General features: G+C 45.2%; 1 protein-coding gene across 1 annotated transcript in view; it reads right to left on the reverse strand.

Moving 5' to 3' along the window:
- amer3 (APC membrane recruitment protein 3) overlaps nucleotides 1-1698 on the reverse strand; it is a 3501-nt gene extending 1803 nt beyond the window's left edge. Inside the window, exon 1 of the mRNA XM_085990667.1 lies at nucleotides 1-1698. This exon is cut by the window's left edge and continues 1803 nt beyond it. Coding sequence (XP_085846793.1) covers nucleotides 1-1681 — 1681 coding nt within the window. The 5' untranslated portion in view covers nucleotides 1682-1698.
- Nucleotides 1699-72089: the final 70391 nt, after the last annotated feature.

The following is a 72089-nucleotide window of genomic DNA, read 5'->3' on the forward strand; positions in this document are numbered from 1 at the left end:
TGATGCCAAACTCATTTGTTTCTGTCTTTTGCCTAAGCCAGTTTACTAGGCCCATTGCCAAAGAAAGTTCAGTGTCGCAAAGTTTTAATAAGCATTCTTTCCCTTTCCAACTGCCCTGGAAGAACTCATGACAATTTACATCCACAGTAGGAGATGGAGCCATGTTTTCTTCAGCTCCTACATAAAAACTATACATAGACAAAGGAGTTTGGGGCTGAGCCAGAGCATTTTGCAATGTGGGCACTTCTTCATCTAAGATAGGACTCATCCTCGGCTCTTCTGGATCATAGAAAAGCTCATAGAGGGCATCACCACTGTAACTGTCCCTGGGAAATTGCCTACTTACACATGGGCTTTGTGAACCCTTGCTTTCTTCCTCTTCTTGCCCTGGAGAAAATGAATCATAGTATCCCTCATCACTGGTTGATGTTGATTCCTGATGATCACTCTGTGGTGTCCCCAGGTCTATGGAAGCATTTAAATTCTTCTCAGCCTCCTCAACTTCTTCTTTCTCTGTGATTTTTTGAAATTCTAAAGGGGAAAGATCTAACTGTTCATCCCCAGCCTTGAGTGCCGAAGAGTGTGTGCCTTCTTCACTTATCGTTGTCTCCGGAACTATTTCACGTGCTGCATCAGAGTTGTTAATATTTTTCCAAAATCCATTTAGTTCGAGGCCGTCTGTCTGTCCTGGCGATGCGAGTTGTTCCCCTCCACCTTGGAAAGATCCGCCTGAAGGAGTCTGTTTATCTTCACACCTTTCAGTTGCATGTTTAAAACTCTGACCTGTCTCCAGTTGGTCACTGTTTTCTTCATCAGCAAAGATTTCCCCACAGCCTGTGAGGGAATCAAAGCTCTTTAAAGAAGTAACGTCCTCACAGAGTGTGCTGCTACATTCATGCGATGAGTCTGAGGGTGGGTCACTATCAGTAAAATACTGTGCTAAAGAGTCACCAGCCTGAGTTAAAATCTTTGAACTTTTGGATATGCCTTTATTAGGTCTTAATGTCACTTTACCACTGAAAAATTTAGAGTCAGGTTTATGGACCTTGGTTCCCAATGAAGTTATTTTCTCCTGTCTATTTCTCCTCATAGTAAATAAACCCCTGAAGCCTCTTTTAGGCTTTCTCAGTGAAAGCCGTCTATTTGTAATGCATTTTGTGATTGATGGTAGTGATTGAGAGGAAGGACTTGGAAGCTCAAGTATTGAATGGTTAGGTTGGGACTTGACCCTGCTTTCACGCAGCCTATTCATAACAAAAGGCCCAGAGGACATCGCAACTTCAGAGAAATTTATGGTGTTAATAATTCTATCTTTGTTTTTTTCAAGTGATGTCATTATCTTATTATCTTGGGGGTTCTCCACTTGAGCACATTCTCCATCTTGTGCCATGGACGCAACACAGTCGTGAGTCTTGCTTTTTCGTATAGACCTCTGCACATTCCAAAATCCTAGCTGTTCCTCTTCTTTGTTTCTTTGTCCAGAGCTGCATGTAACGCTCCGAGCTTGCCCTGATTTCAAGAACAGTTTCTTCACTTTTTCATCTCTGCAGCTGCCTCCACTCGTAACTGAACATTTATTGACTGATCTTCGCTCAAAGTCGGTATCAATGAAGGTTTCTGCATTTTTAACAGCCTGTTGCAGGCTATACTTCCGAAAATGTCTTGTTCTTCTTGGTTCCATTGCCACGAGTCCTAAATGCTCTGCTAAAAAGAGAAAAGAGTCATTCTTACCCTGCAAATACACATTTTCATATTTATGTGATTGTCTTCACTCTTGCATAAGTAAATATGCATCTGGGCAATTTGTCTTAGTAAGACTTTATGATCAGCAAATTGATGGATAGAGCTGAGAAAAGGAACATTTTCCCATCTTCAGTACTGAAATTAAACAGTGTGAGTGTGTAAACGCTTAACGCATGCCTAAAAAAATCTTATGTCTGCTACATTAACTGAGGCATTAACCCATCTACTTTAAAAAGGGGTAATATATCTATTAAAATAGTGGACAAAAGAATTTCCTATGAGCCTGTTAAGTGTTCATATGCAGCATAATTTCAACACCTCAGTGTCAACATCAAGCATTTCCAGGCTCTCCAGCTATACCACAGGAAAAGGCAGAGTAAAACTTCCTCTACTCAACCTCAGCAATGTTCTAACCCCACCCTCAGAAGAGTATGTGTTTCTGCACTAGAAAGACATTTTTCAATTCTCACAGCTGATCTGTGCCAAATTATAGGCAGGTTAATGTTGTGAGCCCATGTACATTGGAAACTCCATTGAGATAGCACAAACTTATTTCACATGCATCTCTTATAGCCCATAGACAGAGAAGGCTATCATTTCAACATTCTAAATTTAACCCAGGTCCTAGAGGTGAAAGCTAATACACTGTGCCACATAGTACAAGGCTATTTGCACAGTTATGTGTCAGTGCTGTTACTGTTGGTTGAGAATACAAGAAAATGAAGATTTGAACATAGAAGGACCTTATTAAACCAGCAGATTATTTAAAAGTTACAAATATTGATAATGATTTAATAGAAGGAGTTTTCTGTACACCAGTCATTGTCATTAGACTGATGTAAAAAACGTCAACAGAAATAGTGCTCAGGTTTCAAGGAACAGGTAGGGCTGAATTTTCTCAGCCCCGAGGAGGCGGGTATGGAGGCGGGACTGCCGGTAAAGTTGCAGAAAGTGGGGGCGGATGGCAAACCTGCCCCCATCCCACCTCCGTGCCCTTTTGCCAGGAGGTAGGAAGCCATGCTGCCCCGGCCCCGTCTCCTCGAGGCAGGAAAGGGATTAAATCCTTTTAACTGCCTGTTAATAGGTAGTTAACAGGCAGAAAAAAGGATTAGTCCCATTTTACCTTTTCAAGTGCAGGCTTCCCAACCTCGGAGAACCCCGCCGGGGTGGAGGAGTCGAGTAGGAGGTTTGCGGGGGTCAGGGGGGTCTGAAAGTGCAATGTAGAGGTGAGTGATAGGTGCAAGTGTGGAGTGCTAATTATGTGAGGTGAGTGTAAAGTGTTAGAAAATGTTAACTTACCTTTCTTTCTGCCAACAGCTTTCAACCGCGCTGGATCCGGAGTCCCGACATCTTCATTGTAGATTTCACAGACTGGCTGTTGGATCCGCCGAACCAACAGTCATCTGATGTCTACAAAGTAGAAAGGTTTGATGAGTCCCGAACACAAGGACTCACCAAACTACACAGAATGTCAGTGTTTCACAGCTTCACAGAGCTGTCAAACGCTGACATTTCGTCTTTCAAGAAGTCTTCACAGATGGCACGTCATACGTTGTCGTGCTCTGTCAGTGACTTCCCCCTAATTGGCCTGCTGAGCCTGCAAGGCGGGCTTAACAAGGTCAATCAGGGGAAAATCCCGTTGGTTGGCCAGAGGCTGATGGAGGCGGGACTGAGACCCAGCAAGCAGCAGTCCCACCTCCAACACGTCTCCATTCACAAAATCCAGCCCGTAGTGTTGTAACATTGTTTGGTGGCTATGGTTATAAAGACTTTAGAAGTTCGGGGTGATCTGATAGATGTCTTCAAGATTATGAAGGGCTTTGAATAAATAATGATACATTGTTTTCACTGGTTAGCAAAATGGCAATGAAAGGGCACAATTTTAAAATAATTGCAAAAGGAATTAAAGGAGGTTAGAAAAAACCTTTATGCAGCAGGTGATTAGAATGGTGAACTCCTGCTGCAAAGTGTCATTAATGCAGAGTCCATAAATCTTTTAAAAATAAATTTTGATAATTGCTTGGAAATGAGAAACGTTAATGGGTACAAGGAGCAAGCAGAAGATTAGATTTGGTAGTATACATGGAGATCAACACTGGCATAGATATGATGAGTTGAATGGCCTGTTTATATGCTGTAACAGAAAATGATTCTATGATTTTAAACTGTCCTTGCAGGCGGGGATCCAACCTTAAAGGAACAGCAATACTAGTGCTACGTTATACAGTAAAATATTTCTTCTGGCCATGATTGGGGAGCTGGCTATTGATTACACACTGTAATATTCAACTATACACTCCATCTCTGCCCCTGCCTCAGCTCATCTGTTGCTGAAACCTTCATCCATGCCTTTGTTACCTCTAGACTCGACTATTCCAATTTTCCTCCAGCTGGCATCCCATCTTGCATCCTCATTAAACTTGCGCTCATACAAAACTCTGCTGTCCGTATCCTAACTCACACCAAGTCCCGTTCACCCATCACCCCTGTGCTTCTTGATTTACACTGGCTCCCGGTCCGACAATGTCTCGATTTTAAAATTCTCATCCTTGTTTTCAAATCCCTCCATGGCCTCGCCCCATGCTATCTCTGTAATCTCCTCCAGCCCTACAACCCTCTGAGCTCTCTGCACTCCTCCAGTTCTGGCCTCCTGTGCATCCCCAATTTTCTTCGCTCCACCATTGGTGGGCATGCCTTCAGCTGCCTAGGCCCTAAGCTCTGGAATTCCCTCCCTAAACCTCTCAGCCTCTCTACCTATTTCTCCTCCTTTAAGGTGCTCCTGCCCAAGCCATTGGTCACCTGTCCTAATATCTTCTTATGTGGCTCGGTGTCAAATTCTGTTTGATAATTGGTCATGTGAAGCAGCGTTTTACTACGATAAAGGTGATATATAAATAGAAGTTGTTGTTGTTGTAGGTATTCAGCTATACACTGCATAGGTATTCAGCTATGCGTTATGTAAATATTCAGCTATACACTGCATAGGTATTCATTGAATCATAGAATCATAGAAACCTGCAGCACAGAAAGAGACCATTCAGCCCATTGTGCCTGTGCTGATTCTATGAAAGAGCAGTTGTGCTTAGTCCCACATCCCAGCTTTTTGTCCCGTAACCCTATAAGATCCTCATCCTCAAGTACCTGTCGAACTCACTTTTAAAATTATTTATGGAATCAGCGTCCGCCATCTTTTCAGGTCGAGTGTTCCAGATCCCAATAACTCTTTGAGTGAAAATGTTTTTTCTCATCTCCCCTCGAGATCTTTTGCCAATGATTTTGAATCTTTGATCTCTAGTTATTACATAAGAACACAAGATATAGGAGCAGGAGTAGGCCATTTGGCCCCTTGAGCCTGCTCCACCATTCAATAAGATCATGGTTGATCTTCTACCTCAACTCCACTTTCCTGCACTATCCCCATATCCCTTGATTCCTTAATATTCAAAAATTTATCGATCTCTGTCTTGAATATATTCAATGACTGAGCCTCCATAGCCTTCTGGGGTAGAGAATTCCAAAGATTCACCACTCTGAGTGAAGAAATTTCTCCTCATCTCAGTCCTAAATGGCTGACCCCTTATTCTGAGACTGTGACCCCTGGTTCTAGACTCCCTGCATCTACCCTGTCAAGCCCTGTAAGAATTTTGTATGTTTCAATGAGATCACCTCTCATTCTTCTAAACTCTAGAGAATATAGGCCTAGTCTACTCAATCTGTCCTCATAGGACAATCCCCCCATCCCAGGAATCAGTCTGGTGAACCTTTGTTGCACTTCCTCTAAGGCAAGTATTGACACACTCACAAGGGGGAATCATTTTTCTCTATCCACTCTATCAAAACCTCTCATCCTCTTGAAAACCACTATTAGGTCATCTCTTAACCTTCTCTGTTCCAAGGAGAATAGTCTTAACTTTTCAAAACTCTTCTCATAACTGAAGACCCTCATCCCTGGTAACATCCTGGTAAACCTCCTCTATACCCTTTCTAAGGCCTTTACATCTTTCCTGAAGTGTGGTGCCCAGAATTGTCCACAATACACCAGCTGAGGCCTAACCAGTGATTTATAAAGTTCTAGCATGATCTCTTTGCTTTTATATTCTATTCCTCTATTTATAAACCCAAGTAACCCAAATGCTTTTTTTAACCACCTTATCAACTTGCCCTGCCACCTTTAAGGATTTGTGTATATGAACACCAAGGTCTCTCTGTTCATCTACACTTTTGAAAATCGTGCCATTTATAGTATACTGTCTTTCCATATTAGTCCTCCCAAAGTACATCACTTCACATTTTTCCATATTAAACTCCATCTGCCATGCTTCTGCCCATTTCACCATCCTGTCTATGTCATCCTGAAGCCTATAACTGTCCTCATCACTATCTGCTACTTTGCCAAGTTTTGTATTATCTGCAAACTTTATAATGCTGCTCCATACACCCGATTCAGCTATATACTGTACAAATAATCTGATAAACACTACATAGGTATTCAAGTATATACGATGTAAATATTCAGCTATATACTTCATAGGTATTCAGCAATAAGCTGTGTAAATAATCAGTTATACACAATGTAGTTATTCAGCCTGGATTATCAATAATGCCAGAACAGAGGAATAATTTCCTGTATTTTAGAGGTGGGATTTGTAAAATGATTTTAGAGTTTAGGCATAATATAATTTACATAGTAAACTTTCTATATATGTCACATTTAATGCAGGTGCTGTCTATGGTTGAATTTTGTGTAACAGATGACTAGTCCATTGAAACACACGTGAGATATGTTCAGCAGAAATGTATAATACCAGTTACAGTCCACTCTTATTCATGAATGGAATGCATGTCATTCTGCTGTTCAGAAACCTCTTTTGTGGTTTACACAATGTTGATTGCAGTTTGTTAGTTACCTTGGCAAATGTTCATGGTTGTCTGTGGACTCATAAGAGGGTTAATTTTACTACACATCGATAAATTGGATTAAAGATTATATCATAAATCAAATCAATAAAATTGTGCTTTGTGTTTGCATTTCATAAAGATATTTCCATTTTCAGTATTTGGAAGTAAATACATCCCTTTATATTAGCTACAAAATAGGTCCATTCAGATTCCTTCAGCACCTGTGGATTTAAATAAACATCAATTACTGGAACTATTCCCAAGTCGATACCACAAATTCACAGATGGCTGTTTAAGAGGAAGTTTGATGGGAGTACTTTAAATTTTAAGTACTTCCAAAATATATGTGATTTTCAATTCTTTCCTTTTAATTACATCTTACTGTGCAATAAGGATGTATTGAGAATTGCAGCTCTGTTTCCCTTTCTGCTACTGGGTCTTCCCGCCTCTGCGGGGAGTCAATTAACTGATGTCAACAGCTGACCAGCATCCAGGCTCAACAAGTACACCAAGCTACTTACTGCTGCTTCCAGAGCTGATATCAGCTGACTGGCTTCCTGCAGAGGAGGCAGATCCAAAATACTTGGCCTCTATGGGTGAACAAAGTGTTAAGCATATGAATATTTTCTGTGAGGAGAAATATTGTTTCAAGCTTTGCATGTTACGTACTTGGGAAGAGTCCTTTATACTGAATCTATGCCCCCACATACACTCTCCTTGGCCTTTTAATATATTGCTTTTGCCTTAAGATAGATGCACTGGAAATTTCCAGTCATGGGCCTTAGTCCCATCCTCAGGAAAACACATCTTTTCTATGTGAATATTTTTTCCTTTGCCCACACCTGTCATTACTGCGCCCTTTTTCAGTGAGGCTGCTAATTTGCGCCAAATGATGGCAAGTTTTGGGCTGTGGTCTGGGTTGAAACCATTTCTGGCACCATTACAGCTGAGGGAGAGATGGAGGACGAGGCTTTCAGTTTATCAGTCTAGGCTGGATTTGATCGCAATCATCAGAGATAAAAGGACAGATTGCAAACAGACGACAGTACCTAGACCTCATTGAGAAACATTTTGATAATGTTGGCATATTTTTGTGTTTCTTTTGTGCAATTTTAATTTCTTTTGATATATTTGGAAAATTAAAAATCATGTAAGCGGCTAAAGGAAGTGGCTGCTAAATGTTTTTGTCTGTTAGCTGATTGAAAATCAAGGCGACTTTTTTCATTGCATTTTGAGGTCGCAATGCATTCTTTATTATGAAAGCATAATGCCTATAAGTGTACATGGCATTCCACGCGTTTAATAAATCATTTCCTATGTTGCAGTTCTTTTCCCTAGTAGCATTTAAAATTAGACGGTTAGTGATCCAGCAATAACAGTTTTAGGTTGTTAGACTCTGCCTGATACTGAAACTCAGGCTTCCCCTGGAGTTATACATTTTGATCTTTTCTAGGGATGAAACTGTTTCCTGCATCAATCACCTCTCAGTGAGTAAACCTCAGGACAACATAGAAACATAGAAGATAGGAGCAGGAGTAGGCCATTCGGCCCCTCGAGCCTGCTCCGCCATTCAATGAGATCAAGGTTGATCATCCAAATTCAGTACCCCGTCCCTGCCTTCTCCCCATATCCCTTGATCCCTTTAGCCTTAAGAAATATATCTAACTCCTTCTTTAATATATTTAATGAATTGGCCTCAACTGCCTTCTGTGGTAGAGAATTCCACAGGTTCACCACTCTCTGGGTGAAGAAATTCCTCCTCATCTCTGTCCTAAATGGCCTACCCCTTATCCTTAGACTGTGACCCCTGGTTCTGGACTCCTCGACCATCGGGAAAATCCTTCCTGCATTTAGTCTGTCTAGTCCTGTTAGAATTTTATAAGTTTCAATGAGATCCCCTCTCATTCTTCTAAACTCCAGTGAGTACAAGCCCAATCGACCCAATCTCTCTTCATACGTCATTCCTGCCATCCCAGGTGTCAGTCTGGTGAATCTTTGCTGCACTCCCTCCATGGCAAGAACATCCTTCCTCAGATAAGGCGACCAAAACTGCACACAATACTCAAGGTGTGGTCTCACCAAGGCCCTGTACAACTGCAGCAAGACATCCTTGTTCCTGTACTCGAACCCTCCGACAACAGTGTCAGTACAGTGACTACGCCATTTGGCTCTTCACATCAACGGTCACAAATACTCCGCAAAAAGCATCAGAAAACACACATACAGAATAGTTCCGAAGAACAGTGACTATTACATGTGGTTAATCCAACCTCGATTCTAACACTGGGTTTGACACTCTACACGATAATCAGATTAAGTTAGAAAAAATCAACTAATTAGGTGTAAGACTTTACAGAAATAAGACAAACACAAAATGTCAACCATAAATACATAAAAACACAACAACAAAAAACCCCTAAAAACTAAATTGATAAACTATTCTGGTAAAAAAAATTAACATTTCACTTCACAAAGCTCAAAGTACTTGACGCAACTTTTTTAAGCAACTGCTGCTCTGCAGAGAAATTGTGGTTTGCTTTAAAATGCAGTATCGATGGAATAATAGGCAGTATATTACCAGAATAATGTTCAGCTAATACATTTTTTGACTAGAATACCTGAACTGGATGGGGCCCTTGTCTCGATTTACAGATGGTGCCTTCCCTTTGGCCAGTTGGGACATGATGCACATGCATATATGCTTGTTTATCATTTTTTTCTGTTTCCTATTATCATTTGAACAATGAATCAGCAAGAATGTTTGGGCAAGGAGAGGAGATTGCTAAGATGGACTGCCTGTAGTTCTCAATGTGACGCACAGGATGGATGTGAAGGGGGCCGACTTGGCAGAGGTTTAACTAGGAGAGCAAAAATCAAAAGGAGTATATTAATCCTAAATACAAACTTAAACCAAATTATGTACGTGATGCAAAGTACAAAACTGACAGGTCTGTTGCAAAGCTATATAGAGAAATTAAATAATGACTGCTACTTTTTTGAAGTAGAACACATTTAAATAGTGAATATGGGTGCTTTTGCACTACAACTTGTAGCAATTTTACTTTGTCCAGGGAGTCTTACAGGTCAGATCCTGATTCACTATTTACACTACTACTTTAGTGTTGGTGCAAAGCCAAACCACTCCACACTGGCACTACAATTGTAGTGTAAATGCACCCTTAATGTGGAAATTGTAGAATATACACAATTGAAAAAAAATTGGAAGTCTGGAATGATAAAAGGAATCAATTTTTAGTATTATGAAAACTATGTATAATTTCAATCTTCTGTCCTTCAACCAGTATGATAATAAGGAACCAATTTGCATCATGAAGTATGACATCTGATCTCTGCATATTTTTACCATGAATCTAGGGAAACGATGTTCCAAGAATTGATTGTCATGTTTTCAACCTCCATACCAGTGATATTTCACAGCAATGGAAATAAAATGCATTAAGTTCACATGCAAACCTTAATCTGTGTTTCTATCACATGATGCATTCTCCATGACTATTGCTTAAGTAAGTAGACCACAACAAACATATTCATTTCCTGGCCCCTTTATAAAGCCATCCTCTCCTAAAAACACAGGAACATAGAAATGAACAAAAGAACAAGATTAGGCCATTCATCCCCTCGAGCCTGTTCCACCAATCAATTAGATCATGGCTGATATGTACCTTAACTCCAGTTACCCACCTTGGTTGCATTTCCATTTAATACCCTTGCCTAACTAAAATCTATCAATCTCAGTTTTGAAATTTTCAATTGATCTAGCCTTATCAGCTTTCTGGGGGAGAGAGTTCCAGATTTCCCCTACCCTTTGTATGAAAAGATGCTTCCTGACATCACCCTGAAAGGCCTGGCTCTAATTTTAAGGTTATGCCCCTTGTTCTGGACTCTCCCACCAGAGGAAATAGTTTCTCTTTACCTACCCTATCAAATTATTTAATCATCTTAAACACCTCAATTATATCACCCCTTAAACTTCTATACTCGAGGGAATACAAGAATAGTCTATGCAACCTGTCCTCATAATTTAACCATTTTAGCCCCGATATCATTCTGATGACTCTGTGCTGCACGTCCTCCAAAGCCATTTTTCCTAACAGTCTCTTGTGTGGAATCTTATCAAATGCCTTCTGGAAATCCATATAAATAACATCCATAGACATTTCCTTATCTACCACATTAGTGATCCCCTCAAAAAAAAATCAACTAGGTTAGTTAGACATGATTTACCCTTTATAAATCTATACTGTCTCTCTCTGGTCAGTTCATATTTGTCCAAGTGCTCAGTCACTCTGTTCCTAATAACAGATTCCGTAACAACAAACATCAGATTAATAGGTTTAACATGTCCTGGTTTATCTCTCCCACCCTTCTTAAATAATGGAGTGACATTGGCAATTTTCCAATCCAAGGGGACACTTTCTGAATTGAGTTTATGGAAGATCACTAAAGTATCTACAATTTCCTCACCTACTTCTTTAAGTACCCTGGGGTGGAAACAATCAGATCCTGGAGACTTATCTATCTTCAGTCTCATTATTTTCTCCATTATCATGTTTTACTTATATTACATCTAGTAAATTCCTCCCCTTGATTTATTTTTACATTTCCTCATATGTTGGATCATTTTCCTCTACTATGAAAACCAATACAAAGTAATTATTTAGCAAGTGTGCCATTTCCTTATTTTCAATTACAATGTCACCTGCATCTGCCTTTAAGGGGCCACCATACCCTTAGTCATCCACTTTCTCTTAATATACTTGTAAAAACCCTTTATTGTTGTCTTTGCTATCTCTGGCAAGTTTTTTTCTCATATTCCCTTTCTGCAGCTCTTACTACATTCTTGGTACCTTTTGCTGTACTTTGTATCTCTCCCAGTCTGTGGGATCTCCACTATTCTTTGCATTTGTAGAAGCCCTTTCTTTTAGTTTTACACTATCACTCATGTTGACCAAGGTTGTTTAATTACACAAGTGGCGCTCTTGCCTTTTAGAGGTATGTACAGGACTTGAATTGTACCTAAAAAGGTCTCTCACAACAAGGAAATAGTACAAAGCCTTGCAATGGCCCTGAGGTAGCAACACAAATGTCAAAAACATACAAATATTGAGTCAGATCCAAACAGAGAATAAACATACAGTCAACATTAGGATTCCAAACTGTTAAATTGAGAAAATCTCCAATTTGCTCAGTGACAATAATATTAATAATGCAAAACTATTTATACATACTGGACATATAGCAAACAAAGATTTTTCACTTAATGGTGCATTGCAGGTGGTATTTTATTCCCAAAGTATTGGTCTTTCCCACTTGTGAAATAAACACGGTAATGTATCACTGTTGGTTCGGGATTATCCAAGTATATATGTAAATATTTTCCATACCCACTTCATCCAGGAGTAGAAAAAAAATCAAGCTGTTAGTAGAGACATAGGCAATGTTAAAATATTATAGTGCACTAACTCCTGAAGGGGATGTGGTGCAAACGATCACTCAAATAGGTAGAAAAGGTTGGTTTGGGTTTGAATAGTATGAAACGTGTTCAGAATAACATTAATATCTCACTAGGCAGTGGGGAGCAGGGGGATTGTTGTCTTACGGACAAAACTCACCGAACTGAATACAAAAAGATGACCCATATTCATTATTCTCAAATGAGAATACGTTTATGTTTACGGATTGTTCGCCAGTCGGTTTCCTCGCTCAAAATAAACCCATTTCAGCTGGGTTTAAGCTGTCACGACCAAAAATAAGCCGAGGATCTTTTTGCGCCAGTGTGTTGATGCATAATTTTTGTAAAGCGGAGCAGCCGCGTTCTAAAGGAAAGAACAGCAGATTGCCACATGCTTTTAAACAATGGCTGTTTTATACGATATAAATATACTATATATTTCTCAGAAGCATAAGTCACAAATCGTCAGTATGCCTTGATATTGTCCTTTGCAGTTAAGAGCACAACATTATTGTAACGAATTGCAATTAATGTGTTGTTGGATCTAATTTGTTTACACACTGATATAAATGAGTTTGCTTTAAATATTCCATGGCGCCTTTTTAACATGGGTTGTGTTATTAAACCAGCCCACTAGCGACAGTTAATTTTGCAACGAGCAGATTTTGCAGCAGTTGAATTATTTCCCATGTGCTCTTAATTCATCCAAAAACCGTTTGCGTCAAATAAAATTGTTAAGCAGGCAAGACGCACACTTTAATATCATCGACGATTCTTCGACTGTACAGGAATGTTTTAAGGTGCAACAGAACGTCGAGACATTTCCGCATTTGAAATGTCCTTGCACAAGCGCCTTAAATCGTTGGCGACAGGAGCATATGAACAGGAAAATGGATTCTCTGCCGTTGCAAACCTAACTGTGGCCCGAGGCAGCGGCGCTGGCCATTTTCAGCACCAAGGCCAGCTCCTGCCCCGGGCAGCAGCTCAACACCACGGCAGCAACTGGTCATTACTGAGCAGCAGAAATCGAATAAAATGATCAATGGCGAAAGACAAGTCCCAACGCCGACTTAATTAGCAGTCAACCTAAATCCTCAATCCTCCTTCACCATATGCCCGAGTGATCTACATCAGGAGCATTCGCAGTCCATTCCGAGGTATACCAGCTATTTTTCCAGTCCACCACTTATCTAACAGTTGCACTGCCCCCCTGACAGTGATTCATCTCCCGCGCCTATGTTTCTTAACTAAGAAAGCCCTTTACACGGAAACTGGAGACCAGACCCGCGATCCTGCACATACCTGAACCACCTGGGCTGTGCTTTATCAGTCCTGCCTGCCGTTTCGTGTTAGGGAGAGGGCTGGGTTTACAATGCAATACACTCTCGCCTGAAAATCTCCTTGTACCAAGATCCCGCACCTCGGCACGATAGAGATCTCCCTGCGAAGCAACACGCTGCGTCTCTCTCCGGTATGTGACGCCCTGACCTGCAGGAAACCATCATACCTGTAACACGGTGGGTTGATCGGCTCCGTCCAGGTCAGAGAAACAGGAGCAGGCCATTCAGCCCCTCGAGCCTGTTCTGCCATTCAATGAGATCATGGCTGATCCTGTATCCTAACTCCACCCACCCGCCTCTGTGCAGGCAGTAACCGCTCAAAGACTGGTGTGGGAGAAATGGGTTTTGCTTCCTGGGACACTGGCACCAGTACTGGGGCAGGAGGGAGCTGTTCCGTTGGGACGGGCTTCACTTGGCCAGTGCTGGGACTAGAGTCCTGGCGGATCATATAACTAGGGCTGTAGAGAGGGCTTTAAACTAACTAGTGGCGGGGAGGTTCCTAGAGAGCAAATAATAAAAATAACAACAGAGAAGGTCATAGACTTAGGTAGCAGTGGGGAAATTAAAAACCAGAGTGTGTCAGGAAGGGGCAGAAGGTATGGAGTAAAAGGTAAAGTAAAAAAAGGGCAAAAGCAGGAACTAAGTGTCACAAAACATATTTGAAAGTTCTCTATCTGAATGCACGTAGCATTCGTAACAAAATAGATGAGTTAATGGCACAAATAACCACATATGGGTATGATCTTGTGGCCATTACAGAAACATGGCTGCAAGGTGACAATGCCTGGGAATTAAACATACCAGGTTATTTAACGATCAGGAAGGACAGGCAGGAAGGAAGGGGAGGTGGGGTGGCTATGTTAATAAAGGAAGGAATCACTGTAATACAGAGAAATGATATTGGGTCAAAAGATCAGGATAATGAAACAGTTTGGGTGGAGATAAGGAATAATAAGGGGAAAAAAAACACTAGTGGGCGTAGTCTATAGGCCTCCGAACAGTTGCAACTCGGTTGGACAGAGTATCAATCAGGAAATAGTTGAGGCTTGTAATAAGGGAACATCTATAATTATGGGGGGTTTTAACTATCATATTAATTGGACAAATCAAACTGGGCAGGGCTGCCTTGAGGATGAGTTCATTGAGTGTATTAGGGGTGGGTTTCTTGAGCAGTATGTAACTGAACCGACCAGGGGACAAGCAACTTTAGATCTGGTCCTGTGTAACGAGACAGGATTAATTAAAAATGTCCTAGTAAAGGATCCCCTTGGAATGAGTGACCATAACATGGTTGAATTCCATATTCAATTAGAGGGTGAGAAGGTTGGATCTCAAACAAGCATGCTAAGCTTGAATAAAGGAGACTATGAAGGTATGAGAGCGGAATTGAGTAGAGTGGATTGGGAAAATAGATTAAAGGGTAAGACGATACATGATCAGTGGTGTACATTTAAGGAGTTATTTTACAACTTCCAAAAAAAATATATTCCACTGAAAAGAAAAGGGTGTAAAAGAAAAGACAGCCATCCGTGGCTAAGTAAAGAAATTAAGGATAGTATTCGACTAAAAACAAGGGCATATAAGGTAGCCAAATCTAGTGGGAGGATAGAGGATTGGGAAAACTTTAAAAGACAGCAAAAAATAACAAAAAGATTGATTAAGAAAGGGAAGATAGATTATGAAAGTAAATTAGCAAAAAATATAAAAACAGATAGTAAGAGTTTTTATAGTTATATAAAAAGAAAAAGGGTGGCTAAAGTAAATGTTGGTCCCTTAGAGGATGAGACCGGGAAATTAATGGTGGGAAATATGGAGATGGCAAAAACACTGAATGAATATTTTATATCAGTCTTTACAGTAGAGGACACTAAGAATATCCCAACACTGGACAAACAGGGGGCTATGGGGGGGAGGAGCTAAACATGATCAAAATCACTAAGGAAGTGGTACTCGGTAAAATAATGGGACTCAAGGCGGATAAATCACCTGGACCTGATGGCTTACATCCTAGGGTCTTGAGGAAAGTGGCGGTAGGGATTGTGGATGCATTGGTAATAATTTTCCAAAACTCCCTGGACTCAGCAAAGGTCCCGGCAGACTGGAAAACTGCTAATGTAACACCCTTATTTAAAAAGGGCAGTAGACAGAAGGCTGGAAACTATAGACTGGTTAGCCTAACATCTGTGGTAGGTAAAATGTTGGAGTCCATTATTAAGGAGACAGTAACAGGACATTTGGATAATCATAATTTAATAGGACAAAGTCAGCATGGTTTTATGAAGGGGAAGTCATGTTTGACAAATTTGCTGGAGTTCTTTGAGGAAGTAACATATAGGGTGGATAAAGGGGAACCAATGGACGTAGTGTATTTAGACTTCCAAAAGGCACTTGACACGGTGCCACACAAAAGATTATTGCTTAAGATAAAAAATCACGGGATTGGGGGTAATATTCTGGCATGGATAGAGGATTGGCTATCTAACAGAAGGCAGAGAGTTGGGATAAATGGTTCATTCTCAGACTGGCAGTCAGTAACTAGTGGTGTTCCGCAGGGGTCAGTGCTGGGTCCCCAACTCTTTACAATCTACAATTAACGATTTGGAGGAGGGGACCGAGTGTAACATATCGAAGTTTGCAGATGATACTAAGATGGGAGGGAAAGTAGTGAGTGAGGAGGACATAAAAAACCTGCAAGGGGACAGAGACAGGCTAAGTAAATGGGCAGAGATTTGACAGATGGAATACAATACTGGAAAGTGTGAGGTTATGCACTTTGGCAGGAAAAATCGTAGAGCAAGTTATTATCTTAATGGCAAGAAACTGGAAAGTACTGAAGTACAAAGGGATCTGGGGGTCCTGGTGCACGAAACTCAAAAGGTTAGTATGCAGGTGCAGCAAGTGATTAAGAAGGCCAATGGAATGTTGGCTTTCATTGCTAGGGGGATAGAATATAAAAATAGGGAGGTATTGCTTCAGTTGTACAAGGTATTGGTGAGACCGCACCTGGAATACTGCATACAGGTTTGGTGTCCATACTTAAGAAAAGACATACTTGCTCTTGAGTCAGTACAAAGAAGGTTCACTCGGTTAATCCCGGGGATGAGGGGATGGACATATGAGGACAGGTTGAGTAGATTGGGACTCTATTCATTGGAGTTCAGAAGAATGAGAGGCGATCTTATTGAAACATATAAGATTGTGAAGGGGTTGGATCGGGTGGATGCGGGGAGGATGTTCCCGATGATGGGTGAAACTAGAACTAGGGGGCATAGTCTTAGAATAAGGGGCTGCTCTTTCAAAACTGAGATGAAGAGGAACTACTTCACTCAGAGGGTGGTAGGTCCATGGAATATGCTGCCCCAAAAAGCTGTAGAAGCTACATCATTACATAAATTTAAAACAGAAATAGACAGTTTCCTAGAAGTAAAGGGAATAAAGGGTTACGGGGAGCGGGCAGGAATTTGGACATGAGTCTAGGTTCGGATCGGTCATGGCCCTGTGGGTAGCGGAATGGGCCCAAGGGCCGTGTAGCCTGATCCTGCTCCTATTTCACCTGTCTAATTCTGTTAGATTCAGGAGATGGTTCTGTGATAGTAGATTGGCGGTTAGGATCAGATCAGCCATGATCTTATTGAATGGCGGAGCAGGCTCGAGGGGCCGATTGGCCTACTCCTGCTCCTATTTCTAATGTTCTTATGTTCTTATGTAACTGGGAGTTAGAGGAAAAGCTTCACGCCAGGGAAACAAAATCCAACTGAATAGATCGGCGGTGGAATTTAAACCAAAGACAGAATAGGAAACATCAGCCCCCGCTGGAATGATAGCATGTCTGTACCAGAAACTGCAACTGACTCACGCATACTTTACAAAATTAAAATTAAAATGCAGAGAAATCTGATAAATATAAGATGGCAGCAACAGTTAAAGCCTTATAACCGAGTGTTTGCACACAGAATGGGAATAGTTTAAAATAAATCTCCAACGCGCTCCGCAATTCGAGATAGCTCGCTCTGTAACAAATGTTTATATTAATATTTATATTGCATTTAAATAATACAGATGAGTCTTCAGTGTTAAACAAACGGGATCCATCTCTGAAGGAATTGATCCCAACACCAATTGGAACAACGAATTTGAGAATATTTCACCGTGCATTTCTAAATATGTTTCAATTTAGAAAGGAGGCGTGTGCAGGATGCAGCCTCTGGTGTCTGTTTAAACAGCTGAAACAAAAGAAAATCACAGAAAGCAATACCTTGGTTTCTTGACTGGGAGATTGTCTGACGGATCAGCCCAATTATTTAAGCAGACAGTCCTGCTGGGACACCGTTATGTGGCTGGTCGGTGTTTTCAATGTTTAACCAAATCCATTGTCAGATACTCGATTCTTCCTATTCGAAATCTTAAAACAATCCTCCAAGCGTGCTCTGCAACAGCCTGTCTGTTAGACTCCACCATTTTACTCTTTAAACATACAAAGCCTAGAAATTACAGTTGGTGACATTTGGGGACCAACGTAATGTGTTTGTATGACGGCCCCTTGCTATATATTTGTATGACGGTCCCTTGCTATGTATTTGTATGACAGTCCCTTGCTATGTGTTTGTACGACAGTCCCTTGCTATGTGTTTGTATGACAGTCCCTTGCTATGTGTTTGTACGACAGTCCCTTGCTATGTGTTTGTACGACAGTCCCTTGCTATGTGTTTGTATGACAGTCCCTTGCTATATATTTGTACGACAGTCCCTTGCTATGTGTTTGTATGACAGTCCCTTGCTATATATTTGTACGACAGTCCCTTGCTATGTGTTTGTATGACAGTCCCTTGCTATATATTTGTACGACAGTCCCTTGCTATGTGTTTGTATGACAGTCCCTTGCTATATATTTGTACAACAGTCCCTTGCTATGTGTTTGTATGACGGTCCCTAGCTATGTGTTTGTATGACGGTCCCTAGCTATGTGTTTGTATGCAGTCCCTTGCTATGTGTTTGTATGACAGTCCCTTGCTATTTTAAATGAGTCACTGCCTCAGCTATAATAACAAAGGTATTAAGCATGGTCCTGATAATATCGCTGTAAGCATTTTCTAAGTTCAAACGATGAATCGTATTAACCTATTAAATCTGCATAAGCAATTAATGGTTGGTCAACCTCTTCTTGCAATGAGTATACAGAAGAGAACGTGTCTATTATTTTTAAGTCAATGCATCCTGTTAAAATTCTTGGGCCTAGAAATTGAGTTTTGGCTTAGCCAGGGCTTTAGCGCCGGAAGTTAGTGCCGGCGCTAAGTCCCCCTGCGCGCGCCAAAAATTCAGCAGGGCCGCGCCCAAACGGCTGCCGGCGCTACTGAAGGGTCTTTGCGGCGGTAAATCGGCGCGAACTGCCGTTTCGCGCCGCAATTCCGGCGCTGCGGCACCCGATGCGGTGCGGCAGGCTCGGGAAGTGCAGGCCTCCTCCTTCCCTTAAGGAGGAGCTGCCTGCACCCGGCCGCGGCCCGCGAAAATCTTTTTAAAAATGAGCCCGGCACCTCGGACAAGTGCCGGGCTTGCTTCTGTTCCGGGGGGGGGGGGAAGTCCGGGGAGGGAGCTGCGGCCAGGCGGCCGGCGGGAAAGCGGCCGGCCGCCGCGGGGCCTTTAATGCGCCGGCGCAAAGACTTGTAAGACTCTGTTGCCAGAGTCTTAGTTGCGGCTGCCACGGGCGAGGCGGCCGCAACTGAATTTCGGCGCTGGGGCCCGTCGGCATGGCAACCGGGACGCTGCGCACACCGATGATGTCATCGGTGCCGGCGCAGCGCTACCGGTCTACCGCGGTGGAAGGGCCCCAGGCAATTTCGGCGCCGGCGCCAATTGCAGCGCTAGGCCCTCTAGCGCCGCAAAATCGGCGCTAAGGGCACTCAATTTCTAGGCCAAGATGTTTGACTCTTTTCCATCCTCTGCACAACGGATTAAGCACAACTGCTTGTTTCATCATTCGACAACATTCGGTGAAGTACAGCACAAAGATGTCAATGCACAGTGTGTCACAAAGGCCAAGTTACTAATAAAGGGTGTTAGAAGACGATACCTCATTTACACAGGCGGGCTTGAACAGTTCAAGTTGCTAAGAACAGAGGACCAGCGTCCTTGCACATGTGCTCAAAACTAATCCATAGTAAAGGAAAGGACTTGCATTGGTATAGCGCCTTTTATGACCTTGAAATGTCCCAATGCACTTTACTTTTGAAGTGAAATCACTGTTGTAATGTAGAGAAGCAGCCAATTTGAGCACAGCAAGGTCCCACAAAGAACAATGAGATAATCTGTTTTTTAGTGATGTTGCTTGAGGGATAAATATTGGCCAGGACACCAGGAGAACTCCCCATCTCTTCTTTGAATAATGCCATGGGATCTTTTACATTCACCTGAGAGGGTAGACTGGACCTCAGTTTAACATCTCATGTGAAAGATGGCACCTCTGGCAGTACAGTACCCCCTCAGTACTGCACTGATGTGTCAGCCTGGATTATGTGCTCAAGACTCTGGAGTCGGGCTTTAACCCATCACCTTCTGACTCAGGGCAAGAGTGTTACCAACTGAACCATGACTGACACTGTAGTAATTAAATTTAAATATTTCCAGACAATGAGAGTAAAGCATCTTCACTCATTAGCTGTTTAAATCAATTCCAGATTAAGCACATTTTCTATCAGATTTTATTTTGCACTAGAGTTATAGGCCATTTGCTGGCAGACCCAAGAGGGGCCAAGTAATTATTGAATTCCATTCTTAAGCTGAATTTCCTCCAGTTAAACATTGGGAATACCAAAAGCATCATCTTTGGTCCCCACTACAAACACCCTACCTTTGCCACCAATTCCATCCCCCAGCCACTGTCTCAAACTTGCAAACAACTGTTCACAACTTCAGCATTATATTTGACCCCAAGCAAAGCTTCAGAATCCATATCCTCTCAATCACAAAGGTCGTCTACTTCCACATTCATAATATCACCTGTCTCCACCCCTGCATCAGCCCATCAGGATTACTCCCAGTGCCATGAGCTAGTGAGTATAGAAGTAAGAGGATAGAGCAGATGAATGCATAGCTGGAGAGATGGTGCAGAAGGGAGAGCTTTAAATTTCTGGGACATTGGGACTGGTTCTGGGGGAGGTGGGACCTGTACAGGCCAGATGGGTTGCATCTCAACATGGCCGGGACCAATATCTTCGCGTTGGGGGTTTGCTAGTGCTGTTAGCAGGGGGATGGGCACCAGGATGTTGCATTAGAAAGGAGAAACAAGGTGCACAAAGGATTGGGAGAGACAGATAGCACTAGAGGAAGAAATAGTATGGAATTAGGTGGGGTCAGACTAAGAGAGAATAAAAGAAGGACTGATAGGTTTACAGTGCATGTGTGTGAATGCACAAAGTGTGGTAAATAATGTTGGTGAGCTGCAGGCACAAATAGCCACATGGGAATATGATGTTGTGGTGATAACGGAGACCTGGCTCAAAAAAGGGCAGGATTGGGTACTAAATATTCCTGGATATAAGGTGTTCAGGAAAGATAGGGAAGGAAAGAAAGGAAGTGGGGTGGCAGTATTGATTGAGGAGAATATTACAGTGCTGGAGAGAGAGGTTGTCCTGGAGGGGTCAAGGACAGAATCTATTTGGTTAAAGGTAAGAAATAATAGAGGTGCCATTACAGCCAGATTTTCATTTCAAGAACATACGATGCTACCAGCCACTTCGAGACTAGGTGTATTCTATGGGCCACCAACTAGTGGGAAGGATATAGAGGAGCAAATTTACAGGGAAATTACAGAGAGGTGCAATAACTATAGAGTAGTGATAATGGGGGACTTCAATTATCCTAATATAGACTGGGATAGTAATAGTGTAAAGGGCAGAGAGGGGGAAGAATTTCTGAAGTGTGTTCAGGAGAACTTTCTTGATCAGTGCATTTCCAGTCCAACGAGGAAGGAGGCATTGCTGGATCTGGTTCTGGGGAAGAGGTGGGTCAGGTGGATCAAGTATCAGTAGGGGAACATTTAGGGAACAGTGGTCATAGTATCATAAGGTTTAGATTCACTATGGAAAAGGACAAGGAGCAACTTAGAGTTAAAATACTTAATTGGAGGAAGGCCAATTTCAGTGGGTTGAGAACAGATTTGGCCTGGGTAATTTGAGTGGCAGGCAAAACTGTAATCAAACAATGGGCTGCCTTTAAAGAGGAGATGGTTTGTGTATATTCCCATGAGGGGGAAAGGTAGGGTAACCAAAGCCAGAGACCCCTGAATGATGAAAGAGATAGAGCGTAAGATGAAGCAGAAAAAGGGGCGCATGACAGATGTCAGGATGAGAATACAAGTGAGAACCAGACTGAATATAGAAAGTTCAGAGGGGAAGTGAAAAAGGAAATAAAAGAGACAAAGAGAATATGAGAATAGACTGGCACCTAACATGAAGGAGAATCCAAAAGTCTTCTATAGGCATATAAATAGTAAACGGGTAGTAAGAGGAGGGGTAGGGCCAATTAGAGACCAAAAAGGAGACCTACACTTGGAGGCAGAGGGCACGGCTGAGGTACTAAATGAATACTTTGCATCTGTCTTTAACAAGGAAGAAGATGCTGCCAAAGTCATAGTGAAAGAGGAGGTAGTTGAGATACTGGTTGGGCTAAAAATTGCTAAAGAGGAGGTACTAGAAAGTCTGGCTGTACTTAAAGTCGCTAAGTCACCAGGACCGGATGGGATGCAGCCTAGGATGCTGAGGGAAGCAAAGATGGAAATAATCTTCCAATCCTCCTTAGATTTGGGGGTGATGCCAGAGGACTGGAGAAATGCAAATGTGAAACCCTTGTTCAAAAAAGGGTGTACGGATAAACCCAGCAACTACAGGCCAGTCAGTTTAACCTCGGTAGTGGGTAAGCATTTAGAAACGATAATCTGGGACAAAATTAGCAGTCATAAGAACATAAGAACATAAGAACATAAGAAATAGGAGCAGGAGTAGGCCAATCGGCCCCTCGAGCCTGCTCCACCATTCAATAAGATCATGGCTGATCTGATCCTAACCGCCAATCTACTATCACAGAACCATCTCCTGAATCTAACAGAATTAGACACACGAAATAGGAGCAGGATCAGGCTACACAACCCCTGGGCCCGCTCTGCTACCCACAGGGCCATGACCGATCCGAACTAGACTCATGTCCAAATTCCTGCCCGCTCCCCATAACCCTTTATTCCCTTTACTTCTAGGAAACTGTCTATTTCTGTTTTAAATTTATGTAATGATGTAGCTTCTACAGCTTTTTGGGGCAGCATATTCCATGGACCTACCACCCTCTGAGTGAAGTAGTTCCTCCTCATCTCAGTTTTGAAAGAGCAGCCCCTTATTCTAAGATCATGCCCCCTAGTTCTAGTTTCACCCATCATCGGGAACATCCTCCCCGCATCCACCCGATCCAACCCCTTCACAATCTTATATGTTTCAATAAGATCGCCTCTCATTCTTCTGAACTCCAATGAGTAGAGTCCCAATCTACTCAACCTGTCCTCATATGTCCATCCCCTCATCCCCGGGATTAACCGAGTGAACCTTCATTGTACTGACTCGAGAGCAAGTATGTCTTTTCTTAAGTATGGACACCAAAACTGTACGCAGTATTCCAGGTGCGGTCTCACCAATACCTTGTACAACTGAAGCAATACCTCCCTATTTTTATATTCTATCCTCCTAGCAATGAAAGCCAACATTCCATTGGCCTTCTTAATCACTTGCTGCACCTGCATACTAACCTTTTGAGTTTCATGCACCAGGACCCCCAGATCTCTTTGTACTTCAGTACTTTCCAGTTTCTTGCCATTAAGATAATAACTTGCTCTACGATTTTTCCTGCCAAAGTGCATAACCTCACACTTTCCAGTATTGTATTCCATCTGCCAAATCTCTGCCCATTTACTTAGCCTGTCTATGTCCCCTTGCAGGTTTTTTATGCCCTCCTCACTCACTACTTTCCCTCCCATCTTAGTATCATCTGCAAACTTTGATATGTTACACTCGGTCCCCTCCTCCAAATCGTTAATATAGATTATAAAGAGTTGGGGACCCAGCACTGACCCCTGTGGAACACCACTAGTTATTGATTGCCAGTCCGAGAATGAACCATTTATCCCAACTCTCTGCCTTCTGTTAGATAGCCAATCCTCTATCCATGCCAGAATATTACCCCCAATCCCGTGATTTTTTATCTTAAGCAATAATCTTTTGTGTGGCACCTTGTCAAATGCCTTTTGGAAGTCTAAATACACTACGTCCACTGGTTCCCCTTTATCCACCCTATATGTTACTTCCTCAAAGAACTCCAGCAAATTTGTCAAACATGACTTCCCCTTCATAAAACCATGCTGACTTTGTCCTATTAAATTATGATTATCCAAATGTCCTGTTACTGTCTCCTTAATAATGGACTCCAATATTTTACCTACCACAGATGTTAGGCTAACCGGTCTATAGTTTCCAGCCTTCTGTCTACTGCCCTTTTTAAATAAGGGCGTTACATTAGCAGTTTTCCAGTCTGCCGGGACCTTTGCTGAGTCCAGGGAGTTTTGGAAAATTATTACCAATGCACCCACAATCCCTACCGCCACTTCCCTCAAGACCCTAGGATGTAAGCCATCAGGTCCAGGTGATTTATCCGCCTTGAGTCCCATTATTTTACCGAGTACCACTTCCTTAGTGATTTTGATCGGGTTTAGCTCCTCCCCCCCTATAGCCCCCTGTTTGTCCAGTGTTGGGATATTCTTAGTGTCGTCTACTGTAAACGCTGATACAAAATATTCATTCAGTGTTTTTGCCATCTCCATATTTCCCACCATTAATTTCCCAGTCCCATCCTCTAAGGGACCAACGTTAACTTTAGCCACCCTTTTTCTTTTTATATAACTATAAAGACTCTTATTATCTGTTTTTATATTTTTTGCTAATTTACTTTCATAATCTATCTTCCCTTTCTTAATCAATCTTTTTGTTATTTTTTGCTGTCTTTTAAAGTTTTCCCAATCCTCTATCCTCCCATTAGATTTGGCTACCTTATATGCCCTTGTTTTTAGTCGAATACTATCCTTAATTTCTTTACTTAGCCACGGATGGCTGTCGTTTCTTTTACACCCTTTTCTTCTCAGTGGAATATATATATTTTGGAAGTTGTAAAATAACTCCTTAAATGTACACCACTGATCATGTATCGTCTTACCCTTTAATCTATTTTCCCAATCCACTCTACTCAATTCCGCTCTCATACCTTCATAGTCTCCTTTATTCAAGCTTAGCACGCTTGTTTGAGATCCAACCTTCTCACCCTCTAATTGAATATGGAATTCAACCATGTTATGGTCACTCATTCCAAGGGGACCCTTTACTAGGACATTTTTAATTAATCCTGTCTCGTTACACAGGACCAGATCTAAGGTTGCTTGCCCCCTGTTCGGTTCAGTTACATACTGCTCAAGAAACCCACCCCTAATACACTCAATGAACTCATCCTCAAGGCAGCCCTGCCCAATTTGATTTGTCCAATTAATATGATAGTTAAAATCCCCCATAATTATAGATGCTCCCTTATTACAAGCCTCAACTATTTCCTGATTGATACTCCATCCAACAGAGTTGCAACTGTTCGGAGGCCTATAGACTACGCCCACTAGTGTTTTTTTCCCCTTATTATTCCTTACCTCCACCCAAACTGTTTCATTATCCTGATCTTTTGACCCAATATCATTTCTCTGTATTACAGTGATTCCTTCCTTTATTAACATAGCCACCCCACCTCCCCTTCCTTCCTGCCTGTCCTTCCTGATCGTTAAATAACCTGGTATGTTTAATTCCCAGGCATTGTCACCCTGCAGCCATGTTTCTGTAATGGCCACAAGATCATACCCATATGTAGTTATTTGTGCCATTAACTCGTCTATTTTGCTATGAATGCTACGTGCATTCAGATAGAGAACTTTCAAATATGTTTTGTGACACTTAGTTCCTGCTTTTGCCCTTTTTATTACTTTACCTTTTACTCCATACCTTCTGCCCCTTCCTGACACGCTCTGGTTTTTAATTTCCCCACTGCTACCTAAGTCTATGACCTTCTCTGTTGTCATTTTTATTATTTGCTCTCTAGGAACCTCCCCCCCACTAGTTAGTTTAAAGCCCTCTAGGACAAGTATGGATTAATTAAGGAAAGCCAGCATGGATTTGTTAAAGACAAATCGTGTTTAACTAACTTCATTGAGTTTTTTGATGAGGTAACAGAGAGGGCTGATGGGGGCAAAGTGGTTGATGTGGTATACATGGACTTCCAAAAGGCATTTGATAAAGTGGCACATAATAGGCTTGTCAGCAAAGTTGAAAGGGACTGTGGCAGCATGGATACAAAATTGGCTAAGTGACAGGAAACAGAGAGTAGTGGTGAATGGTTGTTTTTTTGGAATGAAGGAAGGTACACAGTGGTGTTCCCCAGGGGTTGATACTGGGACCACTGCTTTTCTTGATATATATTAATGACTTGGACTTGGGTGTACAGGGCACAATTTCAAAATTTGCTGATGACACAAAACTTGGAAGTATAGTGAACTGTGAGGAGGATAGTGATAGACTTCAAGAGGACATGGACAGACTGGTGGAATGGGCAGAAATGTGGCAGGTGAAATTTAACACAGAAAAGTGCGAAGTGGTACATTTTGGTAGGAAGAATGAGGAGAGGCAATATAAACTAAAGGGTACAATTCTAAAGCAGGTGCAGGAACAGAGAGACCTGGGGGTATATGTGCAAAAATCATTGAAGGTGGCAGGGCAGGTTGCGAAAGCGGTTATGAAAGCATACAGGATCCTGGGCTTTATAAATAGAGGCATAGAGTACAAAAGCAAGCAAGTTATGATAAAACATTGGTTCGGCCTCAACTGGAGTATTGTGTCCACCAGGCAGAGTAGTAGGCGCAGGCAGGTAGTGCAGGGTCCCCTGTGGCCATCCCCCTCACAAACAGATATGCCACTTTGGATATTGTTGGGGGGGATGGCTTATCGGGGGAAGACAGCAGCAGCCAATTTCCTGGCACCGTGGGTGGTTCTGCTGCACAGAACAGGAGGAAAAAGAGTGGGAGATCTATAGTAATACTGGATTCTATTGTAAGGGGAATAGATAGGCATTTCTGCAGCCACAAACAAGACTCCAGGATGGTATGTTGCCTCCCTGGTGCAAGGGTCAAGGATGTCTCGGAGCGGCTGCAGAGCATTCTGGAGGGGGAGGGTGAGCAGCCAGTTGTCATGCTGCATATAGGTACCAACGATATAGGTAAAAACCGGGATGAGGTCCTAAAAGCTAAATATAGGGAGTTAGGAGGTAAATTAAAAAATAGGACCTCAAAGGTACTAATCTCAGGACTACTACCAGTGCCACGTGCTAGTCAGAGTAGAAATAGAAGGATATTTCAGATGAATATGTGGCTAGAAGAATGGTGCAAGGGGGAGGGATTCAAATTCCTGGGACATTGGAACCGGTTCTGGGGGAGGTGGGACCAGTGCAAACTGGACGGTTTGCACCTGGGCAGGACTGAGACCGATGTCCTAGGGGGAGTGTTTGTTAGTGCTGTTGGGGAGGGTTTAAACTAAAATGGCAGGGGGTTGGGAACCTGTGCAGGGAGACAGAGGAATGGGAAACAAGGATAGAAGCAAAAGACAAGAAGGAGTAAAGCAAAAGTGGCAGGCAGAGAAGTCAAGGGTTTAAAGCAAACATGGCCACAGCAAATAATAGTTCTGAAAGGTCTAAGAGTGTTAAAAAAAACAAGCCTGAAGGCTTTGGCCTAGAAATTCAGTAAGGCGCTGCCAGCATTGCGGCCAGTTACCGCCCAAAGAGGGCTTCTGCGCCAATAGAGGAGTTTGCGCTGATATTCAGCGCAGCGGTAATGGCGGCGGTAGCCGTTAGTGCTGCGCCAGCACCGATGACGTCATTGGTGTGCACAGTGCCCCGCTACCGCCCCGCTACCGGCCCGACCCCCATATTGAGTTGCGGCCGCTTCTTCCGCAGCGGCCGCAAACAGCGATCAGAAAACGGGGCCGTACTGTAGCCTTAGTGGGGCGCTTTAAGGTGGAGGTGCGGCCGGCCGCTTTTTCGGCGGCCGCCTGCCCGCACCTCCTTCCCCGGCCTCCTCCACCCCCCCCCCGCGGCATTGCCGGCTGCTTTCCGCGAACCCGGCACTTCTCCGTGGTGCCGGGCTCATTTGCCGGCACTATCCAGCGGCGATCTCCCCGTTGCAGGCACCTCCCCCTTAAGAGAAGGAGGAGGCCTGCAGTACCGCAGCCTGCCGCTCCGCAGCGGGTGGCGCAGTGGCACCTAGAGCGCTGAAATTCAGTTTCAGTGCCCCAAGCGGGGGCGGGCACACCCTGGAATAGCGCCCGGTTCCAACTTGGGGCGCTAAAACTGAATATCTGACGGTCGCAACTGGCTCCGCGCTCAGCGCTAACTTTTGGGCGCACGCCAGCTGGCGGGCCCAAAGTGAATTTCTAGGCCCTTGTGTCTTAATGCGAGGAGCATTCGTAATAAGGTGCGCAAATAAATGTAAATGGATATGATATGATTGGGATTATGGAAAGATGGCTCCAGGGTGACCACAGCTGGGAACACAACATCCAGGGGTATTCAATATTCAGGAAAGACAGGCAAAAAGGAAAAGGAGGTGGGGTAGCATTGCTAGTTAAAGAGGAGATTAACACAATAGTAAGGAAGGATATTAGCTCTGATGATGTGGAATCTGTATGGGTAGAGCTGAGAAATACCGAGGGGCAGAAAACGTTATGTAGGATTCGCAAAATTGAACATTGTCCTATAAGGGTCTATTGGCAGAAAAGGCCTTAATTTTAAAGACTGTTTTAAAAGAAGCCCAGAAAAAGGGGCACACAAAATGGCCACCAGACCCCGTGACCAGCTCTTTGGGACATTTTAAAATGGTTCCTGCAGTCCACAGACAGCTTTTCTGGATTCAGCCCACAGTAAGTTCTGGAATGCAATTTCGGAGAATGCGAAACCAGACAGAACCCCATACATATGGATTGGATGCAGATCCAATCAGATCGGCCTGTAGATAAAGGCCATCAAAATGTTTACCCAGACAAAGGGAAACAGCTTCAAATTCAAAGGGGGACATCAAGGCCCATTAAAGACAATACAAGGTCATTCCAGACCAGAGATGGCAGTTACCGGCCATCCCGAAAGTACTTTAAACACAATGACTACCCCTCTGTGCTACAAGCCCGCCAAAATTTAAACAAAGACTAACCTTGATATGGTGGGAGATAAGGGCCTCGATGAGAAGTATAATTGGAGACCTGGGGTAGCTATCGAGAGGATCGGGTTCAGATGATCGAGGTGGATCGAGGTTCAAGTTCAGAGAGAAGTTGGAGAGAGAGGTTCGAGAGGGAAGATCGAGTCAGCGCCCAGACCTGGGGTAGCTATCGGGAGATCATTGACAAACCCCGGGCCATTTGATGAGATGAAAAGACGGCGACCCTCCAAGAAGAAACCTATATGAAAATGGTCAAACAGTTGGTCTCTCTCCACGCCGACGTCCAGGCCTGCTAACATCCAGTCTGTCCGAGTCCATTACCTCGAGGGAGAAAAGACTGTGTCGCAGCCCGCTGCGTTCCACTGACCACGTGGAGACAGGACGCCTGAGAGGACCAAAACGCAGACTTCAAAACCTCTATTTTCTAACTGGGACTGGTGAGCATGTTTCTGGCCCCTCATAATCTAATCTAGCTAGGTTTAGGGGGTGGGCATTTTAGGGGATAATTAACAATGAGTTGTTGTCCCTCGATGTTCCGTGTGTTTCCCTATTTCATGATGAACCTTGTAAAGTATAATATGCCTGTGGATATATTGGTTAGTGCTGTATTATGATTTGTTTTTCCCTCCCATGTACCTTATTGGCTTACATTCAATTTTTCTTTATGCAATAAAATTTCATTTCGTTTTCATTAAACTTGGTCTGCAGAGTATTCTCTGCATTGTAGTTCCTGCCTCAAAGTCCAGTGTACAGAACCTAAGGGGTGAGTGGGTCGAACCACTCGGTAAATTACTGTGCAAAAGAGAGAGAGGTCTCACCAGAGAGAAAGACCTAGCAAGAAAACCCCTTACAGAAAATGGCAACCGCGGCAGGACATTGGCAGCAGGATTGCAATGTATTAGACCCAGGTTTAAATGGACGAAATGTTATGGATGAGAGGATAGCGGATTATGTTTTTGGTAAGGTAAATCTCACTAAGCAGTGGATTTCCGATCTCTTACTGGGTGGGTGTCCGGTAAACGCAGCCGTCAGGTGGACAGAGAGTAAAGAACATAAAAGGTCAGTAGAGAAGGCAGTGTGGCTGATGTGCTGCAAAAGACAAGTCCAGATTTTGGACAGAGTCGTTGCAGCGCAGGCAGCCAAGATCAAAACCCAGGCATCAGAAATAGAGGAAAAAGCCATGGGTGGGGAAAAGCTGATCGCAGCGCTTCACGCGCTGAATCAGGAACGCCAAACTGTAGCCAGCTAACATCAGGCTAAAGTAGAGTACCTGGAATGCCAGGTTACTGAGGCAAAGATTCATGAAGTGAGAGTACGGGAGAAAAGCGCCCGCCTCGCACAACCGCTAAGAGCGCAGGAGGAGAAAGTAGTGGTGGTTAAGGCAGCTTACAGGCTGGCCATCGAGCAGGGGTTTGAAAGCGCAGACCACGGCCCCTGCCAGAGGGTGGTAGAAGACCTAAGAATGGCCCTGACTAAGGCAAAAGGCATGGTATGCCTCGTAAGCCCAAAGGCAAGTCACATAGACTGCCTGAAGGAATCCAAAAAACCGATTCCATGTGAAGTAGTTGTGGCACCAGCCACTGAACCCTCAGCACCGCCGAGCTATAGTGAGGTTTGGCCCGAACGGGGGGTGGCAGAAGAGGAGGAAGCCGAGGTTGAACAGGAGGAAGAACAACCCCCGGTAGTGAAGCTGGAGCCGGCACCAATGTGTCCTGCTCGGCACCAGAGGTATGGTCCCGCCGCCGCAAATGGCGATGACGGACCCCTCCAGAACCATCTCATACTGCCCCACAGTGCCCAACAAATCAGAGCGATGGTGAGCCACCTCCCAAAACTCTCCGAGAAGGGAGATCCCTCAGTCCATTTCAGGGAGATAGAGCAGACAGCCGACATCAATGACTGCGATGGTCCAGAACAGGCTAAGATGTTGCTATTCTCCCTGGGCAGCACAATCCTTCAGTGCCTCTCAGACAGGAGTAAGAGGGGGCAGAGAGGGTATGAGGAACTCCGGGATGAGGTCCTGGAGGTTATGGGAGTGGACGATGGCAACCCATTCCTCCATGTGGAAGGGACTATGCAGCTAACTGGAGAGCCCCACGGGTTTTCGCAGAAAGGCTGTGGCCAGTGTATCGGCGCAGCTGTCCGGGCATGCCTGAACGGGCCGCAATGAATGATGCCCAGCGGGTTCATTGGCTCCGCTGCCTGGTTGCCAACAGCTTACCGCAGATATAGGCCCAAGCCAAATCTTGGTTTGACCCCCAAGGTCCCGGTACCACAGAGGAGACAGTGCTCCAACAGCTCACCATTGCGTATAAGAATTGCAGGGGTCAGGAAGCACCTCCCTCTAAGGGAAAAGTGCACGAGGCAAAACCCGCAGCCCCAAGTAAAAAGGAGTGGCATCAGGAGGGGGAATCGCCCTCCCCAGGCCAAGCTCAATTGCTACGGGTGTGGGAAGGATGGACATTGGCGCAGGGACTGTAAAAATCCGTGGAAGGATAATAAGGGAAAATCTCCCGCAGCCCAAGCCCAAGCCCAGACCGCCGCCCCAGCACAAGTCCAGATCCAAGCCGTAGCCCCTGTCCCAGGGAAAGGAGCCGGTGCAGCTATAGATCCCGCTGTGATAGAATCAATTTTAGAGACAATGCGGTCTCTTATGATCTCACAGGGGAAGATAGCAGTCACCACCGGTCCTGTCGTTCCCGCAGCCCCGACCGCTTCACCCCAATGACTAGAGCCAGCGCAGCCCGTTTACCTGTGTTCGTTGCGATATGATTTATGGAGGCGACCCCTCGTGGAGATGGAGGTAGAGAAGGTAAAAGGGACCTATCTGTTGGATACGGGGGCATCGTACACCGTGATCCACACAGCTAACCCTACCACTTCACCTCTGTCCACTGGGGTTCCATATATTCTGTCGGGCTTCACGGGCAAAGAACAGGCTGGCGCATTCTCCATCCCCCTCTCCATTCATTTAGGACCACTCCGCACCACGTGGAAGTGTATACTGATGAAGTGGGAGGTGGAGGGTGGAAAAGGGATCCTTGGGTCTGATTTCTTAGTAGAACACGGGATCCTCGTGGATCTTAGAAATCACTGTCTCTGGGGAGCGAGTACGGGTAAGAAAGGCGAGGTAGTCATCATCCCAGGGAAGGAAGGGAAAGGGACCCTATGTACCGTGAAGCCAAAAGAGGGCTACGACCTCGAGCTCATGGTCACCAGCGTCCCACAAGATCTGCAGGCATTCGTGTCAGATCACCTGACTACGTTTGCCACTCACAAACACGATTGCGGGAGGGTCACCGGGTTTGAGGTCAGAGTAGACGGGGACCCATGGCCCGACCCAAAAACAGTACAACTTCCCCAGGGAAGCGGAGCCCGACATGGAGACAGCAATGTCTTCACTGGTGCAGCAGGGCGTGTTGAGGCCGATAGCCACCCACGTAAACTCTCCTTTGTGGGCGGTGAAGAAGCCGGACAATTCCTGGAGAGCCACGGTGGACTACAGAGTCCTCAATAGTAACATCCCAGCCTGCGCGCCGACGGTAGCAGCAGTTGCCGACCTGATAGGGAGTATTCCAGCATCCGCGACCACGTTCACGGTGCTGGATATTTCCAATGGGTTTTGGTCCATCCCTTTAAGGAGGGAGGATCAGTACAAGTTTGCCTTTACTTTTAAAGGGCAACAGTACACCTGGAACTGCTTGCCACAGGGTTTCCATAACAGCCCCAGCATTTTCCATCAATGTATGGCAGGGAGCTTAAAAGAGTTCAGCCAGCCCAATCAGCTAGTGCAGTATGTGGACGACCTGCTCCTGTTCACAGATTCCAGAGAGGAGCATGGCCCACCATTGGCCGAGCTATTGGAGCTGTTAGGCAGAAAGGGTTTCAAGGTGAACCCAAAAGAAGGCATGGATCGGCCAGCAGGAAGTAAAATTCCTGGGTCTGACCATCCGCGCTGGAGAGAGAGCCATAGACAAGGCTAGACGGGAATCGGTGCAAGACCCACCGGTCCCCACCACCGTATCGGGTGTGAGGTCCTTTCTGGGACTGACCGGGTACTGCAGAGACTTCATTGAGGACTATGCAGCCACAGCAGCCCCGCTGCTCCGACTCCTACACAAAGGAGTGGAGTGGTCCTGGGATGAGGGTTGCCAGGCAGCATTTGAAAAACTCAAGAGAGACTTGCAGACCGCGCCAGCTCTGGGGGCCATAGATGGGGGAAAAGAGTTTTTCCTGGAGGTAGCGGCTAGCAGGGATAGCCTGAGCGCTGTACTGCTCCAAGAGCGACACGGCAGGCTAAGGCTGGTGGTTTACTCCTCCAGGATGCTCACAGGTGTGGAAAGGAGCTTTTCCAATTGTGAGCGGCATCTTTTGGCCACGCATTGGGCTGTGAAAAGGTCTTTGATCTTCACAGGCACCTCTCCTATCACTCTCCTCACCCATCACACATCCACTCGGATGTTTCTGGATGGAAGGATTAAGGATGGGACAGTAAGCAGTGCCCGCATTGCATGCTGGACCCTTCTCCTTTCCCAGATGGATCTGAAGGTGAAGGGTCTCTGCGAGCCCAAGCTCGCGGCCAACATAGTATATCCCGGAACAGCCCATCGGTGTTCCGTAGAAGGGGTATGGGAAGTGAACGAAGGTTTACGGGCCGGGGTATATCCCACGGGCCGCAAGATCTACGTAGATGGTTCCAGCACGGTATCCGCTGGCGAACGACTCACAGGGTGTGGAGTTTATGACCCCGCGGCAAACATTGCCCTGGCGATTAAGCTCCCCAGCACTATGAGCGCCCAGCAGGCTGAACTGTCCGCGGTGGCGTACGTGGTTACCCACCCCGAGATCTTCCCCACCCCATATACGATTTGCTCGGACAGCATGTTCACATGCAACTCGTGTATGGAGTACCTGGCCATCTGCTCTCGCTGCGGATATACCTCTGCGGACGGGCGACCCTTGACCGTAAAGCCCCTACTAGAAAAGATCCTGGCCACAGTGGGGGAGGAAGGGGAAGTCTTTATCCACAAGGTGAAGGCCCATTCCTCCACGGAACCCCGCAACCAGGGTAACCAGCGAGCGGATACGCTAGCCAGGGAGGGTGCCCGCACCGGCACTTTCTGGGATCCCTATGGGTCCAAACCCGTGGCAGGGATGGGACTCAGGGGACCACAGGGGTAACACTGACCCCAGACCTCAAGACCGTCCAAACCCTAGATCCCGCCCTAAAAACAGTCCTCAATGCCATCACTGAGGGCAAGGAAGTAGAGGGTCCGTACGGTACAGCAGCCCTCTCCATCAAGGAAGGCATGCTGTTCCGAGGGGAACAGTGGGTTGTGCCGCAGCAGCACCGGAGGGAATTCCTTCAACTGGCCCATGAGGGTCCAGGAGCAGGACACCCCGGGCCTGAGGTCACCTGGCAATGGGTAGAACAGGCGGGATGGTGGCCAGGACTTCGGGACGATGTCCGCGAGTTCTGTGCTAATTGTCTTGTATGCGCTGCAAACATCCCAGATCCCCAGAAAAGGAAGATAGCAAAATACTGCAGATGCTGGAAATCCAAAATAACAACAGAGAATGCTGGAAAAACTCAGCAGGTCAGGCAACATCCGTGGAGAGAAATTTGAGTTGACGTTTCGGGTTGAAACCCTGCTTCAAAACTGGAAAGAAAATAAAAAGATCGAAGGCAATAAAAGGTATTAGAAGCCAGATGAGATGGTAATGGGCCCGTGGAGACAAAAGGCAGCTGAGATTAGGTGTGAAGTGTACTGGCAGGATAAGGATAGCTGCCAGGTGAGAGAGGGAAACAAAGTATTGCCTTGTCCTGGTGGATGTGTTCACCAAATGGGTAGAAGCCTTCCCATGCAAAACAGCCACGGCACTTAGTACTGCCAGGATCTTGGTCCGGGAAGTGTTCTCGCGGTGGGGACTACCACGATTTGTGGAGTCTGACCAAGGGAGTCATTTCACCGGCCAAGTGATGCAGAACACCATCATGCTCTTAGGCATCGAAGGGAAGTGGCACGTGGCCCACAATCCTCAGTCATCCGGGATTGTGGAATGCATGAACCGCACCCTCAAAGAAAAACTGAGGAAAGAGACGATGGACTCGCCCCAGAAATGGGCGGAGGTCCTGCCTTTAGTCCTCATGGGGATCCGGGCTAGCCAGTCTAAAAGTACGGGGTACTCCCCGCACGAATTAATGACTGGGAGAGTCATGCGAACCCCCACCCATGTACTAGCCCCGGTGCTCACTGAGGGTAAGCTCCGAGAGGTAAATCGGGACAAGTTTGCCCGGACCCTTTTGGAGCGCCTGAAACAGGTTTATGGGCAAGCGGCTGGGAACATGGGAAAGCAGCATCAGGGCAACCGACTGCTGCTCGAACCCCGTAAGACACAGGAGTGGGAAGTTGGAGATCAGGTCATGGTGAGAAACTACGCCCGAGTGGGGAGTTTAGAACCACTGTACATGGGGCCCTACAGTATTGTAGATAAAACCAGCCCCATGGTATACGCAGTGAAGTTGCCCCGGCGCACTAAATGGTTTCACGTAAACCAGTGCAAACTATTTAAGCCGGGTGCAAAAGAGCCAACAACCGAAGCCAGGTCTGAGGGTAAAAATCCTCAGCCTGAGGCGTACAATAAGTCACAGACCACACAGGCTGGCACCGCAGCCTGCTTGAGGGGAGGAGCTATCCTGCCCACCTGGGAGGTTTCCCCATTGGCCTGGGACTCGGACGGGGAAGAGCCCGAAGACCAAGGCCCTCCCCCTGACCCGAGCACAGTTAGGGGGGAGCCCGAACAGCTAGGCCCCGCCCCTGACATGATTCTGGAGGAGGTGGAGTCGGAGGACAGAGGTCCCGCCCTCGGCTCAAGCTTAGGGGAGGTAGAACTTGGGGGAGGGGATTCTCCACCTGTAGGGACAGGTAGGGAGGAGTCATCTGTCACAGACCCAAATCCCAAAGGGGCGGAGTCTGAAGGAAGGGAGCCGAAGCCGACAGTCGTGGAGAAGCCATGGGCTGTTAGGGGTAAATTTCCAACCAAAGGTCCACTCGCAAAGGGAGCCTCGCCCAAAGTACCCCCTCGCAGGTCGTCTCGGACGCCTCAGCCAATAAAGCTCTGGCCCGATTCCCCCTACTTCAGCAGACACCGATTTGGGAAATCCCTAGAAAGACGCAGTCCCCAATTGGCAGCAAAAGGCTGCGGGGGACTCAAGCTACAGGTCAGTGCGGCCCCGTCACAGGGAGCGGTGAGCTGCAGTCCAAACAGGGATTAGGCAGGCCGCCCGGGGACGGGCGGCGCTGTACATAAGTTTAGTTAAGTTTAAGTTTGGTTAAGTATAAGGTGTGTAAATTTTTTAAGGTGATGGGTGTTATAACAAATAGTTTTGGAATCTGCCCAGCATGTGTGTTTGTTTTGGATCGAGGTCGAAAGACCCGATCATGCCTTCACCTAGGCTAGAATCTCTTGGGAGCCTGGCTGTATCGTTTAATCTGTTGCAGGAACCAGAGGTACCATGGAGAGGATTCTCATCGTGTTCGTGGTGATCGGGTGTAGCTTGGCCTATCGGGGCTACAACAAGGACTCCATCGTGTATGGATGCTCCAGGGACACAGCCCCCATCGCGACTGATGGGACAGGTGAACGGGACGTTGAGGAAACAGCCACCTATTTCCACGAAGGGAGGTGGCCAGGATGGCTGGGGTCGAACTCTACGGAATACTCCAGCCAGTCCGGATTCGCATATGGAGAGACTTCTCTAATGTGTCCCAGAGTGAGGATCATCGCGCCCAGAGTCAGCGTAACCATCGGGAGGAAGACTTGTTTAGTATGCAACGGACATGTTCCTTTGGACAGATGGTGGTGGCTTCGGAAGCTGAGTAAAACCATGAAAAACTCCACGGTCGAGTGGGAGCGACTGGGTAACAATACCCATCGGACAATTACGGGGACTCATGGGGGATTGAGTGTCTGTTGGGACAAATGGTGGGAACAAGATGAGGGGATTTACATCTGCATGTGGGGTTCAGAACGCGTCTGCCCCACAGGCGTCTCCATCTTTTTCCAGAGACAGTGGCAGGATGCTGGGAAAGGGATGAGGTGGGATGTCAGCACGCGGGCGTGCGGAGTCCCATACTCTCCGATCCCGGTGAATGCCACTGAGCTCATCACCCGCCCCCGCAAGCCCCTGCCCACGATTCTGGTAGCCAAAGCCCGCAAGGAAGGGTGCCCCGCCACTACCAAGGGACCCGGGAACAGACTGGTATTGGTACCCAAAGGTCAGGTGCTGTACCAAGGGGTGCACTACGTGGTAGCCTCGGTGATTTTAAACCTCACCGAGGTGCGATTGCCAGAGTGGTGCCGCAAGGAAACGGAGCAATTGTACCAGGTCCTGCTAACAAATATGTTCAGACAATTTTATGAGTTCGACTTTGCCGATGTCGAAAGAGCCGGATTGTACACCACACCACATGAGGTCTTGGACAGGGTAGGGAGACAAAGAAGGGGTACAGTCAATGATATTTTTACCGCCTTTAACACAGGTACTTCCATCATCAACACTCTGGATGATGTGGAGCTGCAGACCCAGATCAATGGTTTAAAAGCGCGGTTAAGAAAGATACTGACGGACGAGAATAAGGTAGTGGGTTCTGAGTTACATGAGGACCAGGCCATGACACTACACTTAAAAGAAATCATAGCTGAGCTGGAGAAACACGCTAAAACAGTAAATGCTCTCATCAAAGAGGATCGGAATGCGTCAGATCAGGCTGCGCAGAACGAGGCGTGCGTGCTGTACGGGGCGTGGTTACTGGGCGAGGGCCGCAGTAATCTGGAGAATTTAAAACAAGGTTTGGTCCCCTCCTGGGTCAGCAATAAGCACCTCGCAGCCCCCCACCCTTTTGAGAATGCATTAAGTCCGTGCCAGGTCAGACTAGCTTCAGAGGCCTACCCAGTCCCAGTGGACTGTGGGCAGTCTAATCACACCATTATGGGTATAGTGGTAAGAATGCCGGTTATGGGAAAGACAGCTAAACCTGCCCCGGTATACAGGGTGGAGAACATTGGAGTCATTCAAGGGGGTGCACACATTCGCTACACAGTGGTCCCACCTTACGTCATTCAATGGGAGCATGCAATGACAGGTACCAACCTCTCGGGGTGCCGGAGCCGGGGAGCACTCATCATCCTGTGTCCCCAGCACTTGAATGCCTATTCGAAACCACAGTGCGGGTTCAGAACTGCTGGCGCGAAGCCTATAAATTGCACCATGGAGGCAATGGCACAAAGCCATGTGCCGCCGCAGGAGGCATATATAGGAGGTGGGACATACTGTGTCACCACTGCAGCGCCCCACTACCAACATGGACAGCACGGCTGGTGTCGGGTCAGTGACAGCAGTTTCTGCTGCAAACCGAAGGCAGAAGTTCAAGTGGCCCAAGAGTGAATTGTCCCAACTCCTGAACCTTCCACTGTTCACCTCACTGTCAAAGAAAATTTCACCAATCTGCAACGATTCATTGCACATTTTGGCTACGTCATTCCCCCTCTCCCTGAACACCTCACCAGGATACTAAAAGCCATTGCCGTTACACAGAAACATTTTTAAATTTTAATTTTAAAGACTGTTTTAAAAGAAGCCCAGAAAAAGGGGCACACAAAATGGCCACCAGACCCCGTCACCAGCTCTTTGGGACATTTTAAAATGGTTCCTGCAGTCCACAGACAGCTTTTGTGGATTCAGCCCACAGTAAGTTCTGGAATGCAATTTCGGAGAATGCGAAACCAGACAGAACCCCATACATATGGATTGGATGCAGATCCAATCAGATCAGCCTGTAGATAAAGACCATCAAAATATTTACCCAGACAAAGGGAAACAGCTTCAAATTCAAAGGGGAACATCAAGACCCATTAAAGACAATGCAAGGTCATTCCAGACCAGAGATGGCAGTTACCGGCCATCCCGAAAGTACTTTAAACACAATGACTACCCCTCTGTGCTACAAGCCCGCCAAAATTTAAACAAAGACTAACCTTGATATGGTGGGAGATAAGGGCCTCGATGAGAAGTATAATTGGAGACCCGGGGTAGCTATCGAGAGGATCGGGTTCAGATGATCGAGGTGGATCGAGGTTCGAGTTCGGAGAGAAGTTGGAGGGAGAGGTTCAAGAGGGAAGATCGAGTCAGCGCCCAGACCTGGGGTAGCTATCGGGAGATCATCGACAAACCCCGGGCCATTTGACGAGATGAAAAGATGGTGACCCTCCAAGAAGAAACCTATATGAAAATGGTCAAACAGTTGGTCTCTCTCCACGCCGACGTCCAGGCCTGCTAACATCCAGTCTGTCCGAGTCCATTACCTCGAGGGAGAAAAGACTGTGTCGCAGCCCGCTGCATTCCACTGACCACGTGGAGACAGGACGCCTGAGAGGACCAAAACGCAGACTTCAAAACCTCTATTTTCTAACTGGGACTGGTGAGCATGTTTCTGGCCCCTCATAATCTAATCTAGCTAGGTTTAGGGGGTGGGCATTTTAGAGGATAATTAACAATGAGTTGTTGTCCCTCGATGTTCCGTGTGTTTCCCTATTTCATGATGAACCTTGTAAAGTATAATATGCCTGTGGATATATTGGTTAGTACGGTATTATGATTTGTTTTTCCCTCCCATGTACCTTATTGGCTTACATTCAATTTTTCTTTATGCAATAAAATTTCACTTTGTTTTCATTAAACTTGGTCTACAGAGTATTCTCTGCATTGTAGTTCCTGCCTCAAAGTCCAGTGTACAGATCCTAAGGGGTGAGTCGGTAGAACCACTCGGTAAATTACTGTGCAAAAGAGAGAGAGGTCTCACCAGAGAGAGAGACCTAGCAAGGAAACCCCTTACAGTTAGTGGGAGTTTTGTACAGACCCCCAAACAGTAATGCCGAGGTTGGGGATGGTATTAAACAGGAAATTAGAGATGCGTGCAATAAGGGCACAGCAGTTATCATGGGTGAATTTAATCTACATATAGATTGGGCTAACCAAATTAGTAACAATATGCTGGAGGAGGAATTCCTGGAGTGTATACGGGATGGTTTCCTGGACCAGTATGTTGAGGAACCAACTAGAGATCAGGCCAGCTTAGACTGGGTATTATGTAATGAGAAAGGATTAATTAGCAATCATGTTGTGCGAGGCCCCTTGGGGCAGAGTGATCAAAATATGATAGAATTCTTCATTAAGATGGAGAGTGAAGTAGTTGACTCAGGGACTGGGGTCCTGAATTTAAATAAAGGAACCTACAATGGTATGAAGCGCGAGTTAGGTAGGATGGATTGGGGAATGTTACTTAAATGGTTGACGGTGGATAGGCAATGGCAAACATTTAAAGATCGCATGGATGAACTACAGAATTTGTTCACCCCTGTTTGGCATAAAAATAAAACAAAAAAGATGACTTAACCGTGGCTAACAAGGGAAATTAGAGATAGCATAAGATCCAAGGAGAGGACATATAATTTGGCCAGAAAAAGCAGTAAACCTGAGGATTGGAAGCAGCTTAGGATTCAGCAAAGGAGGACAAAGGGATTAATTAAGAGGGGGAAAATAGAGTATGAGAGTAAGCTTGCACGGAACATAAAAACTGACTGTAAAAGCTTCGATAGATATGTGAAGAGAAAAAGATTGGTGAAGTCAAGGGTAGGTCCCTTGCAGTCAGAATCAGGGGAATTTATAATGGGGAACAAAGACATGGCAGACCAATTAAATACATACTTTGGTTCTGTCTTCACAAAGGAGGACACAAATAACCTCCCAGAGCTGTCGGGGAACACAGGGTCTAATAAGAGGGAGGAACTGAATGAAATCAGTATTTGTAGAGAAATGGTTTTAAGGAAATTGATGGGATTGAAGGCCGATAAATCCCCAGGGCCTGATAATCTACATCCTAGTGTACTTAAGGAAGTGGCCCTAGAAATAGTAGATGCATTGCTGGTCATCTTCCAAAATTCTATAGATTCGGGAACAGTTCCCATGGATTGGAGGGTAGCTAATGTTACCCCACTATTCAAAAAAGGTGGTAGAGAGAAAACGGGGAATTATAGACCGGTAAGCCTGACATCGGTAGTGGGGAAAATGCAAGAGTCCATTATAAAAGATGTAATCGCAGAGCACTTGGAAAACAGAGACAGGATCGGACAAAGTCAACATGGATTTACAAAAGGTAAATCGTGCTTGACTAATCTACTGGAACTTTTTGAGGATGTAACTGGTAGAATAGATAAGGGAGAACCAGTGGATGTGGCGTATTTGGACTTTCAGAAGGCTTTCGATAAGGTCCCACATAAGAGATTAGCGTATAAATTTAAAGCACATGGGATTGGGGGCAAGGTATTAACTTGGATAGAGAACTGGCTGGCAGACAGGAAGCAAAGAGTTGGAATAAACGGCTCTTGTTCCAAGTGGCAGGCAGTGACTAGTGGGGTACCGCAGGGATCGGTGCTAAGACTCCAGCTATTCACAATATATATTAATGATCTAGACGAGGGAACTAAATGTAATATCTTCAAGTTTGCAGATGACACAAAGCTGGGTGTGTGTGTGTGCTGTGAGGAAGATGCCGAGAAACTCCAGTATGATTTGGACAGGTTGGTTGATTGGGCAGATGTATGGCAGATGCAGTATAATGTGGATAATTGCGAGGTTATCCACTTTGGTGGCAAAAACAGGAAGGCAGATTATTATCTGAATGGCAATAGATTGGGAGAAGGGGAAGTGCAACGAGACCTGGGTGTCCTTGTGCACCAGTCGCTGAAGGTAAGCATGCAGGTGCAGCAGGTGGTTAAGAAGGCAAATGGTATGTTGGCCTTCGTAGCGAGAGGATTTGAGTCCAGGAACAAGGATGTCTTGCTGCAGTTGTACAGGGCCTTGGTGAGACCACACCTTGAGTATTGTGTGCAGTTTTGGTTGCCTTATCTGAGGAAGGATGTTCTTGCCCTGGAGGGAGTGCAGCGAAGATTCACCAGACTGATACCTGGGATGGCAGGAATGACATATGCGGAGAGATTGGGTCGATTGGGCTTATACTCGCTGGAGTATAGAAGAATGAGAGGGGATCTCATTGAAACTTATAAAATTCTAACAGGGCTAGACAGACTAGATGCAGGAAGGATGTTCCCGATGGCAGGTGAGTCCAGAACCAGGGGTCACAGTCTAAAGATAAGGGGTAAGCCATTTAGGACAGAGATGAGGAGGAATTTCTTCACCCAGAGAGTGGTGAACCTCTGGAATTCTCTACCACAGAAGGCAGTTGAGGCCAATTAATTAAATATATTTAAGGAGTTAGATATATTTCTTAAGGCTAAAGGGATCAAGGGATATGGGGAGAAGGCAGGGACAGGGTACTGAATTTGGATGATCAGCCATGATCTCATTGAATGGCAGAGCAGGCTCGAGGGGCCGAATGGCCTACTCCTGCTCCTATCTTCTCTGTTTCTATGTTTCTATGTGTCCCATTCTGCCCACCACACTTTAGTAAGGATGTGAAAGCCTTCGAGAGGGTGCAGAAAAGATTTACAAGAATGGTTTTGGGGATGAGGGACTTCAGTTATGTGGATAGACTGGAGAAGCTAGGGTTGTTCTCCTTAGAGCAGAAAAGGTTGAGAGGAGATTTGATAGAGGTGTTCAGAATCATCAGTAGATAGAGAGAAACTGTTCCCGTTTGTGGAAGGGATGAGAACCAGAGGACACAGATTTAAGGTAATTGGCAAAAGAACCAAAGGCAACATGTGGAAAAACTTTTTTATGCAGCAAGTGGTTATCATCTGGAATGCACTGCCTGAGAGGGTGGTGGAGGCAGATTAAATCATGGCTTTCAAAAGGGAATTGGATAAGTACCTAAGGGAAGAACATTTGCAGGGCTAAGGGGAAAGGGCGGGGGAGTGGAACTAGCTGAAGTGCTCTTGCAGAGAGCTGGCACGGGCTCAACGGGCTGAATGGCCTCCTTCTGTGCTATAACCATTCTATGATTCTATGACTCTAGCTGCTGCTGAAAATCCCATTCATGCCTTTGTTGTCTCCAGCCTCGACTATTCCAATGCTCTTTTGGCCGGCTTACCATATTCCACACTCCATAAACTTCAGTTCATCCAGGACTCTGCTGCCCATAACTTATGCCGCAACAAGGCCCACTCACCCATCACTCTTGTGCTTGCTGACCTACACTGTCTCCCAACTTTCCAATTCTCAAATTTAAATTTCTTATCGTCATGTGGTGAGAATGAGGAACTTAAAGAAATTACTATTAGTAAAAAAACCAGTACTAGCAAAATTAATGGGACTAAAAGTTGATAAATCCCAAGGACCGGATGAACTACATCCTAGGTTTTTGAAAGAGGTGGCCATTGGGATAGTGGATGCATTGGTTGTCATCTTCCAAAATTCTATAGACTCTGGAATGGTTCCTGCAGATTGGAGGATAGCAAATGTAACCCCACTATTTAAGAAAGGAGGGAGAGAGAAAACGGGGAACTACAGACCTGTTAGCCTCACATCAGTAGTTGGGAAAATGCTGGAAACTATTATAAAGGATGCAATAACTGGGCACTTAGAAACAAATAGTAAGATTGGGCAGAGTCAACATGGATTTATGAAAGGGAAATCCTGTTTGACAAACCTATTGGAGTTCTTTGAGGATGTAACTAGTGGAGTAGACAAAAGGGAACCGGTAGATGTGGTGTATTTGGATTTTCAGAAGACCTTCAATAAGGTCCCACACAAGAGGTTGGTGAACAAAGTTAGGGCACATGGAATTGGGGGTAATATACTAGCATGGATTGAGAATTGGTTAACAGAGAAAACAAAGAGTAGGGATAAATGGGTCTTTTTCAGGATGGCAGATTGTGACTAGTGGGGTACCACAAGGTGCTTGGGCCCCAGCTATTCACAATCTATATCAATGATTTGGATGAGGGGACTAAATGTAACATTTCCAAATTTGCTGATGATACAAAGCTAGGTGGCAGTGTTAGTTGCGAAGCGGATGTGAAGAGGCTTCAAGGGGATCTCGACAGGCTCAGTGAGTGGGCAAGAACATGGCAGATGGAATATAATGTGGATAAATGTGAAGTTATCCACTTTGGTAGAAAAAACAGAAAGGCAGAGTATTTCCTAAATGGTGAAAGATTGAGGAATGCAGCTGCTCAAAGGGACCTGGGTGTCCTTGTACATGAGTCACTGAAAGTGAATGCGCAGGTGCAACAAGCCATTCAGAAGGCAAATGGCATGCTGGCCTTCATTACAAGAGGATTTGAGTACAGGAGTAAAGAAGTCTTACTCCAATTATATAGGGCCTTGGTGAGACCACACCTGGAGTACTGTGTACAATTTTGGTCTCCTTACCTAAGGAAGGATATACTTGTCATAGAGGGAGTGCAACGAAGGTTCACGAGATTGATTCCTGGGATGGCGGGACTGTCGTATGAGAAGAGATTGAGTAAACTAGGCCTGTATTCTCTTGAATTCAGAAGAATGAGAGGGGACCTCATTGAAGCATACAAAATTATTACAGGGCTTGATAGGGGGATGCTGGGAGAATGTTTCCCTTGGCTGGGGAGTCTAGAACCAGGGGCCACAGCCTCAGGATAAAGGGTAGGCCATTCAGGACTGAAATGAGAAGACATTTCTTCACACAGAGGGTGGTGAATCTTTGGAATTCTCTACCCCAGAGGGCAGTGGAGGCTCAGTCATTGGGTATATTCAAAACAGAAGTCGATAGATTTCTGACTAGTAAGGGCATCAAAGGATATGGCAATAGGGCCGGTGAATGGAGTTGAGGCAGAAGATCAGCCATGATCTCATTGAATGCTGGAGCAGGCTCGAAGGGCCGAATGGCCTAATCCTGCTCCTATTTCTTATGTTCTTATGTTCAAGTCACTTTATAGTCTCTGTTCCTCCAATTCAGTCCTGTTGTATCCCTCACTCTCTTCACCCCACCATTGGCTGCCGTGTCTTCAGCTATCTATGCCCTACACTTCGGAATTCTCTCCCGAAACCTCTCCACCTCCCTCTCTTCCTTTAAGACTCTTCTTAAAAACCCATCTCTTTGACCACGCTTTTAGGCAGCCCTCCTAATAACTCCTTGTTTGGCTCAGTGTTGATCATTGTCTGATTACACTTCTGTGAAGCGCCTATGGTGGTTTTTCGACATTAAAGGCGCAGTATAAATGCAAGTTGTTGTTGTTGAATTGATCATTCTATATTTGAGGGAAAATTGTTAGGTTTCTCAGCAACAAAAAGGGCAGCATCACTGAATTGTATAAAAATGAAAGGTGAGCTTTCATACCTCTGTTTCCAAAGTCTACAACATCATAAACAATTTGGTTTTACTTTTTTATCTAGAGTTTTTGGTATTTTTAGCCCCTTTTCTTTTGCTGCCGGCTCTAATACCAGCAGCTGAGGGAGCAGGCCTATGGCCTAGTGTAAGACTGGCAGCAATACCCTCAGGAGCACTGGAGCTCATCCAGTCTGGCATTTCCCTCTAATTTTACCTCCACCTGACACCCGGCAATATTTGGTGTCTCCCCATTTAATGGGATTCGCAGGCTTGCACAAAACTGTTTCCTAAAAGCTATCCTATTGTAGCATATCTCCAAATAATGTCATTTTTTCATACAGTTCCCTCTTCCTCTTTTTGTATTTAACATTATAGAATATTTACTTTGTTTATAGTAATTATTTTCACCCAGTGGTTTATCTCTCCGCTGAATTTTGATTAATTTTTAACCGCTTTCCTGTTGTTCAGTTGCCTAACCTTGCATTAATATATGTGCCACCCCGGAGCCTCTCACCAAATCTTACACTGGTAGCACTGCCTAAAAATGAATGAAAAGGAAATTGAGTAAAGAAAAGAATAATGAATACAAGTGGACCATTTTGTACAAATAGAATTCATGTTTTGGACCAGTGACTTATGACAGACAACACTTGTGTTGCAGCCACCTTATCTGACATCTGATAGTATCACCATGAGTTTCAAAGGCAACACTGCTCAGCAGTTTATTTCTGTATAAAACATTGCTCCCAATATGTAACCTTTGTATCATATAAAGTTGAAATCAGTGACTTACCATATTGAAAGCTACATTCCTATAATATTGGACTGACCATATTACAAGGCAATAGAGGAATCCCTTTTCTGTAGCCCTAAATCATCAGATAATGTCCACCCATAACTTTGAAATAAGCAATCTAAATAGATACATTTTTTTATACATTTAAACAAAAAGGCAAACAATCTTTCAAATGTAGAAGTAATCTTTCTGTATTACTAACTGGAGTGAAATCTTGTTCAGCACACAGCGAGTCAGAATGCTTCCTCTCTCTTCTGAATTTGAATGAATCCCAAACTTATAAGATGAAGTTTCCTTTCCTGAATAGCTGTAAAGGTCCAAACAGAAATGAACTTGGGACAGTAATGTTCTTCTGAAGTTGTGTCTAAGCCACATTGTTGGGGTAGAGAAGAGGGGCTTTGACTCAGCACCAGACCACAAGTATAGAACCTGGAGCTTTTGAGGCTGACACCAGTTCCCCAAGATGGAAACAATTTCATTCCCTAGTACTAACATCCCTCGCCTTAGTGAGCATTGTTGGACTGCTTGCTTGTTCTTTTTCATTTCCTTACTTTAAACGCCAGATTACACACACATTCAGTTGTAGTAATGCAGGATCAGGTCTTTAATGAAACCTCATAGGTTAAGTGAGGGGGCAAAAATTTGGTAGATGGAGTATAATGTGGGAAAATGTGAGGTTATCCACTTTCGTAGGAAGAATAGAAAAGCAAAATATTATTTAAATGGAGAGAGACTACAGAATGCTGCGGTACAGAGGGATTTGAGTGCCCTTGTACATGAAACACAAAAAGTTAGCATGCAGGTACAGCAAGTAATTAGGAAGGCAAATGGAATGTTGACCTTTATTGCAAGGGGGATGGAGTATAAAAGTAGGGAAGTCTTGCTACAACTGTACAGGGCATTGGTGAGACCACACCTGGAGTACTGCGTACAGTTTTGGTCTCCTTATTTAAGGAGGAATATACTTGCATTGGAGGCAGTTCAGAGAAGGCTCACTAGGTTGATTCTTGAGATGAAGGGGTTGTGTTATGAAGAAAGGTTGAGCAGTTTGGGCCTATACTCATTGGAATTTAGAAGAATAAGGGGTGATCTTATTGAAACATATAAGGTGCTGAGGGGGCTTGACAAGATAGATGCAGAGAGGATGTTTCCCCTCATGGGGGAATCTAGAATTAGGGGGCATAGTTTCAGGATAAGGGGTCACCCATTTAAAACGGAGATGAGGAGGAATTTCTTCTCTCAGAGGGTCATGAATCTGTGGAATTCTCTACCCCAGAGAGCTGTGGAGGCTGGGTCATTGAATATATTTAAGGTGGAGATAGACAGATCTACACTTGGCACTGAACCACCTAGATGGTAAAGAGACCTACATCAGAATGCTGTTCATAGACTACAGCTCAGCATTCAACACTATCGTCCCCAACAAGCTGGGCACCAAACTCCAAACTCTTGGCCTGAACACTTCCCTCTGCAACTGGACCCTGGACTTCCTAACAAACAGACCCCAGTCTGTCAAATTAGGTAACCACACCTCCCCCCCCCCCCGACCCTGAACATGGGGGCCCCACAAGGATGTGTGCTGAGCCCCCTCCTCTACTCCCTCTTCACCCACGACTGTGTGGCTGTTCATGGTTCCAACACCATCATCAAGTTTGCGGATGATACCAGGGTAGTAGGCCAAATCACCAACAACGATGAGTCAGCCTACAGGGAGGAGGTCCAGCATCTCGTGAAGTGGTGCGCCGATAACAACCTGGCCCTTAACATCAAGAAAACCAAAGAAATCATTGTGGACTTCAGGAAGTCTAAAGGCGGAAGTCACACCCCCATCCACATCAATGGGGCTGTGGTGGAAAGGGTGGACAGCTTTAAGTTCCTCGGAGTCCACATCACGGAAGACCTCTCCTGGTCCCTCAATACCTCCTCTCTGGTGAAGAAGGCCCAGCAGCGCCTATATTTCCTAAGGAGGCTGAAGGGATGTAACCTGTCACCCCTGATCCTCTCTAACTTTTACCGCTGCACAATAGAGAGCATCCTGACAAACTGTATCACAGTATGGTATGGCAGCTGTAGCTACTATGACTGGAAAGCCCTGCAGCGGGTAGTCAAAACTGCCCAACGCATTACCGGCACCCGGTTACCGACCATAGAGCACATATACCAGAAACGCTGTTTACGGAGGTCACGGTCCATCATCAAAGACCCTACCCACCCCAGCCACAGTCTGTTCGCCCTCCTGCCATCTGGGAGACGCGACAGATGCATTCGCACCCGTACGACCAGATTTAGGAACAGCTTCTTTCCCAGGGCTGTCATCCTACTGAACTCCACAAATAAACTCTAAAGCCTGCACATCTGCCAATGCACGTTATTATGGTTATGTTTATGTTAATGTATTACAAGCCAAATGTATGTTGAATGTTTAAATGTCTTAATCTAAATGTACACTCTCGGGAGCCACAAGCCTACATTTCGTTGTACTGCACTTGTGCACTAACAATGACAATAAAAGTTGATTTGATTTGATTTTTTTTTTGATTTGATATTGAATGGCAGAGCAGGCTCAAGGGGCCAAATGGCCTACTCCTGCTCCTATTTCTTATGTTCGTATGTTCATACTATCCACAACCAGTATGAGTGCACAAAACTTTTCATACTACACAAAACCTATATGAGAGCTGCTGAGACACACAATTCACAAAACCAGTGTGAGCACCAGCTGCCATATGAGACATCACACTATCCACAATTTCAGTGGGAGCTGCTAAACACAGACTCATTCACAATCTTACACTAAATTTAACCTTTGACACAACATTCTATGCAAAATACAGTACCAATAAATCATGGTTCATCAAAGATACATACAAATGCCAACGGAACAACAAAATAAAATAAAAAACCAGGCACTCAACTCTTCTAATTGTTTTATTGCTGCAATAAAACTCTCCATTCCCTAACCAGAGTGATCACATTGACACATTGAGATATGGCTGAATTACTCATACACATTCTACTATTTTCTTTCCTGTGAAGATAACCTGACTTTAAAATCCTCTTAGCCAATTTACAACCCATGCTCAGCAGAAAGCTGATTTAACTTTTAACTCATCATGTGCTGGTCTCACAGACTGCGCAGAAAGAATAGTGAGGTACCCAAGTAGTGTGAACCCTGTAAAGTCTGTGGGTTGTGCAGTTAATTACGACACAGTCTTCAGGAGTAACATACAACAGGACTTTACTATTCGAAGGTCAGGGCGAATCTGCCCAATAAGTCATGCCACAGCACTTATATACCGGTGTGGTCACCGTCGGTATTACCGTATACAAAAGCCAAACAAGTAGTGCCACACCTAAAATAGCTCTCTTAAAGGTGAACGGTTACATACATAGTCTCTTAAAGGTAGACGGTTACATACACTACAATCCTCCCTTTTTAGCTTACAACATACGTATTTCCCATTAAACATACATTATAACATATATACAACTTTATGCAAGACAGTTCACAGATTCAGTCTCTCTGGAGGTTTCCGGACTCTGTCCGGATAACGCCTCAGTGGTGTCGTCATTCCTGGCGGGGTAGTAGGTGCTTCTGACAAGGTCGATTCGGCTTGAAAGACAGTGTCAGGTTCCTCTGATTCCAGTATTACCAGATCGGAGGTAGGTGTTCTGGGTATCTCGGTTTCAACAGTAACCGGGTAAGGTGGTGAAGTAGGTTGGCCAGTTGTGGCTGACCCTATGATCTGGTCAACATGGCGCCTTATTATACTGTCCCCAAGATCCACCGTATACATCAACGGCCCTAGCCTTTTTCCAATAGTTCCAGGCTGCCATTTCTCGGTACGGTAGTCCCGGGCCAAAACTTGTTGACCTATCTGAAAAGATCTAGTGGCCCTTTCATTCATGCCCTGGAATTGCCGGTTCTCTACGTCCCTTCTGACGTTTGGCTTGAGCAAATCCAGCCGGCATCTTAGTCGTCTATTAAAAAACATCATGGCGGGAGTTTGATTTGTGACCGCATGTGTTGCATTCCTGTACGCCAACAAGAAGCTATCCACCTTATGTTGTAAATTAATGTCTTCATTACCCATGGCCTTGATGGCCTTCTTGAAGGTCTGGACAAACCTTTCAGCCAATCCATTGGAGGCGGGATGGTATGGGGCTGACGTGTAGTGCTTAACCCCATTGCTCTTTAAGAATTTCTTGAATTCTTCGGACACAAATTGCGGTCCATTATCAGAACAGATCTGTTCCGGCAGGCCATTCCTAGCAAACATAGTCCTTAACACTGTGATGGTTTTTTCCGTGGTGGTGGTGGTCATCTTTATTACCTCCGGCCACTTGGAGTGTGCATCCACCGCTATTAGGAACATTGAGTCCATAAATGGACCAGCACAGTCGATGTGTACCCTTTTCCAAGGAGATGAGGGCCACTCCCATGGATGCAGCGGAGCCTGTGGTGGCGCGTTCTGAACCTTCTGACATCCTAGGCAGTTCTTAGTGATTTCTTCGATGTCTACATCGATGCCTGGCCACCATACAAACGCTCTTGCTAGGTTCTTCATCTTCACTCCACCCAGATGTCCCTCGTGCAGCTCCTTTAACACCTTCTTTTGAAGTTTGGGTGGAATCACCACTCTAGATCCACACATCAGGGTTCCTCTACACACTGACAGCTGTTCTTTCCTCTGTGAAAATGCTTGCAGTGTTGGTTCGCCCTGTGCTGGCCATCCCTCCACCGTTAAATCATAGACTCGTGAAAGAGTCGGGTCATTTCTTGTTTCGTTTTCGATCATCGAATTTGTTATTGGTAGACACTCCACTATGGATGAGTGGAACATCTCCACCGGGTCCAATGTAATCGCTTCTTCTACTATCGGCAATGGCAAGCGCGATAACCCATCAGCATTTCCATGCTGTTTGGACCTTTTGTATTCGATGTCATATTGGTGTGCCCCAAGTAACACGGACCACCTTTGTAACCTTTGTGCTGTCATGGTGGAAACGGCCTTGTTTGGGTTGAATATGGACACCAACGGCTGGTGGTCTGTCAGTAATGTGAACTTCTTACCTTGCAGGTAATGATTGAATTTCTTCATGCCCCACACAAGGCTGAGGGCCTCCCTATCTATTTGAGCATAATTTCGCTCCGCGGAGGTCAATGATCGGGACGCGAATGCCACTGGCCTTTCCGAGCCATTTGGTAACTTGTGTGAAAGTACTGCTCCAATTCCATAAGGGGAAGCATCACAAGCTAGACGAAGGGGTAACGTTGGGTTGAAATGAGCCAACACTTCTTCAGAGGTAATCAACTCCTTGCTTCTGCGAAAAGCCTTTTTACATTCCTCACTCCACTTCCATGGTATTTCTTTCCGCAACAGAGCATTCAGCGGATGCAGCACCGTGGATAGATTTGGCAGAAACTTGTGATAATAATTAATCAACCCCAAGAATGATCTTAACTGTGATACGTTTTCTGGAGCGGGGGCCTTCACGACAGCTTCTATCTTGTCAGGTGACTTGTGCAGCCCCTCTCGGTCAATGACATGACCGCAGTACGAGATCCGTTTTTGGAAAAACTCACACTTCTTGCGATTAACTCGAAGGCCATATTCCTTCAACCTGGTGAGCACCAGTTTCAAATTTGTGAGGTGTTCTTCCTCGTCTTCTCCCGTAATTAGGATATCGTCTAAGTAGCACTGCGTGCTTGGAATTCCTTGTAATACCTGCTCCATGGCCCTCTGCCAAATTGCTGGAGCCGAAGCTACCCCAAAAACCAGTCTATTATAACGATACAATCCTCTGTGTGTGTTGATGGTGAGGTACTGGCGTGACTCTTCCTTGACTTCCATTTGTAAGTATGCCTGAGCCAGGTCTATCTTGGTGAAGTGTTTCCCTCCAGCCAACGAAGCAAAGATATCTTCAATCCGCGGAAGCGGGTATTGTACCGTGTGAAGCACCGGATTCACTGTGATCTTGAAGTCTCCGCAGATGCGGACCTTCCCTGGTCCCCCTGGCTTATTACTTGGTGAAGACTTCATGACGGGAACAATGGGCGTGGCCCACTCACTCCAGTCCACTTTTGACAGTACCCCTGATCGTTCAAGTTCTTCCAGTTCTGCCTCCACAGCTGGTCGTATCGCATAAGGTACCGATCTGGCTTTGAAAAATTTTGGGCTTGCATGTTCTGCAATCTTAACCTTTGCTTTAATTCCTCGCAGTGTTCCCAGTCCTTGCTGGAATACCTCTTTAGCTTCGTCCAATATTCCGGACAACCGTTCAGGTTTGACATCTTCCTTTCCGGAATCCACCGTCATGGTGTTTAGTGAATGCCAGTCTATCTTTATTTTCCGGATCCACTCCCGTCCCAGAAGTGGTGGACCTCCCTCAGGCAACACATACAGGTCCATCCTTTGGTAATCTTTATCCTTGTATCTCACCTTGACTTCTATCTTTCCGATGGGGAATACTTTGTGCCCCGTGTATGTCTGTAGTACTAGTTCCGTATCCCGTAGTGGAATATGCTTGAATAACTTTTTATAGTCATGCTTATTCATGACCGTCAGCGCCGATCCGGTGTCCACTTCCATTTTCACTTGGACTTTTGCAATCTGTAGTGTGATCCAGATAGTTTGTCGGTCAGCTTCATTACTCACATTGTGAACTCTCAAACTATCCAGTCCTTTGCAGTTGGAGTGTGAGTCTGACTTCTGTTCCTCCGGACTCTTCCTAGTCACCTCATGTACCTTTCTGTACCACTTTTGTGGTGACTCATTATTGTTGGTCTTCTTCCCTGACCGGCATACCTTAGCTATGTGACCAAGCTTGCCACATTTCCTACATTCTTGGTTTTTAAACCAGCATTGGTTCTGGTCATGTGTTGTCTTTCCACAACGGTAGCATTTCGTTGTACCCGAAGTAATTTGTTGTACCCTGAGTGCCGCTGCCTTTAGCTGCATTTCCGCAGTTCCTTTCACTGCGGCTTCGCTTGATGCTGCGATAAGGACAGCCTTATCAAGTGGAAGATCGTTCTCTTCAAGCAGTCGTTTTTGTGTTTCTTCCTTCAACATTCCGCACACGAATTTGTCTCTCAGTGCCTCTTCCAGGTTGTCCCTAAACTGACAGTCTTTCGCTAGCCTCCGCAGTTCAACCAAGTATTCCGCGTTGCTTTCGTCTTTCCGTTGCGTTCTCGCATAGAATTTGAATCGTTCAGCCAACATCAACGGTGTAGGGTTCAAGTGGTCCTTCAGGACAGCCACAATATCATCGAAAGTCTGATCCGCCGGTTTAGCTGGTGCTAGTAGATGCTTCAAGAGCCCGTATGTCTTTGCGCCCATCGAGTTCAGCAAGGTTATAGCTTTGTCATCTTCTTCTATTTTATTGGCCTCACAATAGATCTCAATGCGTTCCACGTACGTGGCCCAGTCTTCTACTTCGGAATTAAAATCGTTGATGTTACCACGCTTAGGCATCTTCCTCTCTTTGGGAACAACACAAGTATTTCTTTAAATTATTATTTCTTTTTTTCTAAGATGGCGGTTTTCCCGCGAAAATGGCGGTTTCCCGCTCTGATGTTCTCTCCCCACCCACTTCAATGGCGGTTTCCCGCTTCTGTCTTCTTCCCCGCCTAATGGCGGCTTCCCGCGTTTCTTCCCTGGTGGGAGGGGTACACTTTCCCCATGGGCGACGGCCGCTGGCTTTCAGGTTCACAGCCTGCGCGTCGGCTTCAGGGCTTTCCCTTTTTTTTGCTGCAGCCTTGAGTTTTCTCCCAGCCGAATGACAAGGGCGGTTGCCTCTTTTCGACGCTCTTTCGTTGCTTTGAAATTATTGTTGCCGCAGGGTACGATCGGACTCGTCGCCACTGTAAAGTCTGTGGGTTGTGCAGTTAATTACGACACAGACTTCAGGAGTAACATACAACAGGACTTTACTATTCGAAGGTCAGGGCGAATCTGCCCAATAAGTCATGCCACAGCACTTATATACCGGTGTGGTCACCGTCGGTATTACCGTATACAGAAGCCAAACAAGTAGTGCCACACCTAAAATAGTTCTCTTAAAGGTGAACGGTTACATACATAGTCTCTTAAAGGTAGACGGTTACATACACTACAAACCCCGTTCCCACAAGCATCACATTATCCAAATAAGTTTCAAAAAATCACAGCAGACAAAGCAGTATTACCTTACAATTGCCACTGCATTGCATTTTTTCCTGGACTACTTTGGAATGAGGGAGCAGGAAGGCTTTGTGTACTGTATGCACTGTTAAATCATTGTCCTGTGATCCAGCAAATAGTAGTAACAAAGGAGTGAAAACACAGGAAGAGCATTTAAATTAGAATTTAGATATTGATGAAATGTCACTAAAATCCACTTAACAGCATTCAGTTAAATGTTTAGCACTGACATGAATGGCAGTTTTACCACCACAGCCTACAACTGGTGCAAATAACAAAGCTAATATCTTGTTGAGTGATGCATTCGGTAGAGTTACTGGTCCCGGAGGAACTGGAGCACAGTGAGTAAGACACTTGCAGATGGTGGCAAATTCCCACCTCACACTATCTTCTGAGATCAGACAATTTAAATAATTTGTCTGAACTGCTGGTCTAGCAACTTAAAACTAAGTGACTATATAAGGGGAGAAAAATTGCTGGAGCCTTTCTAAAGACTGCAAATAATAACAACAACAACTTGTATTTATATAGCACCTTTAACGTAGTACAACGTCCCAAGGCGCTGCACAGGAGTATTATAAGACAAAACATTTGACACTGAGCCACATAAGGAGAAATTAGGGCAGGTGACCAAAAGCTTGGTCAAAGAGGTAGGCTTTAAGGAGCATCTTAAAGGAGGAAAGAGAGGTAGCGAGGCGGAGCGGTTTAGGCAGGGAATTCCAGAGCTTAGGGCCCAGGCAACAGAAGGCACGGCCACCAAAGGTTGAGCCTCAAGCTATATATATATTTTAAATTTGTCAACCTGTCCAAAGCTTTATGACAGGAAAAAGAATGGCAGGCAGAAAATGGAGTCTACAGGCAATGATGGAGCTATAGAGCACCCGACAACAATCCCCTCCCCCCCCACCCGCCTCTGCACCCCAACCCCCCACCCCCAACCCCTCGCTCCCAACTCTGTTTGATCGCTGGCAAAGGTTGTCCTGTCTGGCATTCCAAAGCATTCTGCCAGGGGACTGCGGTGCAACATGCCTGGTAGGAGGTGGCAGCCACGTTTAATGCTGTGTACGCAGCCTGCACAATTGGGCAATAGATGCACCAGAAGATGGCACACCTTAAACAGGCTGGCAAGCTAAGTCTACCCAACAGTACCATTTGCCAGGTAGATGGCCCAAGACTGCAGGTCATGTTTTGCTGCATGTCAACTAGTTTCACGTTTACTGATAGTCAATGTCAAGCACTCACACAACTTTACAGCTCTCTAATGGTTTCTCGTGCATACCCACACTGTAGCAGGACACGCTTTCAATCACTAACTTACAATAAAAAGCCTTGGCACAATAACATCTTTAAAGGGCTTCACACAGAAAATCATTGTACAGTAACATAGTCTGACTACATGATAAATCTTCTTCTTCTTCTTAGGTAGTCCCTCGGAACCGAGGATGACTTGCTTCCACACTAAAGATGAGTTCTCAGGTGACTGATGAGTCCAATGCGGGACCTACAGTCTCTGTCACAGGTGGGGCAGACGGTGGTTGAAGGGGCGGGTGGGTGGGGTGCTTGGGTTGACTTGCGCTCCTTGCGTTGCTTGCGCTTGGCTTCCGCTTGCTCCCGGCGAAGAGACTCGAGGTGTTCGGCGCCTTCCCGGATGCTTCTCCTCCACTTTGTGCGGTCTTGGGCCAGGGATTCCCAGGTGTCGGTGGGGATATTGAACTTTTTCAAGGAGGCTTTGTGGGTGCCCTTGAAGCGTTTCCTCTGCCCACCTGGGGCTCTCTTGCCATGTCGGAGATCCGAGTAGAGTGCTTGCTTTGGGAGTCTCATATCGGGCATACGGACGATGTGGCCCATCCATCGGAACTGATTGAGCATGGTCAAAGATTCGATGCTGGGGATGTTGGCCTGAGCGAGAACTCTTCTCGATCTTCCTGGCTGCAATGCTCCATCTCACCCTCAGCAAGCTCCACGCTGAAGTGGAGCTAATCTACAGGTCAAACGGGAAACTGTTCAACCTCTGTCGCCTCCAGTCCAGATCCAAGGTCGTCCCATCCTCTGTCATCGAATTACAGTAGGCAGACGACACTTGCGTCTGCACACACTCTGAGGCCGAACTCCAAACCATCGTCAACGCCTTCACCGAAGAGTATGAGAGCATGGGCCTTACAGTAAACATCCATAAGACAAAAGTCCTCTACCAACATGATAAATGGTCACTTATTAGCACCCAGAATGGCCTAGAGGTTAGACACATGCCTGTCGCGAGGTATGTGCTCCTTCCACTTACAACATACGACAAGCTGGCACAGTGCAAAGGACCAGGCCAAAATCAGAGAAAGGTTCAGAATTCACAAACCCTTGGCTCCCTTGAAGGAAGCTATCCTTGAATTCCTGCATATAGAAGCATGGAGGGAGTTGGAAAAGATAAAGCAGGCCTATTCCAGGCTCATGACTAGCACCATCCTGCACTAAGATCTTGTTCCCCACCTCACTGCCACATAGGTAAACACAAAATCACACAAATACATACACAGGGCAGGATTTTCATTCAGGAGTCGGGTTGGAGGCAGGACTACAATTTTAGGGGTTGTAGTCCCGCCTCCATCGAGATGAGGCCAATCCATGCAATTTTAACTTGATTGACCTTGTTGAGCCCGCCCAGCGGGTTCAGCAGGCCAATTAAGGGCCACCCGGCAACAGGTGACATCACAGACTGAAATTTCATCTGTCAAGAGCTTTTGACAGATGAAATATCAGCGTTTCACAGCTGTTTGAAGCTGTCAAATACTGACAGTCTTACTTCTAACATGAGTCCTTCTCCACAGATTCAGTTAGAAATCTCTCCTGCACAGAAAGCTGCAGGCTGTCACTTTTGACAGTTTGCAGCCATTCTGCTTTCTGTGCCGGTGAGATGAGGGACTCCCGAGACCTAAAGGAAGGAAGGCTGAAAAGGTAAGAAAAGGTATGTAAAACTTATTTAATCACTTTAGACACACCAAACACACTTACCTTTGCACTCATGCACACATCACTCACCTGAACACCGACATCTCGACCCCTCCAAGTCCTTCAACCCGACGGCCCGCCTCCTTTAACTTGGCGTGGTTTGGAGCTGTCGGGAATCCCACATTTCACCAATGAAAATAGGGATTAGGCTAAAAACTGCCTGTTAACTAATAGGCAGTTAATTGGCACTAATCCCTTCCCGCCTCGGGTAGGCGGGTCCCAGTGCAGGGCGAGTACCCGCCTCCTTTGAAACTGGCATGGAGGCGGGTTTGGGTGTGGGATGGGTCGGGACCCCTGATTTCGGGATTTTAACCCCCCGCACGCCTGCAATCCCGACTCCACGGCCCAATGAAAATCCTGCCCACAATATCTGGCAATGCAATCTCTGAAGGTGAATCTTGGAGGCAGCATTCTAACATTTATTTTTCTGTCATAGAAAGACAAAAGGAAAGAGCATGCATTTATATAGTGCCTTATTATGTCCATAGGATGTCCTAAAGTCCTTTCAGAGCCAATAGATAACTTTTGAGTGCAGCCACTGTTATTATGTAGGCAAATGTGGCAGTCAATTAGCACACAGCAAGATCCCGCAGACAGCAAATGAAAGAACGACCAATCTGTTTTTTGGTGGTGTTGGTTGGTAGAGCAGTTGACCAGGAATGCCAGGGCCCAGAACAAGATAGCAGCATGCAGCACCCTGTGCCCCTCTAAACAATGTTTGCAAGCAGTAGCACAGTTACATAGATCCTAAAGGATGCAGTTAGTGAGCTTGAGGAAGTAGGACTAGAGAAGGCAGAGTGAACAGGTAAGAAGGAGCAAGTGTTGGTGGCAGAGCAGCAGCAGAAATCTTTGGCCAGATGGTCACAGACCTACCATCAATGGCCACCCCTGTAATTTAAGAAATCCATCAGTGCAGTGATATTGAGCAACTATATCATGCTGCTGTTGCTCTTTAGTTGGAAAGGGGATGAAAGTATTAACCAATGCATCAGCCAACTATTTGATACATTTGCAGACAGCACATTAGCTGATACAGGAGTGATGGTCAAGGATGAGTTGGAGATATAACAGTTGAGGACAATGGCAACCTTGAATGTCACTGGCAGTGCTGCCCCTATGTTGGAAGTTGGCTACAAGTTTCTGTACAGCAGACTGCTAAGCTCTGCAGGTCCAAAACAAATGGAGGGGGGTTTTCTCGGTGATTAGCAGATAGGCTTGCCCAGGCCTACAGATATGATTGGTAGCGTAATGGCAAGTGCTGACAGAGTGGCTTAGATGCCTGCCGATCTCTCTGGCAGTGTCTTCTTTCATCTTGTACCATTTCAACCATGAAATACTGTATGTGGCGGACATCAAAATCAGCCTTATCATCAATTTTACCTCAACTTGTCGTCTACCATAGGACTCTGTCTCTTGCACTTAGATGCCTTTTGATTCCTTGAGCTCCTGTGAAAGTTTGTATAGGATCGGTTCATTTTGCATGTCTCTTTTTTCATCTGTTCCTGTTCTTGTAGTTGCATCACTTATAGTCAACTTTCAACTTACAGTGTTGACTTAGCAGACAAGAATCAATTATTTTCTTTCCATATGTGTAAAACAAAAGAACCTACCATTATGAAAAAAAAATAATTGTACCAGAAAAATATGGACAAAAAGTGTATATTTTTTAAATAGCCGCACTATTATAAAAACATGCTGCTAAAAGCTAGAGAAAATGGGCTTTACAGACAAACAGCACAATCCTGGTAAAAATAATAAATTATGTGCTCCAATTTGATTTTGTTTACATCATTTTTGAGGTCTTAATGAGATTCCCACACATTTCTCTGGGCACAAAAATGATCTCTGGCCAGAGCATGGGAAATGGGCAAAAGACAGCCCAAAGACCTACTCCCCCAATCTCCTGATCCCCTTTCTCATGGTCTTCCTCTGTATATATTTTTAATAATGCAACTAATGCAGCTGAATCTAAGTTACATAATTGGTTAATGTGTTGTTTTCTGACCAGCAATAAGCCTGCTGATATCAAAATCTACTTGCCCTGCTGCTCACACAAGAACTAGAGGCTTTGAAGTAGCCAATTAAACGACACTAAAAGAGTCCGTGATTATTGTGCAATCTCTATTTAACTCCCAAATCTGAAAAGGCTTTAAAATAATCAGTGAACTTGAGGATTTTCATTTTCAGTTGCCAATAGCACTTGCTACTAAAAAACCTTGTGACATTGAGACAGAAAGACTGGTTTAGTAAACATAAGAAACATAAGAAACATAAGAATTAGGAGCAGGAGTAGGCCACACGGCCCCTCGAGCCTGCTCCGCCATTCAATAAGATCATGGCTGATCATCGACCTCAACTCCACTTTCCCGCCCGACCCCCATATCCCTTGATGTCCGTCCGTCCGTCCATCCATCCATCCAAATTTTTCTCACCACTGCAGAAGCTGAACTATCCTGACTTAACTCTTCAAAGTTTTCTCAACTTAACTCCACTCCACTCAGCTCAACTCTGGCACATATTCATTCCCAAAGTAGTTGTGGATTTGAATAGCTGACAGCTGGATTCAAAAATAACCAGCTGTCATACCTATGACTGAACTTTGGGCTGGATTTCCCTGATCCCGCCCCGACAGGACTGCCCCACCCTGCCCCAGTTTCCTGGTTCAGGGGCCATTACGTCTTCATGGTGGGCGCCCAGCAGGATTCCCATCAGCAGCCCCCAGGAAGGTACAGACGGTGCTGACACAGGAGCACCAATACACCAGCTGAAGAGGCCCAAAGAAAGTTTAAAGGGCCCAGAAGACTGGACAAAGTCACCCACTGCAGGCCTCAGAGAAGGCCAAGATGTTCAGCAGGTAAGCCATCAGGTTGGAGGGAGTGGAGGCCTCTGCTACTTCACTTTGCAGTCCCAGGGTGTGGCAGGAACTAGGTGAATGAGAAGGAATTGGGCATGCGGAAGGTGGTGGACCCTCTTTTGCTCCATTATCCAGTCCAATTTCAGGAAGTAAATGGAGGAAAATCCATTCCTTTGTTATTTATTTGAATGTCGCTTTGCTCCATTCCTCAAGCCTATAGTTCAAAAAACAGTTTGCACCATCCTTGCAACACTTGTGTCAGTTTACGCTAAGACATGGCATTTGGCTTTTAAACTTTTTATGCACTGTGACTGGACTTAGCAAGCCAAAATTAAACAATAATACTTTATTTTCGTCATAATTCTGTTACATGACCACCGGACATATTTGTGTGCAGATGTCAGTGTGCTCACAGGATCTACTGTCCATTATTTTGAATTCCCAATAAACATTCCCAGTGCACAAAACGTAGTGACAGGAATGTAAATCTATAAAATCTCTCCTATTGTGACATCAATATCATAAATATATTATGGTCTATCTTTGAAAAAGGGAGATATTATAAACAAGGGGTTATTAAAAGTCAGGTGAAAGTAGACCAAAGATGACCTGTCCAAGCAAGTCTAGAAATCTCTCACAAAATCATAGGGTAGATAAGGAAGGCCATTCAATTGCATCCAATAATAACCTAGAGTTCCCCATCACATCAACAGTTTCTCAAGTAATTCTAGCATTTCTGCCTCCTTCACCTTACCCAGACATTCATTCTTGTGGTTACTCGTTACGTTGGTTACTTGTGAAGAAGTACCTTCTGACATCATCCCTAAGTCTGCCCCTTGCCAGTCTGAGCCTCCACTGCCTGTCCTGCTGTCGATGTTTAATTTGAGTAGTGTTCCAGATTTACCAATTCCACATCTTATATGCTTCTACAAAGACACGGCTCGGTTGGTTTTTCTCAAGGTTGAAAGGACAAAATTTCTCCAGTCGCTCTTCACATCTCAGTCCTCTGATGGTAGTCTTGTGACTCTTCTCTGCACCACCTCAATGGCTCCCTTGTGTCTTGGTGACCAGAAATGGACACAGCACTCTAGGATGCCCCAACATAAGAGGGTCTGTTGTAGGGGGGTCTGAAAAATCTGAGGCTGTTGTGAAGGCATCTCGTACTCAAAACCAGAAAAATGTAAATAATATCCACAAAGAGGCAAAATTGAATCTAATGATGCTACCAACTACAAACTGCAGCATTTACATAACCATTACTGTACTCCCTTCCATGACCAAATCTACAAAAATGTAGAATGGGCTCAGTAATCCTAATAGCAGCTTGTACATACACTCTATTAATACTGTATCCTGATAGCTCAGGCTCTGGTTTTCAATTTTCATAAAAACAGATGGAAAAATGGACTATATCCCCAAAACACTGGTTAAAAATCCCAGAATCTCATTTAGTAAGTATGTAATTTGACTTCAGTCAATGTAAACTAATAGCCCTGAACATAGGGAATAGCAGCTCCATCGTGCAATAGATGCAAGGCGGCTGGATTTTAACTTTTATGAAAAAAACAGATGGAATTGTAAAATGCAATCCCCAAAGCCGTGGAAACTATCCTGGAATCCCATATATTCAAAATGGAATTAGGCTTGTTCAGCAGAAATCAGTAACCCTGCTAATAGCCATTTTATTGGATAAATGGGATATTTTTTGAGCTGTTGTATCTTTTTTAATTACATTATTTTCAGTATATTTGCTAAGCACTTACAGTCTCACTTACAAAGCTAGCCCTTAATCAAGCTCCAAATATTATTCCATATTTATGGGACATTTTCAGTTGCCAATAATATAAAGCTTCTTCAGAAGATTTTAAAGTTTTTGTATGTGATTAACTTTCAAGAATCCTTTTCAATGAGACATTAAACCGAGGCCCCGTCTACCCTTTCAGGTGGATGAAAAATAACCCATGGCACTATTTCAAAGACGTCTCCCTGGTGTTCTGGCCAATAGTTATCCCTCAAGCAACACTCACTAAAAACAGATTATCTGATCATTATCTCATTGCTGTGCGCAAATTGGCTTCCACGTTTCCTGCATTACAACAGTGGCTACACCTCAAAAGTACTTGATTGGCTGTAAAGAGCTTTGGGACATCCTTAGGTTGTGAAAGACGCTATATAAATGCAAGTTCTTTTTTTTAGTTTGAATGTTTAGATTTTGTGGGAGGAAATTGTATGTTTTCCTTTTTTAAGCTCTCTCCACACAACACATTGTATGGGGAAGGACATATTGGCCTCGATTTCGCCAGCGGAGGTGGGATCGCGGCGGGAGAGGTGGTTGGCGGGTTCCAGTCCCGTTCTCGGCTGCAGCCGCTCTGTAAAAAGGATTTTCTGTTAATAGGGCTTGTTAAGCCCGCCTGTGGGTTCCCAGCCAATTGAAAGGAAGCAGGTCCGAGGACGTCATTTGATGACGTGTCATCAGCCGGTTTCCTTAAAGGGACCACAGCCACATTGATTTTGACAGTTGTGCTGTCAGTGCTCTGCAGCATTGAGGTACAACAAACACTGACAAGCACGGCACAAAGGTGCACGGCTGCACCCAGGCTCTCCCACGACTCCCTCCATATGCTAATGGAGGGAGTCACAGCATGCAGGAGGGTTCTCTTACCTTCCAAGGACGGAAGAGGCCTCCTCAGAACACCAACACAGTCTGGTTGCACATTGCACAGGAGGGCAAAAGCAGGGATGTCGTCAGGAGGACCAGGCTACAGTAGCACAAACCTTTCAATGATCTCAGTAGATCACGAAATGTTACTGCCAAGCCACACTCAACCTCATCCTCTTGTGCCACTCATCACATCCCCATCACTCTGCCTTCCCCACCCTACTCCTGCACATCCTTACTCACACCAACTTACCTTGCACCTCCACCCATCCCTCTCTATCTACATTATCACTTCCCCATCTCATTACCCACCCCTCACATTCACTCTCATCCTAGTGCAATCATACCAACTAACAGCACACAAGGGTAGGCACTTGGGTGTTTTAAACAATGTTCATGTAAGTTTTATGTTAATGTGTTGTCAAACATTGAAATCTTTATTTTCAACACTTTGCCTTATTGTAGAGCTCTGTGCTCACATTTGGAAGTGGCTTAGTGAGTTGCAGTGAATGGTGAGACATAACGGTATCCCCCGCAATGGTGATGAGTGTGAAAAGAATGGCTTGGGCTTTGTAGGAATGCTTTATGGTGATGGTGTGGGGTGGTGCCAACCTGGCGCATCATGTGGCAGCCAGGGTGTATAACGTCAAGTGAAGTACATCTGGCCATGGTGATGCCATCGCTGGCCTCCCGGGCAGCAATGTGGTCGGGTGCTGATGCTCTGTGTCGTGTGTAGCATCAGGTGATTGCAGACAAGGTTGGTATTGATGTTGGTGATGCTGGTGTGCCCGGTGATGTTGGTGTTGCAGCTGATGTTGCTGCAGGGATTCAGAGGACCAAGGTGAGATTTTTCAAGGGCACCGATGTTGTTGGAATAGATGGCAGCTGAAGTTGAGATGACAGAGGTGATCAGTCAATGGTGACAGAGCTTACACCAAGGGGGTGACAGTGGACAGAGAGTTTACTCCAAACACTTCTAAACTGCATGCAGCTCAAAAGTGCCTTCCAAATCCTGAAGGCTCAAGCTTCTGACATTGGAAGTGATTGGTTGGTATTTCTCTCTTTCTCCTTTTTTCCAAACTTAAATTTTGTGGTTTATAGTTTATAAGGTGTCTGTGGTGTAGCGGGGACTGCTGGTAAACCAGAGCCCTTAAGTATATCATTTAATTGTAGTGTAATTGGTGGGATTGATTTGATTTAAATTAATTTGAATTAATTAAAGGGTAAGTCATGGCAGGAGAGCTCGGGCCCATGGTATGCTCCTCCTGCGCTATGTGGGAAATCAGGGACAATTCCTGTGTCCCTGACGACCATGTGTGCGGGAAGTGTATCCAGCTGCAGCAACTAACAGACCGCATTGTGGTGCTGGAGCTGCGAGTGGATGCATTTGCGATGCTGAGGACGTCGTCGATAACACGTTTAATGAGTTGGTCACACCGCAGGTAAAGGCTGCACAGGCAGGAAGAGAATGGGTGACCACCAGGCAGAGTAGTAGGCACAGGCAGGTAGTGCAGGGGTCCCCTGTGGCTATCCCCCTCTCAAACAGATATACCGCTTTGGATGTTGGTGAGGGAGATGGCTTATCAGAGGAAGGCAGCAGCAGCCAACATCCTGGCACCGTCAGTGGTTCTGCTGCACAGGACGGGAGGAAAAAGAGTGGGAGAGCTATAGTAATAGGGGATTCTATTGTAAGGGGAATAGATAGGCGTTTCTGCGGCCGCAAACGAGACTCCAGAATGGTATGTTGCCTCCCTGGTGCAAGGGTCAAGGATGTCTCAGAACGGCTGCAGAACATTTTGGAAGGGGAGGGTGAACAGCCAGTTGTCATGGTGCATATAGGTACCAACGATATAGGTAAAAAAGGGGATGAGGTCCTAAAAGCTGAATATAGGGAGTTAGGAGGTAAATTAAAAAATAGGACCTCAAAGGTAGTAATCTCAGGATTGCTACCAGTGACACATGCCAGTCAGAGAAGAAATAGAAGGATATATCAGATGAATACGTGGCTAGAGGAATGGTGCAAGGGGGAGGGATTCAAATTCCTGGGACATTGGAACCGGTTCTGGGGGAAGTGGGACCAGTACAAACCGGACGGTTTGCACCTGGGCAGGACCGGGACCGATGTCCTAGGGGGAGTGTTTGCTAGTGCTCCGGGGGAGGGTTTAAACTAGAATGGCAGGGGGTTGGGAACCTGAGCAGGGAGACAGAGGAAAGGGAAACAAGGATAGAAGCAAAAGAAAGGAAGGAGAAAAACAAAGGTGGGAGTCAGAAAAATCAAGGGTTTAAATCAAACATGGCTGTTATAAATCTCATCATCAAGAAACTACTTATGAAATAATGCTGGACGGCCAGACGGTGGCGCCATCCAAGGAGTATAAATACTCGGGCATGGGCCCCAGCTTGCCAGGGACATTTTGTAAGACAAGGAGCTAGTGAAATACAACTAGACTCCCATGTTCTGAAACAAGTTGATTAAAGCCTTGCTTTATGCTCAAACCAAGTGCGTAGTGAGTTTTATTACATCAATGGCCACAGTAAATAATAATTCTCAAAGGTGTAAGTGTGTTAAAAAACAAGCCTGAAGGCCTTGTGTCTTAATGCGAGGAGCATTCGTAATAAGGTGGATGAATGGGCTGCGCAAATAGAGGTAAACAGATATGATATGATTCGGTTACGGAAACATGGCTTCAGGGTGACCAAGGCTGGGAACTCAACATCAAGGGCTATTCAATATTCAGGAATGATAGGCAAAAAGGAAAAGGAGGTGGGGTAGCATTACTGGTTAAAGAGGGGATTAACACAATAGTAAGGAAGGCTATTAGCTCTGATGATGTGGTATCTGTATGGGTAGAACTGAGAAATACCAAGGGGCAGAAAACGTTAGTGGGAGTGGTATACAGACCTCCAAACAGTAATGCGGAGATTGGGGATGGCATTAAATGGGAAATTAGAGATGCGTGCAATAAGGGCACAGCAGTTATCATGGGTGACTTTAATCTACATATAGATTGGGCTAACCAAATTAGTAACAATACTGTGGAGGAGGAATTCCTGGAGTGTATATGAGATGGTTTCCTGAACCAATATGTCGAGGAACCAACTAGAGATCAGGCCATCTTAGACAGGGTATTATGTAATGAGAAAGGATTAATTAGCAATCTCGTTGTGTGAGGCCCCTTGGGTCGGAGCAATCATAATATGATAGAATTCTTCATTAAGATGGAGAGTGAAGTAGTTGACTCAGAGACTAGGGTCCTGAATTTAAATAAAGGAAACTATGATGGTATGAGGCGCGAGTTGGATAGGATTGATTGGGGAATGTTACTCAAAGGGTTGATGGTGGATAGGCAAGGGCAAACATTCAAAGATCGCATGGATGAACTACAGAATTTGTTCACCCCTGTTTGGCATAAAAATAAAACAAAAAAGGTGACTCAACCGTGGCTAACAAGGGAAATTAGGGATAGCATAAGATCCAAGGTGAAGACATATAAATTGGCCAGAAAAAGCAGCAAACCTGAGGATTAGGAGCAGTTTAGGATTCAGCAAAGGAGGACAAAGGGATTAATTAAGAGGGGGAAAATAGAGTATGAGAGTAAGCTTGCAGGGAACACAAAAAGTGACTGTAAAAGCTTCTATAGATATGTGAAGAGAAAAAGATTGGTGAAGTCAAGCATAGGTCCCTTGCAGTCAGAATCAGGTGAATTTATAATGGGGAACAAAGAAATGGCAGACCAATTAAATACATACTTTGGTTCTGTCTTCACAAAGGAGGACACAAATAACCTCCCAGAGATGTCAGGGAATATAGGGTCTAATGAGAGGGAGGAACTGAAAGAAATCAGTATTTGTAGGGAAATGGTGTTAGGGAAATTGACGGGATTGAAGGCCGATAAATCCCCAGGGCCTGATAATCTACATCCTAGGGTACTTAAGGAAGTGGCCCTAGAAATAGTAGATGCATTGCTGGTCATCTTCCAAAATTCGATAGACTCTGGAAAAGTTCCCATGGATTGGAGGGTAGCTAATGTTACCCCACTATTCAAAAAAGGTGGTAGAGAGAAAACGGGGTATTATAGACCGGTAAGCCTGACATCGGTAGTGGGGAAAATGCTAGAGTCCATTATAAAAGATGTAATAGCAGAGCACTTGGAAAACAGTGACAGGATTGGACAAAGTCAGCATGGATTTACAAAAGGTAAATCGTGCTTGATTAATCTACTGGAATTTTTTGAGGATGTAACTAGTAGAATAGATAAGGGAGAACCAGTGGATGTGGTGTATTTGGACTTTCAGAAGGCTTTCGATAAGGTCCCACATAAGAGATTAGCGTGTAAAGATAAAGCACATGGGATTGGGGGCAAGGTACTGACTTGGATAAAGAACTGGTTGGCAGACAGGAAGCAAAGAGTTGGAATAAATGGCTCTTTTTCCGAGTGGCAGGCAGTGACTAGTGGGGTACCGCAGGGATCAGTGCTAGGACTCCAGCTATTCACAATATATATAAATGATCTAGATGAGGGAACTAGATGTAATATCTCCAAATTTGCAGACAACACAAAGTTGGGTGGGCTTGTGTGCTGTGAGGAGGATGCTGAGAAACTCCAATATGATTTGGACAGGTTGGGTGATTTGTAAGGGGTGGTGTGTGTGGTCAGCTTTCCCTTTGGCTCCCTGAGTGGTTTGAATTGCTCCCACTCCCTTGGTTCTAGACTTTGGACTTATTTGGGGGTTGTAATGAAATTGCAACAGACACCTGAGTTGGTCAGAAGAATTGACATTTTATTTTGAGACAGGAAAATATACAATACAATAAATCTTATCACTCTAAAAGGGGGAACACTTCGGAATATGCGAGGGAGAATTACAATAGACAAAAATCCCTTACCCTCCCAACCCCACTATCCTAACTAGGTTGAAAACCAGAGGACCAGGAAATGCTCACCAAACAACTTTCTTGACAGGTTGTAAAGGTTCGCGATTTCGGAGTTCTCTTTAGTTGTGGCGGTTGGGGCCTGCCGTACCCCAGATGTGGTGGAAGACTGCACCTGCGTTGGGTCTTCAGTCTTCGCCTGTCCGCTGATGCGGTTAGCTGCGTAGTTGGATTTATCGGGTAAGTACCCAATTTTCTTTTGTTAGGTAAAGTTTTTAGGGTCTTTTGTGTCAAATCTTACCCAGGGGTGAGTCAGACTAGCCTGTAGAGTGGAAACAAGTTTGTGATTTTTCGACTTCTCGGTGGTTGGTTTCTTGTTGGTCGCGGTGGCCCAATATTACCTGGTTGGTGGTAATACTGGTAGTTGTTCGTTTCTTGAGGCCATTGGTTGCTGCGATTTCCTTTTCCCGCCATTTCGTTCTTCTTTCTTCAAGTCTCCAATTCTCCGACTAAGTGCGGTGATGATGATATCTTTTTCTGAACCGTACTTTCTCTCCTGTACTGAATTTGAGCCTTCTTTCTGATCTGATCTCGTCTCCTCTGATCTCAATGAATTGTGTGCTCTCTTTCACTGAACATGTAGGCCGCAATTATGCTGTTTTGAGGCCTGGCTTATCTGACCGCCAAATCTCTGGTTCTTTTGTTAATTTTGGCGGGCTCGTTATTTTTAATATGTTTCAATCCTTATCGATTTTTCGGGGATGGTCCATGATGTAAGAAAAAGGAGGCTTACCATCAAGTAACTTTAAAGTAAGCTTTAAGTAACTTATAAACACACTATATACAAGAGAGGTCTTTACCATGCCTCTGGTAGAAGCCTCTTACAATACTGAACAGACCAGTATTTATACCAGTCCAACAGGAAGTGACACATGACAGGAAGTGAGGTATGTACACAGTTCATAGTTCATAGTTCACAGTTCACAGTTCACAGGAAGTGATGACATAACTTCCCGGAAGTTATTATTTTTATCACATTCTTCCCTCCTGCAGGTTTAGGAGGCTGTGGTCTACCTTTTGGTCTGCAGCCGCCGAACAAGGAAGAGTCGCACCCGTTTGGATTCCCGTCGTAGAGGGTCGCTGGTCCGCTTACATGCGGTTGGCCATTGGCCAGAGTCCGTGTGGCCTGGATTGCCCTGTGAAGGGTCGGGGAGATCATGGCTTCGAGTACGAGCCCCAATAGGTTCAAAGTCAGACTGCCTCTGTTCAGAGGGAGGTGCAGAGCTGGTCTGTGGCAGACCAGTACTTTCATGCGTGGTACTGGGAGGGTCGCAACCTTGAGCACGGGGTTCTACCGGCACCAAGCTAGTTGGTGTCCGATCAGGATCCTGGAGAGGGGTACCCGATAGGTCCCAAGAGTTTCCTGGTGAAATGCCATCACCCGATGTCCCACTAGGTCCTGGTGGGCAGGGAGCCAGATCCCGTAATGATACGGTAGATTCTCGGCCGTCGGAATATCGTATGTTTGCATAGGTGGGGTTGGCATCGGTTAGTTCGACCTCGTCTACAAGAGGGTCATTTTTAGACGTCCGAACGTATCTTCGAAGTAATACAGGTCCAGGAGTAGTTAGCCATGACGGGAGTGATGTCCCATGAGATGAGCGACGCTGGAATCCAAAGAACCGCTCATGAGGTGTAGTATTTGTGGCTGTAGAAAGCAGGGACCGTATAGAGTGCAATGCATCCGGAAGCACTGTTTCCCATTGCTGGTCTGGTAGGCCCCGAGATCTTAAAGCGAGACGTACGGAATTCCAGATGATACCGTTATACCTCTCTACCTGCCCATTTCCGATGGGATGGTATGGTGTTGTTTTGCTTGTAGCAATTCCCCATTCTGAGAGGTAGTCCTTGAGTTCCCTCGACATAAAGGATGGACCCCGATCTGAGTGAATATAAGCCGGCATGCCACAGAGAGAAAATACCTGCTCAAGGCAGCAGATTACTGTGGACGCCAGCATATTGGAGCAGGGGAAGGCAAATGGAAAACGTGAATATTCGTCGATCATGGCGAGCAAATATGTGTTCCGAGTTGAAGAGGGCACTGGGCCCTTAAAATCGATGCTAAGTCGTTGCATCGGTTGGGTTGCATGTATGAGTATACCATCTGAGGGGCGGAAGAACTGAGGTTTTAATTCCGCACAAAGCCGGCATTCTGAGCATATTTTCTTTACATCTCCAGTGGAAAAAGGGAGATTCCGTGATCGTACGAAATGTAGCATGCGCGTAACGCCAGGATGGCACAAACCATTGTGGACATCCATGAGGGTGGAGGATGACATAGTGGAGCAGAATGCCCGTGTGAGGGTGTCCGGGGCCACATTCTCCTTGCCAGGCCGATAGAAAATGGTATAACCAAAAGAGGCCAGTTCCATCCTCCAAAGTTGTATTTTATTATTCTTAATTTTGGTTCGTTTTCGATTATCGAGCATGAAGGCGACTGATCGTTGGTCCGTGATCAATGTAAAGTGCTGGCGAGCTAGAAAATGGTTCCACTTCCGTACTGCCTCTATGATGGCTGTGGCTTCTTTCTCAACCGGAGGATAATGTAGCTCGGCACCTTGTAAGTTCCTGGACATAAATGCTACAGGACGACCTTCCTGATTCAGAGTAGCCGAGATCGCCACCTCCGAGGCATCACATTCAACCACGAAAGGGAGATTCTCATCAATGGAGTGAAGAGCCGCTTTCTCCAACTGTTTTTTGAGAAGGTTAAAGGCTGCAACAGCCGCTGTTCCCAGTGGAAATGATCTAGCATGCAGCAAGGGTTGGATTTTGTCCGAAAAATGAGGAATCCATTTAGCGTAGTATGCAAACAGACCGAGAGCCCGACGTAAAGAAGCCGGATTCTTAGGTGACGGGAGCTCTTGGAGCGGGCGAAGTCTTTCTGGGTCTGGCTTAATGATACCATTGCCTACGCAGTAGCCAAGGATGTTGATGGTCGGTTGCGACTCAACAGATTTGGATTCATTCAGGGTCAAATTACGGCGATGGAGGGCATCCCGAAATTTTTGGAGGTTGGAGTCGTGTTCCTGTTGATCGTGACCTGCAATGGTAATGTTATCAAGATAGGGAAAAGTGTCCCTTAGGTTTTCCTGCTTAACCAGGCCATCCATTGCCCGTTGAAAGACAGCCACTCCATTAGTAACCCCGAATGGGAGGCGACGAAATTGGTACAGCCGTCCATTAGCCTCAAAGGCTGTGTACTGCTTATCTGAGACCTTCAAGGGTAACTGATGATAGGCACTTTTTAAATCGTAAGTTGAGAACACTTTGTATTCGGCCAGTTTATTAACCATATCATCAATGCGTGGCAATGGGTAGGCGTCCAAGTCGGTATATTGATTGATGGTTTGCGAATAATCGATGCATAGTCGCTGTTTGTGAGGTTTTAGAGGGTTCTTGACAATGACGACTTGAGCCCGCCAGGGCGACGAACATGGTTCAATGATATCCTCTGCTAGAAGTCGAGAGATTTCAGCCGCAATAAAAGATTGGTCTTCCTGATTAAAGCGCCGCGATTTCGTTATTATCGGTTGGCATTGAGGCGGAATACTGGCAAATAATGAGGGTTCATCAAGTGAAGCTGCTGATAATGCACAAAATGGTAATTTAGACGGTATATTAGAAATAGTAAGTCCGGGTTTGGATCCACCAAACTCAATGGTGAGTTTCTTATGCTGTTTTTGGAAGTCCAGTCCTAAGAGGAGATCACTACATAAGTCCTTGAGCACCGAAAGTCGGGTGGAGGGATACATACGACCATGAAGTGTCATATCAACAACACAAAAGCCGGAGATTCTGGTATTAAGTGATGACTGGGCCATCGCAATTGCCTGGTCCGATGGGAAGACATGTAGTTTCAATTTCGCAACAATCTGTTCCTTAATGAAACTATCAGTACTTCCTGAGTCAATTAAGGCATCTAAGGTATGCCCTTTAATTGAAATTTTTGTGGCAGCATGAGACAGGTTCTGTGGGCAAGCAGCTGTAATTGGTGTCGTTGCACAGAGAGTGGCTAAAACTCTTGGTGTGCTTCTTCGGGAGAGAGCTCGAGAGGAAGCTTGATAGGTCCTAGCTGGAGCATCTTGATAGGCCCTAATTGGGGCAGTTCGGTAGGCCTTAGCTGGATTGGCCCTCGTAGAGGCCCTTGATAGGCAAACTTTAGCAAAGTGTCCTTTTTTCCCGCAATAACTGCAGATTGCATTGCGAGCAGGGCAGGTTTTCCTAGGGTGAAAAGCATCTCCACAAAAGAAGCATTCCTTCCTAGATTGCCAAGAGGCTGCTAAAGTGGGGTCGTCCTCCTCTTCTTCATCAGAATTATCAGAATTAGATTCCCCCATGATAGGGTTCACCTGAGACCGCTTGAATTGTCTGGTTGCAGCTACAGCAGCAGATCGAGATCTGGGCAGCTGATAGAGGTCTGCATTTCTCTTTGCCAAATCCAGTGAACAAGCTAGGTCAAAAGCTTTTTGTAGCTCAAGTGTTTTACTTTCTAGTAGACGCTGGCGTATAAATGGAGAGGCAATCCCGCAGATGAAAGCATCACGAATCATTTCTTGGCGGTA

This window comes from Somniosus microcephalus, chromosome 6 (genome assembly GCF_052327205.1).
Source record: "Somniosus microcephalus isolate GS21.2 chromosome 6, FLI_Smic_1.0, whole genome shotgun sequence".
In the NCBI taxonomy this organism is placed as follows: Eukaryota; Metazoa; Chordata; class Chondrichthyes; order Squaliformes; family Somniosidae; genus Somniosus; species Somniosus microcephalus.